The following is a 72,089-nucleotide window of genomic DNA, read 5'->3' on the forward strand; positions in this document are numbered from 1 at the left end:
GTTCTTGGCAGAGGGCAAGCCCTGCAAGAGGCTCGAGCCCCCAACATAGCTGGCACCACCCACTTCGGGCACTTGGACTTGGTCAGGAAAACACAAGCAGCCCTGGGAGGACATGGTGTGGGCCCCTCCCCTTAGCAAGGACATAAGGGGAATCAGAGACTCAAACACTGGCATAGATGATGGAGAACAGGTATTCCCTGGGAAAAACTTAGTGTGATGGCAAGCACAACCATAATGAGCCTTTCTGGAAGAAGCCACTCTGAGGTGTGTCCTTCCCATAATATGCCCTGTGGAGCCCAGTCATACAGAGGTCCTTGGCTTGAAGCAGCAGCAGCACTGGCTCCTGAGGCCATGCTTGCTCTGTGGACACATCCTCTTCTCTTTCCTCTTCCCTGCTTCTCCCGGTTTCTCTCCCCTCCTTCCTTCTTCAGACTAGAATGCAGAGAGTGGGTCTCAACTAGGCCAAATTTGCCCCCAGAAGACATTTATCAACATCTACAGACATTTTTGGTTGTCGCTACTGAGGGAGGAAGGGCATTTGGCATCTAGCAAAACCAGGCTGTTCCATACCCTATGGTACACCAGACGGCCCCCCACAGCCCCAAATGACCCAACCCCAAATATCCACAGAGCAAGGTTGAGAGACCCAGTAACACCTCCTCTTGGCATGGACTCTCCATGACCGCAGGAGACTTTCCTCACCTCTCCTGGCCTTAGCTTTCGCCCCTTTGCAAAGAGAGGTCTGAATGAGGTGGGCATGAGGAGCCGAGCACAGGCGCCATGAACAACACCGCCAACACTGCCAACTAAGCTGTACTTCCCACTGGGGGTACCGGGGCGGTGGAGGCTCTGAACGCCGGAGCCGGGAGCCCCTTGGTCCCCGTGAGGTGTCTTTGCCTTCCTAGCTGTGAGGGCTCAGGAGGCCCAGCCCATCCCCACCCTTCTGGGACATCCCCCGCCGGCCCTGCGCTGGCACCGTCGCTGTCAGGATCGGCAGGCCCTCCCCCGCGGGCCTTGCCTGGATCCAGGCACACCTTGCCTCCCTTGCCCAAGGACTGGCAGTGGATCAAAGAGCTCTGGGTGGAACAACATTTGGCAGCAGGAAGTGGATCAGCAAAATGGTCCTGGCCCGGGTGCAGCAGAGGCTCGGCTTCCGAGAGTGTGGTGCGTGCAGCCTCTGCAGCCTTGTCTGTGCCTACGTCCAGGACCTTAGCACCCCTTTCCCTTGCTCCGTCTCCCCCGCTCATATCCTAGGATCCCAGGGCTGGAGAATCCTTAGTGTATCCCGGGCATTATGAGTTGCAGGCCAGCCTCCCGCTTCCTGCCCTGAAGCCAAATATCAGCAACCATAGTACCATTTTCTGCTGCACCTGGGTGTCCGGCTCTGAGCTGCGCGCCACATCTCATCCTCACCATGGCCTCCGAGGGCCATCTTATTGCCGATCTCACGCAGTCCTTTAAGCTCTTTGCATTACCTGGTTTTCTCTTGGCACATTTAATCCTCACAGCCTCAGCAGGAGGTAGCTCCTAGTCTGACAGCTGGGGAAACTGAGGCACGGAGAGACGAATAAGTAGGGGACCTGGGGTTCAGACCCAGATAATCGGGTTCTAGAGTTGAAGCCCTTATCCATTCTGCAAACTGTCTCCCAGGATATCCCAGGATATTCAGAGTGGTTAATTAACTTACTTAAGGTCACAAAGCTATGATATGTTAGAGCAAACAGTGGGACAAGGGTTTGTTTATACAGAGCCCCATTCTTATTTCTCAAACCACAGTGGTACTATAAGTATGACATATAAATAGTATATATAAACATAATATATTATAATATATACATATATAAATATATTAAATATATATAAATGTAGCACTGATAAATGAAAACCAAATAAATTGAAGGATCTCTTTGTCTTCCATTTACTCATTTATGTGTTTATCAGTGAGATGGAGAGGATTTAAAAACATTCATATGTACGTACCTGTGATTATTTCATTAATAGTAAATATATTTAAAACAAACCAGTGTCGACAACCCATGATCGACTTTATAACATGCAGAACATTCGAAGAATCAGAAAATAACCTGTTATGGTCCCCAAGGGGTTTAATGAGAGAAACTGGCCACAAGAACACACATTAGTTTTAATTTTAGGAACTCTTCAAAGCAGTTAAGTTTTCCATTCTAATAAAGAGAATGAAGCTCAAAAAGCTTAACCACCAAGGACCTGAAGAGAAGTTGGGTCCCAAGCCAGTCTTGTCTGACCCCAGGACTGTTCATTACCACTAACCTATCTTACCTCTCTCATGAGCCCAAAATCTGAGGCAGGTCTTCAGGCGTGGGTTCAGAGAGATCTGGGAGCAGGTGGCTGAAGCAGAAGGAATGAACTGTGACAGGTAGCTTCACCCCTGCTGGCCCCAGAGCCCTGCCCAATAGAGAGTGGAAGATTTCATAGTGGGACATTCTTTAGCAAGGTTTACGGGGCTTCATTCAATTGCAAAATACCCTAAGACCCCAGCATTTTATCACTTTTTAACCTTAGCTTTTTGGCTTATACGTAAGTGTGTTGGTATGTGTGGAAGCCTAGCCTGGCATCTCCATGTTTGGACTGTACAAAGCAGTGCAAGGTGGGATGTTAGCTTGGAGGCAGGTGCAGGCCCGCCACAATCCCAGGATCTAGAAACCTCCTTTTGTGTCCAAGAAGGGGCTATAGCTGAGCCAGAGCTAGATGGCACCTTGCAGAAGGTTTGATTCCTAAGGACCTTCTGGTCCATGATTACCGATGAGTTTGCAGAAAAGAAGCCATAAATCGGCAGTGGAAGGGGCTCGGTGGGCAGGGGCAGTGGGTCCCTTGTGCAGAGTAGCTGCAGGGAAAGGAGGAGCAAAGACCTCCCACCACTTGTCTTCTTCACCTCCCCTCTTCCCTCCCTTCCTCTAAATGAACACAGCTCCCCTTTCTGGTGGCTTGGCAGGTGTCTTCCATTCACACAGTTAAACTGTCCCAGACCTGCCCATGTAGGCACCATGTTGCCCCTCCTGCTTGTCTGCTCCCAGGACAGCAGTTGTGCAAGAAGCCCCACACATGAGCTGGTAGGAGGGACACAGCCAAAGAGACTCCTTGCCTGGGAAGTTGGGACATTAGGCTCACAGGCAGCTCTCCACTGGAGCAAGGTGACATAGGCATGAAGTGTGAGAGCTGGCCTGATCAGATGACCAGAAGCTCCAGGTGAGAAGAGGCTACTGTGGGAAGCAGTGCCGGCTACTAAGACTAACTGCAAAGGCTCTGAGTGCCAAGAAGAGACACTTTCTGTAAGTGACCTCAGCGTAATATCACCGACAGGGGCACATCATGTATAACCATGGTCTCACTGAGGCCGGTCTCGCCTCTTCCCATGTGCCAAAGGAAAATAGCAATCCAACAGCTAAAGATGTGGGAGAGGTAGATTTTACTGAAGCTCTCCCCAGGGAAACGGATGAGAACTACATCCAGCACCAGGGGTTTCTGGTACCCTCTTGCTCTACCTCCCCTGCAGCAGCTGCCCCTCCCTCTGGTCTGCTCCAGGAACATCCCCCCAGCAGTATCCACCACCCCCCCAACCGTGTCTCTCTCACTAGAGCTTGCAAACCTTTCAGCTTTCATACCTGGCTTTGCAAAGCAGAAGGGGTAAGACGTAGCAGTGCACCAGTCTGGTTAGCACACTGCAGATCATAGCGAGTCCTAGAAGCCTTACTTCCTCTCACAATATACCCATTATTTTTTACTTCATCAATTAACCTCTTTTACATCTTACTCAAACAGAAGAGGCTATCCACCAACCTAACCTGAGAGATGTTAATATTTCATCCTCTCTGTACCTTCAGATCTCCCCTTCTCCCCCAACTCGTCTCTTTCTCTCTCTTACACAGACACACACACACACACACACACTATACAGAAGGTAGAGCCCTACAGCCCATTTCTATTTTCTCCCTCTCTGGAAACATTCCCATGCATGTCTAGTGAGTGTCATTTGGTCTGAATCCAGGATAGCATCGCGGTTATGCATGCAGACTTGGAAGTCAGACAGGCTGGCTGTGAGCTCCAACTCTGCACCAACGAGCTGGGTAAGCCGGGGCACATTGCTTACCTTTTCTATACCTCAGTCAAATGAGGAAGATGATAGTGAACTAAGCCTGGGTGCAAGAGTCAAATGGGAAAATATTTCAGGTCCCTGAACCCGAGCCTGGGAAAAATAAATGCTTAATAAATATTAGCTATTATGATGATCCATAAACCATAAGAATAGTTTTGTGTGTGTTTTAAAAATTTGCTTAAATTGTGTCATAGCATTATACCTACACACATGCACAAATGCACACTCCCTTTTGCAACTTGCTCTCTAATGCACACCCGTTATGCTCAGAAATCTATTTTGATATGTATAATGCATTCATGTTAGTTGCCGTAGAGTGGCATCTTACCATTGTTTTAATTCCCTGATGACTTAACCTAAAACTTATTTGGAAAAGTAAAGAGTCAAAGCAGTATCAAAGGTGAGGAAGAATGAAAGAAGCCATGTCCTATTATAATAATGATAGGTGTGGTGCATAAACAATGAATTCTGGAACACTGAAAAGAAATGAAATAAAATTTAAAAATAATAATAATGATGCTAGGACTTATTTATGAGCTCAAGAAGCAGGGTCTAATATAACTTTCTGTTATCATGGAAATATTCTATACTTAGGCTATTCAAGCAGCCACATATGACTAGTGAGCACTGGGAATGTTGGAAATTTGTGATCAATGTGTGTTCAATGTGTTAACAGTCAAACAATTGTTTACTGTATTTTATACTCATTTAAATTTAAATAGCCAAATGTGATAGCGACAGCACAGACTTAGAGCAACAAAACTTTGTGACAAAGTAGTAGAGATCACTTTATCAAGTGGACCAGTAGATCAAAGAAACAGAAAAGGGGGTCTAAACATAGACACTGGTGTTTGGTATGTGACCAAGAAGGTATTGTAAGTCAAAGAGGGAAATAATGAGCCTATTTTTACACGATGTTTGGGTTTTTTCTTCTTTGAATTTCCTTTATTGTATCATTTGGCCATTCCTGCCACCATGCATTGAGTTGTATACCTTTTATTTATTAATATGTCATAATTATTCATATATTTGGATATACTATAAAATGAGTATTTCTCTTAGTTTGTGAATTTCTAAATTAACATTTGTTGAAAAGTCTCACATTTTAAAAATGTCACTTAAGGATTGCGCTTCCCCTGTCTTGTTTAAGAAACCTTTCCCCAATCCAAGGTCCTAAAGTTAGATGTGTTAAATTTTACATTTCAAATTAAGAGATTTAATCCAACTGAAATTCATTATTGAACATTGTATGAAGAAGAGATCTGAGTTAGTCTCCCTCCCTGTTTGGATGCCAATATTCCTGTGCTTTGTATTGAATTTTCCATGCTTTCCACTTGATTTAAAATGGATTCTCAGCACTTTAGCTTTGCCAATAAATTTAGAATAATTTTGTCAACTTCAATGATAAGCTCTTTAGATACTTTTATTTAAATTTTATTAAATTTATAGAATAATTTGAGGGAATTATTATAGCTCCATATGAATTTTAGAACTAGTTTTTCAAAACCCCAAATACTCCACAAATAATAAGAACTAATACATTGTTTTCATAAAATTGCAGGACACAAAATCGACATACAAAAATCAGTTGTGTTTCTATACACTAATTATAAACTACCTGATATGGAAATTAGGAAAACAATCCTCCTAACAGTGTTTAGGAATATACTTAACCAAAGAAGTGAAAGACTTGCACACTGAAAACTACAAGACACCGATGAAAGAAACTAAGGAAGATTCAAATGGAAAGACATCTCTTGCTCATGGATTGGAGACTTAGAGATGTTAAAGTGTCCATACTACCTAAAGTGATCTACAGGTTCAATGCAACCATTATCAAAATCCAATGGCATTTCTTACAGGAATAGACTAGATGACACTTTGGAAGAGGAACATGGGGCTCAGCATGCACCGGTACCTGCCTGCAGAGGGTGGTAGGAATGTGGCAGAGCTTCAAAGCTCTGCCTATAAACACTACCTTATACTATGTCCCAGGTCAACTAGACAGAGCCCTCTACAATTTCCCATTCCAACAGGAGAGATTATATATGTGTATAAAACAGAGACACAATGAAGCAAATCCTCCCACAAACATCAAAGGAGCAGAAGGTGACTTCTGGATGGCCCAAGTCTTCTCAGAATAGCTGGCTTTTACCTGAGAGCTGGTGGGAGGGAGACCTGTCATCTGCCCCATCACATCTCTTGGTGCTAGGTGTGTGTGCTGTGCGAATGACCTCCAAGGCTCGAGAACACTGACGCCCATGAAATAACTAGCAATCATGCCAATAATACCAACATCAAGCCCGCACGCAACTCCAACGCCAAAGGCACCCAACATCCAGATGGGAGTTTTGGCAGCGATTCTAGTGACACTCTGGAGAGGACATATGAGACGAGACTGGAAGCGCAGTTGCCTAAAGCACAGTTGCATTAGACAACGTGAAATAATTCAGACAGAGAAAGATAAATACTGTAGGATCTTACTTATTATATATGGAATCTAAAAATATCAAACTCATAGAAACTGTGGGAATAGGGCTGCCAGGGACTTAGGGGTGGAAAAAATGCACAGATGTTGGTCAAATGATAGAAACATTGAGTTATAAGGTGAGTGAAGTCTGGGCCTTTAACGCACAGCATGCTCACGACACTTACAACTCTCTGTTCTTACCATAACAACAAGAACAAAATGGTAATTATGTGAGGAAAGGGGTATGTCACTAGCCCTCTGCGGCAAACATTTCAAAATGTTTCCATGTATCAAATCACCACACCGTTGTGCACCTTAAACGCGCATGGTGTGACATGTCGGTGACACCTCAATAAAGCTGGGGGCCAGAAGGAACACATGAGGCACTACTGCAGCGGCCTGAGCCGGGACTGAGCAAAATCGAAACACTTTCCCAGGTGGGATGTTGACTGCAGCTGAAATGCTCTCTTGGTGCCCTACTACACTATGGATTGTTTTGTTTTGTTATTTTGCATCTACCCTTGATTTTGTACCAACTGTTCCTTCTAATGGAGCTACTGATGCCTCTTTTTTTTTTTTTTTTTTTTTTGCCTGGTCAACTCCTAGTAATCCTCCAGGAATTGCCTCTGCCCTCCACTCTTCCCAGAAATCTTTCCCTGACTTTCCAGTCCACAGTCTGAGGGAGGGACCTCTCCGTGCTCAGTACTCTAGAGCACTGTCCTGGGTACTGTACTGCAATTGCATGCTCGTGGGGGTGTTTTCTTGTATAGACCATGAAATCCTTAATGGCAGGGTTGTACCAGTCTTCGCTCTCTCCCACGGTTCTGGAAAAGAGTGACTATTAGGTAGACATGTGTTGAGTGCCAAGAGCAAAGCACTGATTCCATAAGCTGATGGCAAAGTGTGGTTCTACTACTCAGCTTCTAACCCATGCAGGGTCCAGTTCCTTAGTTACACCTCCAGGCTCTCTGGGGCAGTGGGAAGTTGATTTCTCATAGCAAAACAAAAACAAAAACACACAAAAACAAAACCAAACAAACAAACAAAAAATTTCCCTTTGTAACTCAGGGTAACCCTTTGTAACCCTTCTGCAAAGGCACTAAGGAAGATCTCACTAGAAGTGACATCTCTTCTCTTTGAAGTTGGCTGTAGGGGATGGGGTGTTATAGGCACCAGCCCTTCACACAAGCCCTGTTGGACAGAGATGTTGCCCTTTCATCCCATCCAAGAATTAGACACACACTGCTTGTCTCGAATGTTCTTTCACTTCACTAACACACATGCATGCACACACACATGTGCACGTTCTTGCTCACATTCAGGACCAGGGTCGTGCACACATATACACACTTGGCCTCTGTAAGGCCCTCTCCTTCACGGTTCTGTCACTTCTTGTGAACGTCTTTCTCACCTTTGTCATATCCTCTCGTGGAACTTACAGATGACTCCAGTTTGTAATTAGACAGCCACTAATGTGTTTGTCTAATGAAAGTCTGCATTCCCTGCTAGATTATAAGCTCGATGAAGGCAAGGACTGTCTTGGTTAGTATTTAATTTCCTGTGCTCAGTACAGACTCTAGGTCTTTAAACATATTGAACATTACATATTGAATATTAACGAATGTCCCTTTGTTCTTACTATATTGGAATAGCATAGTTCTGTTCCTCCTTGTGTAATTAATGATGCATGGGGCTCAGTAAAGATATTCCCAGCCTCCACTACAGGCAGAGAATGATGATGTGGCGGGGATACCATTTGAGAATTTCCTCCTAAGCCAGGTTGTAAGGCACATAGGATCAGCCGCATTAATTTATTATCACATCTCATTTCAGACCTCAACTGGGAGTACAAAGGCTAATCAACCTCCTTAGTTTCCAGAATTGGCCAGATGCCCTCAAATAATTTCTAAACAGAATCCTATCCGTGATAGGGTGATAGTGTTGTATGCATTGGCCCAAGGATCTACACATGGGGACTGTGACCCTCCAACCCTCAGCCCCATGCTTTAGCACAGAGCCAGGGACTGCAGAAGCACATGGACTCCGATCCCGGGTATACTACTTTCCAGTGTTAGGGCCAAGGCATAGAACTTTGCTGCACTGGGCTACCACTGACTCATCTGTCAGATGGGGAAAGTACCTCTCTTGGAGCTTCATTGTGAAGATGGCATGATATGATGAATGTATTTTGCTCATCTCAATCCTGTAATGAGTTCCTATAATGAGTAGGGACTCCACCAGCATGTGCTAAGTCAATAAAAGAGTCACACCTGTACAACAGAGAGTTTGAAGCTATGTGACAGCCATGGATTGTGTTAATGACCAATAAAGATCCCTTCTCCCTCTGACCCATCATCCCAGTTGGGGTTTGGTCATGTTTGGCCAATGGAACATGATTAGACATGATTGTGTGCCAATTCAAGCCAAGGCTGTAAGAGGCGCTGCATGTTTGTGCTCATCTTTCTTAATCTCCTGTCTTCCACAATAGGAAGAAAATTCCCTAGGTGTTGTCCCTATAGCTTAGGTCCTAAAATAAGAGACATGTGGAGCCTCTGGCCAAAGACAGCTAAGCCACAACCAATATGCAAGCCTAGCAGCAAGAAAAACGTGTTTATGTTTTTAAGCCACTCGGATTTGGGAGTTTGCTCATGACATCATTGCAGTTAAAACTTAAGGCAGGGACCCCCATTTAAAATCATGAGTCTCATCCAGGTGTACTTTGAAGGGGGCAATGTTCACTTAGATGGACAGGTTGTGATGTTATTTAAAAATCAGTCACATGGCTGACTATGTTTATCTCTAATGTGGTTGTGGCAAACTCTTTACTTTGGCCAATAGCAGCAGATAAATCTTGTCACCTCTCTGGAAATCTGATGGTTTATCATCTATGGAGTAAGAACACATGTTGAGCTCAAACTAGTGCGTGTATTGAATGTTATTTTAGGGGGAAATATGAGGAACTTACCTCAGCGTATGAGGCTTAGGTCAGGTTTCTCATATCAGAGTGAAACATTCAGAACGAATTAAAAGTTTTACCCTCTAAAAGGCAATTACAAAAAGAAAAAAAACCCCAAAGAAACCCTTTTAATGCCTATAATTTTCCTAGGACTTACATGTCCTATTAAGAAGAAAAATGACATTAAAATAATTTTAAAGGTTTTGGCTTAAGCCCATTGAAATAAGGAAATTACTTTGCTTAGAATCAAGTCCTCATTATTTTGTCCCAGCCTGCATTAAGGATGGACCCCTGTGGAGATGTGGTCAGGTGACTGGGTTCCAGCTGAGAATGGCCATGCTGAAATTAATATGGCGCCAACCTTCCCATAATGGGTCCTATGTGGCTCCTTGGCCTGATTGTCTCTTAAGGGCCATTGAGATGGAAATCTGCCAAGTTTCTTCCTGCAGCCAGTCTATTTGGGGGCTTGTCCCTTTGTGTTTTCCTGATGCCAGCTCAGGCCTTTTAAGATTTTCTGTTCTTTATATAAACATGTAGATTACTAGTTCAGCTATAAGCAGCTGGTCGATGTAAGGTTTGGTTGTAATTCACCCTTCATTTCTCACTAACTTCCATTTTTCTCCCTGGTTTTAATCAGATATAACCACTGTTAAGAGGTGGGCATTGGAATGCTAACAGAAGAATGGGTAAAGTAGATGTGGTATATGCATATGATGGAATATTACTCAGCCACATAAAAGAATGAAATCTTGTATTTGTGGCAACATGGATGGACCTTGAGGGCATTATGCCAAATGAAATAAGTCAGACAAAGAAAGATAAACATTGTATGTTCTCACATATATGTGGAATCAAAGAAACAAACAAAAAACAAAACCAAAAAACCCACAAGCTTATGGATACAGAGAACAGATTGGTGGTTGGCGGAGTTGGGGGTAAGGGTTGGGTGAAAGGGGTAAATGGGATAGGTTAAAAGCTGCATACTTTAAGCTATAAAATGAACAAGCCATGGTGGGGGGGTTGCTATGTCCAGCATGAAGACTACAGTTAGTAATACTATTTGTCTATTTGAAAGTTGCTAAGAGAACAGATCCTAAAATTTCTCACCATAAGAAGAAATAGTTTTATAACTATGTGTGGTGACAGATGTTAACTAGACTTATTGTGGTGCTTATTTTGCAATATATACAACATCAAATCTTTATGTGGTACACCTTAAACTAATATGATGTTATATGTCAATTACACCTCAATGAAAAAGAATCATAATTCAGGTAAAAATAAATAACTGACATGGGCAAACCCAGACAGCAACAGGAAAAAAAACAGAAATAAACATTGGAATCTTGTTGTGGGCCATTACCTGGTAACATGATAAAAACGTTTAACCTATTCAGTAACAAGCTACTGAGAAAGAAACTGGTTAATTCAACTCCTGTGACTTCATTTAATCCATGATATCCCTCCTGTCATGTGGTTGTTTCGCCTAGAAGGACCTGTAGGAATAGGGCACCAACGTGTTACTGGCCGCCTGTCAGGCAGCTGTCAAATGGTAACGATTTTCAATCACTGCCAAGCAGGTCCTAGATTTGAACCAGTGACCTAAGAAGAAAGTCTCCATAGTCCATTACCAAATTATTCCCCGAGCCCTTTGCTTCCCCGACTAACACCCTTTCCAATAAAACTCCATTTTTGTCATTGAATCAGTCAGCATGCCTACAAATCCCTGAAGGGTGAAATTAATTTTAACTACAGCATTGGACAAACAAGCTCAAAAGTGAGTTCTTCAGTAATGGAAGCCAATATTTCAGACATTGATCCATTTGGAAAAATAGCGTTGGTTTCCCTCTTGGAGCTTGAGTGTGGCGGTTGGGTAATAAACAAAGATGTTGTTATACAGTTTACTGTGTGGCCAATCTTAGATGTTCCTAATTCTAAATTTTTATGGCTTCAAGTAGATGAACTCTGTGTGCTGGTGGCTGAAACTCTTGGAGATTAAAAGCTGAACCCTCTTGAGAGTCCTTCTTCCTTTGACCTGTTTACCTGAGAATTTCAGTGTAATTGCATTTGGAAAACACATTTCCATAGTTTTTTATGTATGTATGCATGTACATCATCTGTATTTTTTTTACTTTTTTTTTTTTTTTTTTCTGTCAACCATGAACCCACCACGAGTAGCTGAAGCTTCCTGTGGTAGGAAATAGATTATCTCATGCATTCTATCCCACTAACATCTGCATGGTTCAAGCCTTGCTGGAAGCCCAACATATTTTCTTAAACTTTGATAATATTTGTTGTGAACGTGCCCAGAAAACAACTAGATATTGCATGAAGCTAAGTTGATAACATTCTTTTAACATGAAGGCAGGAAGGTGTGGTAGAGAGTGGGGAGTCCGTTTACTCTTGTCATGAGTCAATGATAGTGTCTGGGCCCCTTTGACCTGTCCCAAATTCCCCATGTTGATTTTCTGAGGCTTTATATACACACAGAAGGTACAAACATGTTTATTTAAGCCAAAAAAGTATCCACATTTTATTATGGAACACACTTCAACCTTGCCTGGAGATGAGAGAGGCAGGTGAGGGATGGATTTCAGAAAATAGTCAAGGCAGATGTTAAGTCAACAAAAATACTACCTCATAGTGTCAAAGTTAAAAGAACTCTGGATGTAGGTTTAAAGCAACCATTAGATGGATCTGTATCTAGCCCCTGCTCTGTAGAGGAAGTACATTTTGCAGTCAGAGTCCTGGGCTCAGATTCTGGCTTTTCTCTGTCAATTGTGTGACCTTACGCCAGTGGATATCTGACTCTTCCTTGTCCTCAGGTGTGAATTACGAGCCATAATGCCTTTGACATGGGGTCTCGGGTGGGTTAAATGAGATGCATAATGGACCTACTATGGTAACCACTGTGTGACAGGCACATAGTATATGGCTACTCCTGTATCACCAGTGAATCATCATTATTACCACACTCAGGCTTATCCAGGACACAGCCTTTTGAGTTACAGGAAACTCTGTAGGTGGCCAGTCAAGCTAAAGGCTATTCACTGTAAATCCCCGATTCCCTGCTTGAGGGCCTTCTCTGCACACCTGAGGGCAGGTCAGAAATGCCAGGGTCTTAACACCCCAGGAACAGCCATGACAAATGGCAGTCAGAGCATAAATACTCAGTGGCTTCCTTGCCCCTGGGTGGGATCACTGTGAAGCGTTGTCTACTGTCTCACAGGGATCTGCAGTTGGACTGAGCACCAACTGCCCATACCAGTAGTCTATACACTCATGTTCTCTATCTTGGCCTTCTCACCTCCCCTTCAAATTTGCCCCCTTCCCTATCAGTGCATTGAGACCACTTCCCAGATAAACCATTTGCACTCAGACCCTTGTATTCAGGTCTCTTCTTGAGGGAACCCAACATAAAACACTTTAGTTAAGTACAGAACTGATCCCTCAAGCTCTTGACCTGAGGTTACCATATGGGAATCAACTAGATGGCAAACAGTATTGACAATTCAGAAAGCATGACCTTGAGACTTCAGGTTGGGGTAGCATTTGAAAGCACGTTGTTTTCTGAGCTAAGGAATCAAATACATATGGCCTGTCCTGGCCACAGAGTCTCTTCACGTGCAGCTATTCCAAAGGATGTGTGGCTAACTTTAGAAGAGGAATCCATCCTTGACACCCAAAGATCTACTTAATACACACAACACAGTCTATATTTCCCATCAGACCACCCTAGATAAAGCCCTCAAACTTGGTGAAAACCCATCCAGCCATTCCACATGGTGTAACAGCAGACAATTTATTAGCAGAAATATAAACTATCCAATGGAAACCCTTTCCTGTATTCATGCAGCCTTTGGAGAATACAAATGATTTTCCTAATATTTTTCTCCTGAATAAACCTAGGCAGAAGAAACAAAATAATGACCCAGAAAAAGCAAATGAAGGAAGTTAATTAAGTTCATAATCTACAATGAGTGCACAAGTTAGAAATATTTGACAGACCAAGCCTGGCACTTTCTTTAACGTCATCGCTAAGGAAATGTATTCCAATGACCTCACAGTTTTTGCCTGAAAATAATTGTGGCTCTTTGCATGTATAATTGTGATCTGGGCAATTAGAACATAGATTCTCCCTCAGTCTGTCCTCTACACTTGGTAGAGTAACCAGGGAAACAGTCTTGACCAAAGTGATGTCCACAAATAGCACATTGACATATGACATAGCCCCTTGATTTTAGTTCAGTTCTGCATTGACCGTCCAGACCTCGGTTTGCACACTAACCCTGTCACGATGCAGCCTGGACAAGCATGGGTGTAACCTCACCCACCGCAACTCCTGTTCTTGTCAACAGGGAGGGAGACTGACTTCATAAGACAGTCCTGAGTTTCAATGAGATAAAGTGGATATAATCACTTTGTAAACTGTGTACACACTAGATAGAAGTCAGTTAATGTTTTTATTATCCCGACCGATCTTTAAATTGCTCTATAAGCTAGAGAAGGAGATTCATGTTTCCTTTTCACAGATGAGAGACTGGGAATTACAAAGGTTAATTCACTTTGGCCAGTAAATGTCAGAAGCCAGACCAGCATCTCAGGTCCTCCTATTCTGAGATGAATCTTCTTTGCTCTATCTCTGTGATTCTGGAGCTTTCCTGAACACTACCATCAAGCTGGGGTGGGGGGGATGTTAAAAAATGCAGATTATCATCCTGTCCTCCCTACCCTACTACCATCCCAAAGATACTGACTTAATGGGCCTGAAATTCTTTTTAAGACTCTTAATTTTTGGGCGCCTGGGTGGCTCAGTGGGTTAAGCCGCTGCCTTCGGCTCAGGTCATGATCTCAGGGTCCTGGGATCGAGTCCCACATAGTGCTCCCTGCTGAGTAGAGAGCCCTATGTGGGACTCGAGGGCCTGCTTCCCTTCCTCTCTCTCTGCCTGTCTTTCTGCCTACTTGTGATCTCTCTCTGTCAAATAAATAAATAAAATCTTTTTTTAAAAAAAGACTCTTAATTTTTTAAAAAGATGTATTTTGCGGGGGGGCACCTGGGTGGCTCAGTGGGTTAAAGCCTCTGCCTTCGGCTCAGGTCATGATCCCAGGGTCCTGGGATCGAGCCCTACATCGGGTTCTCTGCTCAGCGGGGAGCCTGCTTCCCTTCCTCTCTCTCTGCCTGCCTCTCTGCCTACTTGTGATCTCTGTCTGTCAAATAAATTAGTAAAATCTCTTTTTTTTAAAAATATTTTACTCATCCATTTGACACAGAGAGAGATATCACAAGTAGAGAGGCAGGCAGAGAGAGGGGGGAAGCAGGTTCCCTGCCGAGCGGAGAGCCAGATGCGGGGCTCGATCCCAGGACCCTGAGATCATGACCGGAGCTGAAGGCAGAGGCCCAACCCATTGAGCCATCCAGGCACCCCTAAAATCTTTTTTAAAAAAAGATGTATTTGTTTATTTTAGAGAGTGGGGAGAAGGGGTAGAGGGAGAGGGAGAGAATCCCAAGCCAACTCCCCACAAAGCCCAGAGACCGACACGAAGCTTGATCCTACAACCTGGAGATCATGACCTGAGTTGAACCCAAGAGTCAGACGTTCAACCAACTTGCCACTCAGGTACCCTGAGACTCTTCATTTTTAGGAACACTTCAGGTCATTCTGATTCAGAAAGCTCATGGACCACAATTTTCAGAACACTTAGTTATTATAAGATGCTGTCTACCAGAATTAAGTTCAGTGAGGACAATTCTTTGGAATGAAAGAAATTTCCTATTTGCTCGTGTGAGGGAATTTGGGTGACTATTATGAAAGATAATAGCAATAATTATTATTACTTGCATCTTTAATGGGTATCAGCCACCATGCTAAATGTTTTGTGTACATTATGTAAATGTATCCTGATAAAACCTTCACGTCCTGAAGTGTGCAACTCGATGAAGCAAGTAGTATTATCTTCCCGATTTTACAGTGAAACACCTTATCTCAGAGAGATTAAATTTCCCAACAATTCCCTATATGATAAATAGCAAAGGAAAAGACATGAACTCAGATATATTTAACTTCAAATCCATGCAATTGACCATATTTTATTCTATAGGGAACACATAAATGAATAAAGGGAAAGAATTCTGCACAAATTGAGTCTCTAACTCTGATAAAATCATACCATGGCTGAACAAATAGAAAGTGGGTTAAGGCTGACCCTCAGTACAGTCTATCATCTGGTTTATTCAAAAAATGAGCCACTGCAGATTCCTAGCTCCTAAGTACCCGATGTTAAGAGTAGGGAGGTATATTTATTACGTATCTATTGCTGAATAACAAATTATCCCAAACATAGCAGTTTAAGACAACAAATATGTATCATCTCATAGCATGTCTGGGATTTCTACATATAAAATGAGCTTAACTTTTCTGCATTTGTAAGGGAGTGTGTCTGGGTTTACACAGGGCAAAATTGTTTGAAATCTTCCCACTCTTCCCACTCTTTAAGTTAGAAGATATCTCATCATCCCACTCCATGGGGTGATCCAACTGGGATCCCACTCCCATCACAGTGGTGAACAAGGGAGCTGTGAGGGAGGCAGGAGGTGGGGATGTGGGACACAGAGCAGCATTCCAGGCAGAGGGAAAGGCATGTGCAAAGGCCCAGAGCATGAGGAATATGGCACATTTATGGAACTAAAGACAACCAGATTGGCTGGGGCACAGAGAAGTGAGGGAGGCTCTTCTAGAGACAGAAGCAGGGATATCACCTGGAGGCTGTCTTAGGTCAAATGAAAGGAGCTGGTCCTCCTCCTGAAAGGTAATCAGAGTCTGTTGAGTACTGGACCTGCAGTGTAGCACAAGAGACAGAAAGCTAGGCTGTCAATCAGAGTAAAGCATGTTATCATAGAAGAACTGCCTGGTGACAAGAAAGGTCACAGCAAGGGGCTTAGCCAGCTAGTCCATGTGACGTCACTGTGGGCAATGTCACTAACCTCTTGCACTTTCATGAAGGTTTTGGAATGCTGTGTCTGTGCTCTTTGCCTCCTATGTTTTCCACAACCATTTGGAAGAAAACACTCATGTTTTCTAGAACGGTTTTGTCCTTACTTGGAACTTCCAATTTTTTTGGTCTAACCTCTCATTTCCAGATTCAGCCATGCCTCTAAGGTTCTAGTCTGCACATTCCAGCTGCATTACAGCAGAAGGGCCCAGGCTGAAGCTTCGGACTTACAGAGGGTGCAGACCCAGAAAGGAGATGTCTACTTATTTAAAAGCTCTTGGCTTGAGTGGCATCTCAGCTCGAAACCCTATTAACCTCTGGAAATTTGACAAAAAAAATCTATTTGTTTGTATGTGGGCTGATTCCTTTTTTTTTTTTTTTTTTTTTGTATGTGGATAAATGTGTCTACACTATGCTGTAGCCCTCTGAGCAGAGCCTGCAAGTCAGTAAGATTTGGAGCTGATAACATTGAATTCTTTAAAACTAAAATAATAATAATAATAGCAATAATAATAAAGACCTGGCTGCCCGTCCCCCCACAGCAGGGTTGTCTATCCGATTATGAGTGGTTACATTTTGATTTTCCAAGCTTGCTGCAAATGGGTCTGAATCAGACTCGATTTCCCATCATAATTGCTTTCTGCGTGAAGAGGTCTTTTCCAGAACTGCTGCTGCTGTTTTAATGGGAAGCCTGTCTATTTGTATGTTAATAGTTTCCTCTGTGTTATTGGGTTTGTCGGTGGAGAAGCCCAAATCAGATGCTTCACTATTTTCAAGGTTTACTATTAATCTCTGATTTTTTGTGCTAACATGAAGCCATTTCAGCCTCCTCTGTTCTAAATCCTCCTAATGAAAGCATGAGGAACAAACACGCTTCCTCTCATGAGGCACAGCTGTGCCAATATGCCCTTGGCTTGCTGGCTCAGTGGAACTCTGGTGTCCAGGCAGCTCCACAGGTGAGCGTGCAGGTGAGAATACCATCCCATGTGACCCATTTGCTCAGCTGCCAGGTGGCCCATGTTCATGTCTGCTGGCTGTGCTGGGGATGGTCACCTGTACCATATGGAAGAACACTGCAGGAATGCCAAAGCCATGAGTCATCCACTGGGGGGGGCGGGGGCAAGACCTCAGTGCTAGAAACAAACAAGCCAGCCTTTGAATTCATACTCTGTAGGTGAGTAGCTTTACAATACATAGTCAGGCACAACCTCTCCAATTTTTAATTTCCTCATAGTTAAAAAAGAAACAGAAACACCTGTTTGAAAAGACATACATCCCCCTGTTTGCTGCAGTATTATTTACAAGAGCCAGGACATGAAAGCAGCCCAAGCATCCATCAATAGAAAAATGAATATGGAAGAAGGGCTATACACACAGGAATATTACTCAGCCATGAAAAAGAACACAATCCTGCCAGTTGAGACAACAAGGATAGACCTAGAGGGTATTATGCGAAGTGAAGGAAGTCAGACAAAGACAAATACCATATGATTTCACTTATGTGGAATCTAAAAAACAAAACAAACAAATGAGAAAATGAATTAAAAGCAGAAATAGACCCAAAATACAGAGAACAAAGTGATGGTTGCCAGAGGGAAGTGGGGTAAAGGGATGGGCAAAATGGGGGAAGGGGAGTGGGAGGTAGAGGCTTCTAGTTATGGAATGAATGAGTCACGGGGATGAAAGGGACAGCATGGGCAATACAGTCAGTGGTACTGTAAGAGCGTTGTGTGGTGACAGATGGCGGCTACCCTTGTGGTGCGCACAGCAGAAAGTGTGCAACTGTAGAATTGCTGTGTTGTACAACTGAAAATAATGTAACATGTCAACTGTACTTCAACAAAAAATGTTTTTAAAAAAGTCATGAAAATGGGGGGAATAAACAGGAACAAGCATTCCCTTGTATTATTTCTCTCTTATTTATTGTGAAGTCTAATAACAGAGTGTCCATGAAAATACCTAATGACCGGCAAAGAGTAGCCCTCTGGTACATGATTGTTAAAACTCAGAAATGCAGAATCTGGTCCTTGTAATTCACATACCCATTGCTTTGTCCATAAGGGCACTTTAATATCTCTTGTTTTCTTATACTTCTTCCCAGCGCACAGAACAACTGTGTGCACACAGTAGGCACTTAATACATTATTCTAAACAAGATGACTAAAAGGATTCTGTCGTCAAATGCTTATTGTGCACCCACTGTGTTCCACTACTTAGGCCAAACACCAGGGCCACAGGAATGAAAGTATGCTGGGTCTTGTTCCTGAGAGCTCTTGACCATTGAGGAGGTGGGTAGGTGGAGGTCACAGAGAGCAGAGATATAAATAAATACCAACAAAAATGTGCAGTTTCTTAAGAGCATGGCTTGAAAACATGTGAATCAGAATTGCCCAGAGCATGTGTTAAAAATGCAGACCCCTTCATTGCGGCTGATTGTGGAACCAAAATGGCCAGCAGATGGGCCCTGGGAATCTCGTTTATTTTTTTTATCAGAATCCCAAATTACTCTCATTTGCCCTTCTGCTTAGAAACCCTGGCAGACAAGCATGCTGAGAACTGTGTTTGAGTTACTGCAAAGTTCTGTGACAGGTATAGTCAGCACCCAGGGAGCTCAGGGAAGCCCTCTGAGGAAGGGGACATTGGAGCTGTGGTTTGAGAGGTGAGGAAGAGATTGCAGAGAGGAGGGGCAGAAGGACACCCAGCCAGAGGGGAAGCCACAGACACCAGAGAGTTCCCCACGGTTCCCGAGACAGCAAACAGAGAAGGTCTGAAAGAGAAGGGGAGACAAGTCAGTACAAGGAATTCAGACTTTATAAAGTATATTTTGCAAGCAGATAACACAACTGGATTTTTTAAAGTTTCAGTACAATGAGATGCAAAATTACATTAGTTTCAGGTGTATGACATATTGATTCAATATTTGTATACACTGCAAAATGATCACAATCAGTCTAGTTAACTTCGGTCATCACACTTCGTTACAAACTTTTTTTTTTTTCCTTACAGTGAAAACTCTTAAGATCTATTCTCTCAGAAACTTTCAAATGTGCAATACAGTATGACTTGGGTTTGGTTTCTCTGTTAAGAACAATCGTGGGGCACCTGGGTGGTTCAGTTGGTTAAGCCACTGCCTTAGGCTCAGGTCATGATCCCGGAATCCCGGGATCGAGTCCAGCGTCAGGCTCCCAGCTCCGTGGGGAGTCTGCTTCTCCCTCTCACCTTCTCCCTCTCATGCTCTCTCTCTCTCTCTCTCTCAAATAAATAAAATTAAAAAAAAAGAAGAATCATGTGGATTAATTCCAATACAGCTAAAACACTGAATTGACAGACATACAGACAGATGTAGGACTGAGTGTGTTTTGGCAAATGCACCCACGGAGCCCAGAAAGATCCCTGAACAGAATGTGCAGGCCCAAGAGGCGCTGAGAAATGAGTGGGAATGGCAGTTGGAGCTGAGATGTACATCAACACGAGCAAGAAACTCAGATGGAAACAGGGGAAGGGACTGCGAATCCATGAACAAGTTATTTATTTGTTTGTTTGTTTGCTTATCTACTTATTTGAGAGAGCACACATGTGTGGGGGTGGGTGTGTTGGGACAGAGAGAAAGAGGGAGAGAGAATCTTTTTTTTTTTTTTTTTTTTTTTTAAGATTTATTTATTTATTTATTTGACAGACAGATCTCAAGTAGGCAGAGAGGCAGGCAGAGAGAGAGAGAGAGGAGGAAGCAGGCTCCACGCCGAGCAGAGAGCCCGATGTGGGGCTCGATCCCAGGACCCTGGGATCATGACCCGAGCAGAAGGCAGAGGCCTTAACCCACTGAGCCACTCAGGCGCCCCAAGGGAGAGAGAATCTTAAGCAGGCTCCACACTCAGTGCGGAGCCCAGCTTGGGGCTTGAGCTCATGACCCTGAGACCATGACCTGAGCTGAAATCAGGAGTCAGATGCTTAACTGACTGAGCCTCCTTGGAGCCCCGTGAATAAGTTTTTTAAAGTACTATTTATCTGCATGTTTAAATTCCTTTCTTTTCATACTGCCTCTGAATCCAACCTCTTGTCCAGCTCTCCATATTTTTTCTGGCTAAAAACCAGGCATGAGGTGTGTCAGGCGCATGCTCAGGGTGGGGTGGCCTGGGAGAGGCAGGATTTGGAGATGGGCCTAGGTGTCCAGGATTTGCCAGTCATAACCCTGTGGCTTTGCCCATGTTCTAGACCCTCCCAGAGTCTTAGCTTCATCTTGTGTTAATGATGTAAATATTAGGTGTGGATAGTAACAACAATTTCCCAGGGCCATTTCAAGGGCTTACTGGTAGGAGGCAAATAAAGAGCTGGGCATGCAGGGGGTAAGGGGTGCTTAGGGAAGGACAGGAATCATGGGAAACGGTGGCAATGATACCATCATTATAACGATAGCATTTCTTTCTTTCTCTCTCTCTCTTTTTTTTTTTTTCTTCCCCCACAAGGATAGCATTTTTTTATTCCCTGGGGAGATGAGCCTGGAGGCTTCCCAACCACATTTTCACTTAGAAGAATTTGGCCTGGAAATAACCGAAACTGGGAGGATCCCCTCCCAAAAGCTGGGTGTCGATGCACCCACTTTGCTCAGGATGCAACAGACACAGTCAAGGCCTCTTGCTCTAGAGACTGAGCTCAGGCATCTACAGAGGGTGACCAGCAGGAAGCAGGTGCGGCATGCAACCTCTACCGGCATCGAGCTGGCTTCCCGGCTCCTGCCCCTCTCCTGGGAGGTGCCCCTCTCCTCCTGGGAAGATGGCAGGAGGGGCTGGGCCTGGCCCTTGAAAGCCCTTCAGAGTGGCAGCTGGAGTGCCTTATCCTAGCTGACTCACAGCTCGGGGCGGGGCACAGTGTTGGGGCATGGGTGTTCCAGGGCAAGTTGAGCCTGTCGTGACAGAGCCCCCAGACTCAGAGCTGAGTCACCCCTTACATGTCCTCAGCCCCCCTCCCTGACTCTCCTCCCTTTCCAGTTTCTCTTCTGGACCTGATCATGCTCATTCTGGGAAGGCGTTAGGCAATGGATCGCCCAAATACTTGGTGCAAAGACAGCCCAAGAAGAGTTAAATAATTATCCCAGGAGTCAGGCAATTTCTTGGCTTAGAGAACCAATAATACTCCGGTGTTTGCTGTACACAGACTTTGAAATGGGTGGGATGGGGGTGGAGGATGATAGATGGGGTGGCCACTAGCTCCTATGTGCCTGGAACAGCCCAGTTTTAAACTAAGGAGTCCAGGAAGTCTCTTTGTCCCTGGCAAGCAGGGCAACTGGTCTGTAAAGGGACAGGGTGCTAGAGAAGACAGGAGTCTGTGCCCAGAGTTGCTGACTGGTGAGGACGTGCTGGTACCTGATATTTAAGTATGTGAGTGTTTGCAGTGTGCCTGGCACCACTGTGTATTCCCTTGTGTAAGCCTCATAGCAATCCCAGGAGGCAGGTACTGGGATGAACCCCGTTTTGCCAATGAGTAAACTGAGTCACAGGAGGGGTGAGTAACTCTCTGAGGTTGCAGGGGTGGGGAGCACTATTGTCAGTGTGCAAATCTCAGCAGTCTGGGTCCAGACTGAGCGCAGTCTGAATTTACTGCCTAGATTAGTAGACACACAGACACACACAGACACAGACACACAGACACACAGACACACACACACACACACACACACACACACACACACACACAGATGCAGACATGCAGGCAACACACACACATGCACTGGGGTTCCCCATGGCACAGTGCTGCAGGAAATCTCGTTTCAAAGAAGCCCAGCCTAGCAGTGGAGAATAGCTAAAAAGAAAGAAGCTGGAATCTTCTCACTGGTCTTCTGAACAAGACCAAAGAGAACCCAGCTCATGAGCAACCTTTCCTAAAAATGCTTTTTCTCACCATCCTTGCACCTAATCCACAGCTACTCTGAATCCTCCCCTTTCTAAACCTGCAAAACCTTCTTTCCATTCTTCCCTTCTTCTCGATCTCCCTTTTCCTTTTTAAAAAATTCCCCCTCTCTCCCCTTTCCCCAGCTCCCCTAGAATAAGCACCCCCAGGGGCTGCCCTCACTAGCCACAAAGCAGCCCTTCCTCCCTCCCTCACAGAACTTCTCCTCCAGAGTCTTGCCACAACCCTGGACCCAGGCAGGTGAGACAGACCTTTCTTGGGCAGTCAGGAGGAGTAGCTAGAGAGTAGGAAAACTGGGAGCCCCATGCATGAAACCAGCCTGGTCCCCCATCTCTGATGCTGTTCCCTCCCTACCCATGGCTGAGCCACAGACTCCATACCCCAACCCTCCCAGGACCCTCGAGCCTTGGAAATCCTTTCAGACCCCTTATCTGTGTCTCCATTTCAAATCCACCTGCTCCGCCCTGGTGTCTGTGCTATTATTCCTGGTGTCTGACTTTCTGCAGAATCCTTCAAAGAAGTTTAGCTCATTTTGTTTACTTAGTGCTGAATTCCAGCTCCTCCCTGGGCCAATGTTCTCAATCCCAAGTGTGCATTAGAACCAACCACCTGGGAATCCCCAACCACTTGGGGATCTTTTGTGACACACTGTTGTCGAGGTTCCTGTCACACCAGTTGACTCCGCCTCTACGCTGGGTTCCCCAGTGGGTCTGATGCACAGGGATAACTGTGGAGTCCACTTCACTCAAGCCATGGGTCTCACGCAAGTGAGACCACTCACGGGGAAGTAAATTCAATAATGGTAACATCTCGTTACCCTCTACAACCATAACTGCCAGAGAATATACACAGGAGGAACCTTGGTTCCCTTGCCATACGTTAATCGAAACCCTCTTGGATACCAGATGCATTTCCAGGTGTTGGTGTTGCTAAGATTTACAGAACATGGTCTCGGACCTTGTACAGATACAAGCCTAGGTAGAGGACTGGGGCTGTGGACCACAGCAAGAATGAAACCATAGGCTCCAGGTGATGGTAGTCACCTGGTTCATGGGTCACAGGGCCAGGAGAGAGAATACTTTGTGGGTGCAGAGGACCAGCAAGATGAGTTGAGAATGACAGCTGCGCATCCCGCCCACACAGAAAGGGTTACGCTCATGCTTTAACCAATATGGCGTGTTGCACTTTTTGGGGGGCCAGCTCTGGGCTGGATACATGCCTCCAAGCAGTGGGTGAGACAGACAGCCCCCCGCCTAGTGCAAGTGACAGACGTGGGAGATGAAATTGCATGTGCCATCATCATTATTACCAAGAAGCGCAGGTATTATGGAATACTATGGAATGTGTCAGTAAAACAGGAACCGACGTTTCAGCCGGAGCCTAAAGCATGAGTGATAGAGAACAGACACATGGAAGAACTGTCACGCAGGGAGCAGAGTTACAAAGAAACAAAGACACAGACAAGATTGTCACACTGGGCAGAGGGGGGAACCTGGCATCGGTATGTGAGGGAGGGGGGCAGGTGGAAAGGTGGACTGGGACCAGGGTCCATGGCTGAAGAGGCCGTGTGATGTAGCATTAAGGAGTTTGATGTCATTTTCTGCAGACAATATGTAATTAGACAGGAGATGCTACTCTCACCATTCTTGGGAAGTCAACAAAAATTTAAGTTTTTAAAAATCAGTGTTATAGGACAGCCTTCCTAACATTTTTACAAAAGCATGAATTTGCTAAGCAATAAATAAATGATCACTTCTATTAAATCTTTATTAAATACACATTATGTGCTGAGTACTGGGCCCAACCCAGGTGATAAGAAACGGGGTGGTGGAGAAATAGCCCCTGTCTCAGGAGTTCACATCCTCGCTGGGAGGAGGCTGACTCACCAGCTGACAGTAAATTCTCTAGCTTAAATTATGTGGGTGTCCCAGAGCAGGCTGGGGACAGAGAGAACCATGAGATTGTTCAACAGGAAAGGTCTGAAGGACTGAAGGGCTCGGGTGGATGGCTCTGGGGATGTAATAGTTGAGCTCAAATTGAAAGTGGTGAAGACGTGGGCCACATGTGGGTGTGGGTGTTGTGGGTGATTGTGGGTGAGTTCTTGAAGCAGAGTGTAAAGTTTAAGGGTGTGCTGGCTGAACTGAGAGCCACCCTCTTCCCTGTCTCCTCTTTTCTCCTTCTTTCTTTTTCCATATCCCTTTTTACACCCTTATTTTGAGAAAATTGTAACCCCATGTGTGGTTATAAGAAATAACACAGAAATTCTGGATGTTATACCTGGTTCTCTCACCCGGTTCTCCCCATTTCATATTTTGTTTAATTCCAGTAAAGTATCATGATCAGGAAACTGAGAGTACATTGATTCTCTGCCCCTCCCATCTTTTTTTAAGGAGAATAAAACTGAACATATAAATAGTAAAAACAATCACTTCATTATCAAAGAACCCCAGCATCAAGAGTAACTAGTTTTCCCCCCTCAGACAAATCCTGATGTCTCTCTGAGCCAAAGTCCATATGTGCACAACATATGTATGCATATATGTAAATAAGGAAAAATCATGCACACACATATATATTATTTTATAGCATATTAAATTGTCTGACTCAAATTTGGAATTGTTATATTATTAACTAACAAAAGATGACTTGTTTCTCTTTAAGAAGAAAAAAAACCCTAACTCTAGCTTTCAATAGAGTATCTGCAATGGGATATTAAGTTAGAAGTATTTGGGATGAGGAGCTTGTAACAATAATGTTGAAGAACTCCCTTGGTTTTGAGAAAAAAGTGGGCAGGAATATTTTTTCCTTTTTATTTAGTTCCAGTTTGGCCCTGGAACACTCATCATTTTGTAACAATTGCATGTGCCATCCATCTACCATCATTCTATTAAAGTCTTGTTTCCCTCAGGATTTTTGAAATAGATTTCAAGGAATTAGAAGTCAATGCAATGCCTATTCTAAAACACTAACATGTTTTGCTTCTTGCTGCAGGTTCAGATTCCAAGTAAAGATACTGTCCTGCGATACAGGTAGTCATATTTTCTGTCAGGAAGAAAAGATTGAAAGAGAGGAAGCAAAATGGAGATGTGAACTGATGCCCAGGAAAGCTACAGGATATTTATAAGGATCAAAAGTAATGTAACTTTTAATAACACACACACAATGCACACAGGTACTCTAACCAGAGTCGTGGTTATTTAGTACCAAGAGATGTTACTCACCAGGTGAGGTCCTTTACAAATAGCCTGACCAACATCTACAACAAAAATATGAACTATGCCTCATTCAGGGCCATTTTCCAGGTGGAAAAACCAAATCTTAAGGGAAGAATGTAATTGGCTGGAAAGTCACAGAGAGTAAGAGAAAGAAGTAGTGAGTCAGACTCAGGTTGGTACAGCTCAAAACCTACTGATCTTTCCACCCCATCGCCTTGCGTTTACAGTTCATTTTTAAGATGACACATCTCTGAGGACAAAGAGAATATATCATTTGGTGATCTGAGATAAAAATCAAAGACCTCCAAGGTTGAATTGAAGCCAACTGATAATGAGACTTGCTTTGAGACAAAATGAGGATCTTTTGGTAACTTTTTGATCCTTAAATGTTAACTATGGATTTTTGTCCTTTCTCAGGTGGTTGAAAACTGCATGGATTTTGAAACAAAAATCTTAATTATAGATTCCCTTGGGCAGTTGTGAATGGTAAAATATGGGGACTTCCTTTACTGGCTCACATCTATCCTTCAGGAGAACGACACTCCCTATCATTATGCTTGACTCTGAAGAATGGTAGCCTTGAAGATTTTCCTCTCTTCCCATGGTTTATTGAATCCGACCATGGCCCCCACCCTCTACATTTACTTACATTCTTTGCAACAACCTCTTGAGGTAATTTCTTTTTTTTTTTTTTTAAAGATTTTATCCATCTATTTGACAGAGAGAGATCACAAGCAGGCAGAGAGGCAGGTAGAGAGAGAGGAGGAAGCAGGCTCCCTGCTGAGCACAGAGCCCAATGCGGGGCTCGATCCCAGGACCCTGAGATCATGACCTGAGCCGAAGGCAGCGGCTTAACCCACTGAGCCACCCAGGCACCCCTCTTGAGGTAATTTCTAATATTACCCCATTTACAGATGAAAAAACTCAGAGGGGTGAGGAACTGACATAGGGTCGCTCGAATAAGGAGTGACATATCAGGGACTGGAAACCAGGTCAGACCGTGCTAAAAGGAGCTGGCTAATGAGGACTTTGAAACTAATCATGGCAAAAGATCCTCTCTAACATCTACTTTTCTAGATAAAATGCCCCAGACCAGATCTTCTTCATCTTTTCCTGGTTGGATGGCTATCAAATAGCCTTTCCAGCCCTCTCAAAGAATGCAAGCATTAGACTTCAGTTCATGTTTATGCCAAGGACATATGTAATGGTACCCCTAACATGTACAGACAATCCTCATTATTCACACATTCCATATTTCCTAAAATTTATTTGTAACTCCAAAATCAGTCCTTGCAGTGCTTTTGTGGTCATCCATGGACAAGTGTGAAGCAGCAAAATACTTGAGTTTCTTGATGCACATGTTCCCAGTAAGGTCAAACAAGCTGATGCTCTGCCTCTTTATTTCAGCTCATACTGTAAACATTGTCCTTTTCACAGTCTATTTGTTTTCATTTTTCACATTTTTGTGCTTTTTTTATTGGTGATTTTGCTGTTTAAAATGTCCCCTAGGCATATAACTGAAGTGCTGTCTAGAGTTCCTGAGAGCAAAAATACTAGAATAGCTTCACTCAGGCCTGAGTTATCATGCAGTTTTCTGTGAATTCAATGTTATTGAATCAACAGTATATGTTAAATAGCCTGATGGTTATGTATTAATTAGTTGGTGAAAACACGACCAGAGGCTCTCAGGAACCTAAACCTGTATTTCCCCTAGGAGCAGTTGTTCAGAATTCACTAATTCAGCATTCATGATGACTTTAGACAACATAACTACCAAGAATAATGAGAATCAACTGTGTATACAAAAACCTCTCATTATTACAGTACCTATAAAATAAGAAGTGACAGAAAAAAAAAAATCTTTGGATAGTAGGATACTATTAAATTACGACTTATCCATACAATGAAGTTATATACAGCCATGAAAACTAAGTGGTCAGGATAACTAAAAATTATCTTTCCCCAGGTAGAATGGCCAAAATTAACAAGACAGTAAACAACAAGTGTTGGAGAGGATGTGGAGAAAGGCAAACCCTCTTACACTGTTGGTGGGAATGCAAGTTGGTGCAACCACTTTGGAAAACAGTGTGGAGATTCCTTAAGAAATTAAAAATAGATCTTCCTTATGACCCTGCAATTGCACTACTGGGTATCTACTCCAAAGATACTGATGTAGTGAAAAGGAGGGCCATCTGTACCCCAATGTTCATAGCAGCAATGGCTACAATCACCAAACTGTGGAAAGAGCCAAGATGCCCATCAACAGACAAATGGATAAAGAAGACATGGTCCATATACACAATGGAATATTATACCTCCATCAGAAAGGATGGATACCCAATTTTTGTATCAACATGGACAAGACTGGAGGAGATTATGCTGAGTGAAATAAGTCAAGCAGAGAGAGTCAATTATCAAATGGTTTCACTTACTTGTGGAGCATAAGGAACAACATAAAGGACATTAGGAAAAGAAAAAGAAAAGTTAATTGGGGGAAATCAGAGGGAGAGATGAACTTTAAAAGACTGTGGACCCTGAGAAACAAACTTGAGGGTTTTGGAGGGGAGAGGGATGGGGGGATAGGTGAGCCTGGTGGGGGGTATTAAGGAGGGCATGTATTGCATGGAGAACTGGGTGTGGTGCATAAACACTGAATCTTGGAACACTTAAAAAATAAAAATAAAAATAAATAAAAATAAATAAAAATTATCTTTGTGTAATGCAAATGGAAGGAATGGGAGCAGAGTATTCAACTATGTAAATCCCATGTTTCAGAATTTATATAATTGGTATCTAGCTCTAAATGTACACACATTTGGATATCATCCCTTTATCTATAGCATTATTTGCAAATATCTTCTCCCATTCCGTGGGTTGTCTCTTCTCAAACTCAACATACAAAAAACAAATAATCAAGTCAAAAAATGGTCAGAAGACATGAACAGACATTTCCATAAAGAAGACATACAAATGGCTAACAAACACATGAAAAAATGTTCACATCATTAGCCACAGTTAAATTCAAATCAAAACCACATTGAGATACCACCTTATATCAGTTAGAATGGCAAAACTTGACAAGAAAAAAAAATGTTGGAGAGGTTGTGGAAAAAGGGGAACCCTCTTACACTGTTGGTAAGAATGCAAGTTAGTACAGTCACTTTGGAAAACAGCATGGAGAGTCCTCAAAAAGCTAAGAATAGAGCTACCCTATGACCCAGGAATTTCACTACTGGGTACTTACACCAAAGATACAGATGTAGTGAAGAGAAGAGCCACAGCCACCCCTATGCTCATAGCAGCAATGTCCACAATAGCCAAAATGTGGAAGGAGCTGAGATGCCTTTCAACAGATGAATGGATAAAGAAGATGGGGTCCATATATACACTGGAATATTACTCAGCCATCAGAAAGGATGAATACCTAACAATTGCATTGACATGGATGGAACTGGAGGAGATTATGCTAAGTGAAATAAGTAAAACAGAGAAAGACAATTATCATATGATTTCACTTATTTGTGGAACATAAGGAATAGGATGGAAGACATTAAGAGAAGGAAGGGAAAAATGAAGGGGGGGAGGATAAGAGGGGGAGATGAACCATAAGAGACTACGGACTCTGGGAATCAAACCTGTGGTTTTAGAGGGGAGCAGGGTGGTGGAATGAGTGAGCCCGGTGAGGGATATTAAAGAGGGCACATATTGCATGGAGCACTGGGTGTTAAATGTAAACAATGAATCATGGAACACTACATCAAACATTAATGATGTACTGTATGGTGACTAACATAACATAATAAAAAATTATTAAAAAGAGAATTTAGTAAAAAAAAAAACTTTAAAAGATAATAGTAACGAGTATTGGTAATATCAGCTTGTAAGGACTCCAACAATTTTTTAAAAAATGAAGGTTGAACCATCACATTAATAGCTATGAAATCTGGGGTGCCTGGGTAACTCAGTCAGTTTAGTGTCCAGCTTTTGGTTTCAGCTCAGATCATGATCTCAGGGTGGTGGGATCAAGCCCTGGTTTGGGCTCCATACTCAGGTGGGAGTTTGCTTGAAGATTCTTTCCCTCTGTTCCCCAACCCAAATTGTGTGCACACACACATGCGCATTCTCTTTCTCTCTCTCAAAAATACATAAATGAATCTTTTAAAAAATGTAAAAAAATTAATGCATACACATGAAACCCGACTTGAAAGGAAAATTTCATGGTGGTCATCTTTGTGTAATGTCCTTATGGATGTTATGAAGTGTCTTTTTTTTATCATTTTTAGTGTTTTTAAGTTGATTATGCTGTATGTATTTAATTTATAATCACAAATGGTTAAAATTGTTTTACCTTTTGATATTCACACATTGTTTATAAATGGGTCTAACCCTTTTGGAATAACAGACAGATACATCAGGCACCAAAAAACATTGGCCTGTTAATTTATACTTTAAGGAAATAAATTGAATTTTTTAAAAAAAGGTGCATAATGAAGTTTATTACACTTATATTTTATTTAAGAAATGCATCTGAAGCAAATTAATGGACAAGACAGTGGTATGAGTCAGGAATATTGCAACATGAACACAATGAGATAACATGTAGCTATTATGTACGGTGTATTTAAGAAATAGTTAATTAGCACTTACTATGGGTTAGGGATATAACAGTGAGCAAGAAAACGAGACATTAAGAAACTTTTGTTTCTCCAGAAGGAAAGAGATATTGAAGACACACACAAAACACCAATCAGTGTTGAGAAGGATGGCCCTTTTGTGATTAAAGAGTGAGTATTGACCAAGTGAGGGAGTGGGGGTACTTAGATATTTCCCCAAGGAACATGTGAGTAAGCTAAGATGTGATGTTTATTATGACTCTAAAGACAGATGGATGGAAGATCTATAAACAAAAATAAGACTTGTACTATAATTACAATATGTAAATATACATGTGTAGACACAGAAAGGAATTTGCAAAAAAAAAAAAATGGAAGCAGGTCTATTAGGATGGTGAGAGAGTGGGCAGTTGCTTTTTTCTTAAAATTAGTTTTCATGTTCTTAGAGTATTTTTATAGTTACAATTTTTAAATGCAGTCATTTATTACATTTTTATTTGATCCAATTATGCTTTTACATATTCAAAATCACAAATTTATATTCAAAATAATATTTTAATAGTCTGAGTTGGTTTATTATGTTATTATCTCTCCATATAAATGTTGTATCTTAGGGCTTCAAATAAATACATGTTCACTCTCAGAGCAATTGTTCCAGGTTAAAACGTTCTTATTCCTTCCCCTACCATCAATCAAATGTTCATGTTTTTTTGTTTTTTTTTTATTTTCCAACTTCCCTTCTATTCATGGTTTTATTTGCTTCTCATATAAGAGTTAAAGATTGAAAATATATCAGTGGTATAATAAGGTTAAACCTGACTCTATTTGATTCCTCTCCACTAAAAGAATCAAATGATTTTATTAAAAAGAAAATAAGAAATACACATCATACTGCTCATCCAATCATAACAGACTGATACATTCAGCACCTTGCCCAGACTTTACATTTTGTGGTCTGGGTCCCCTTCCCCAGTGGAACACAGCAGTGGTGGAGAAGACAAAGGGCTTGCAAAAGTCCTACAAAACCCAATAAAACAAAGAGCTGGTAACGGTCATACAAAACCCACTTGCAGGGTGAGTTTCTATTCCAGTGTTCTGGAAAGAGAGCTCAAGTTCACTTGTACCAAACACTGCTCCCATATAGGAATCTGGGGTAAGGAGAGCTTGGAGTGGAACCCCACCCCACCCCCAAGCATAAGCTGGGTAAATTCATGCATTTCAAGCCCAGACAAACTACTCTTCTTTGTGGAAACAAGGATATCTGGCAACGGTTCCATCTAGGCAGCTCCCCTATTCTGATCACAGTGCTGAGCCTGTGCCTCCTCCTGGACAGTGGAACGTCTACACAGAGTATGACGCAGGCCGCCCACGACTTCTTCATCGTCTGCAGCAGCTGTAACTTCTAGGGCATCTCGAGGCTCTGAGACCCAACCAGACAATTCAAGACTAAATCAAACTTCCAAGGATGTGAAGGAAAGAACACTGGTTTATAGAAAACCCTATGATGGACCATCTCACCATCTCCCTCTTCTCTAATTTCTTCTCTTTCCTCTCCCTCTGCTTGCCCCACCTCCTCCTTTTGCTTCCTTCCTCCAACTTGGTCCTCCCCAACTCTGTCTTTGTTTTTTATTTTGTCTCACAAGAAAGAACCTTTCTTTTGGTTCCTCTGCTGATTCTCTGCAGCCATTCCGTTCCCTCCTTTCAGGCTCAGTAGCAATCCTTTCTTGGCCCATCTCTTTAAATGGGAAAACTGGTAACATAGCATTAAAATATCTGCTACTGATGGGTCTACTGGATGAGAAACCCCACTCCCACAGTACAGCAGGTGCCAAGCCTCATCACACACACACACACACACACACACACACACAAAACCAAAGCACTGAGCTAAGACCCATAGGCTTGAAGGTGTTATTGGACTATTCCCTGGTTCCGCACAGCTTCACTTTGAAGAAGGAGCTATTATCCTTCCCCTTAGGAAGCTATTATCCTTCCCCTTAGAAGTGAGTGAATGGAATTAAGAATGTAGCCCAAGTTGGTCTGTGTTTGGGGTCAGGGGAAGGCAGAAAAAGGGACACTTACAAGGGACTCAAGACCTTTCCCCAGAGATTTCAGGGCACCATGCAAGTGCTCTTCCTTAGAGAGGTTTTCTCTGGCCTTAAAGCAGGGTCTCTATGCTGTTCTCTTAGTTCATTATCCTGCCTATTTCTTTTCTGGAACTTAACCACACATAAAACTTCACTTTTGTATTCAAGTTAAATGTATATTTAATTTGTTTGCTTGTTTACATTCTGTCCCTACCATCTCTGAGAATGCAAGCTCCCAGAGGGGAGAATAGATGTCAAATCTGTTGTGTACCATTTAATCCCCAGTTCCCAGGGCAGTGCGTGCTGCCTGGGATATGTTCAAAAAACATTTGTTGAATAAGCACATGATTACATAAATGAAACTAATTTTTTGAATATACCCTATGTGGTGCTTGAATGAAGGCTTCCAAAGTTAAAGACAAACAACTTTTTTAAAAAAGCAAACACATTACCTGAGACTTAATGATCTAAGCCAGCATGAGCCATGCATAATATATTTAAATGATATGAAAAAAGAAACATTAATAAAAATAATGACTGAAAAATATTTTTATAGTATGACATTTTAAAAAAGCAAAAATAAAGCTGTGGACCAATTTTAGCAAGATGCTTTATTTAACCCCACATATCCAAATTACTATTAATTCAATACATGGTCAATATCAAAGAATTACTGATGAGTTCTTTTGCTTTGTTTGGAGTGTGTATTTGAAACCCAGGGTGTGTTTGACATGTAAGCAATCTCCACTCCAGTTGGCCTACTTCAGGTGCCCCTTTGCTACACATGGCTATGGCTTCTGGGGTGGACGCACAGCGGCTCTAGCAAAATCTTTTCATTTTTGACATCAGGACCCTGAGCCAAAGAGGGCTAGGGACTGACCGATGGCCAGGCCACACGGAGTCTGTTCTGACCAGAGGCCACAGCTCTGAGTTCTCAATCCTCATGTTGGGTACAACTCACCTCTCTAGAGTCCCTACTGAGTAGCAACTGCTAGGACAGGCTCTTTGCCCAAGCTGCCTGGGTTGGGACCAAGACCTCCTTGTAGTTGTGTAAACCCTGAGTAAGTTATTTACTCCACTGGGACTCAGTTTCTCAGATGTTAAAGAGGATCCTTCATAATGACCCAGAATCAAGTTATCCTAAAAATTATAATTAAGATAAACCCACGTCATGGGATAAATTACATCTCCCGAAAAGATGTGTTTAAGTCCCTACCCCCAGTATCTCAGAACTTCTTGAAAAATTAGGTCACTGAAGATATAATCATTAAAGTGAGGTTATTCTAGAGTAGGGTACCTCCTGCCATTCAGTATGACTTATGTTCTTAGGAGAAGACAGAAGACAGAGACAGGGACACACAAGGGAGAGCTCGTGTGACCAGAGAGGAGAGGCAGAGATTGGAGTGAGGTACCCATAAGCCAAGGAGTGCTGCTCACCACCAGAAGCTAGAAAAGGTGAGCCACAGAGGATTTTTCTAAAGAATATTCTTCTTAGAGTCCCAGTGGGGGCACAACCCTGCCGACACTTGGGTTTCAGACTTTTGGCCTTCAAAACTGTGAGAGAAGAGATTTCTGTGATTTCAAGCCACTCAGGGTGTAGCAATTTGCTACAGCATTCTTCAGAAATGAATACACCTATAAATGATTTGCCAGACAAAATACAGGATGCCCAGTTAAACTCTAATTTCAGAAAACAAAAACAAAAAAATTCATAAGTATGTCCCATGCAGTGTTTGAAACACACTTATACCTAGTTAGTGCCCTGAGTTTCTATTTTCTAAATCTGGCAATCCTACCCATCAACCATTTCACAGTGTGCCAGCCACAGCTTTATGAGGAGAGGAAATATATGGATATACACATGCTCTGTGTGCAGGATATATATATATCCTATAGACATTCTAATTTTTTTAGGTATTCATGAATGGATGTTGCAATATTCGCTTTAGCACTGAGTGAAATCAGAACACCAACACAATCTGACAAATAAAAATGAAATCCAATTGCCACATAACTGAGGGCTCATGGAGCAGCTCTCTGATTCCTCGGGGCTCTGCGAGGTCCAATTTCATCACAAGTGGGCTGCTCCACGTGCATGCCCGAGCATGGTGTGGGGGCTGCATGTCTGGGCAGGCCCTGCTACCTTGGAAAACGACTGTGTCCCAATAGCCCATCGCTCCAGCACTGCTAGTATGTGCCCTTCCCAAATGTTCCCATTTGCTCCTCCTGCTGGAGTTGCAGCCTGGCTGTGACAAACTCTGTCAATTTTAATGGCCAAGCAGATGTTATCAATTTCTGGGAGATGCACGCATCATTCTTTCAGTGGCACGAATGGGGGACTGTTTCCTTTTCCGTCCCCTCCTTCTCCATCCCTTCCCGCCCCCCAGCTGTGGGCTTCCTGCCATTCATCCAGAGATGGCTGCTCTTCCCACAAGGCTGTGGGGGCCTTTGGGCTAACATGATCTTCGCAGGCGGAGATAAACCAGGCTGAATATTTATGATCCTGCTTTTCGGGAAGAGCAGATTCTGGGTGTGCTAGGTTCAGGAAGTTGACAAAAAAAGAGGGAAAAAAATGAAGACCCAGATGTTTCTGGGATGTGCGCATGTTTGTGCATGTGCATTACAAATAACTAGTTAATTTTGTAGATATGAGATTCTTCCCAGGGCTTGATAAATCCTAGTATTAATGGACAATCAACCCTGCCAACAGTTATTGAGAACAGACTACATATCCATACTAGATGTTGGTGATCCAGGAGTGAACAAGAAAGATTAACCCTGCTCTTTATGAAACTGTCCTAGCACTGGAAGGAGACAGAGAAGAGGAAAGCAAATAGTTAAGCGCTTTAAAAGTTGTCTATAGTAATTCCTGGGGAGGAAATGCCTATAATGAAGAGACTGATGGGAGCAGGGACATCTACTCTAGGAAGGGATCACTGAAGAGGTGGCAATAAAAGGAGTCCTCCACAAAGAAAAAGGAAATAGCCACGGGAAGTCAGTGGTGAGCCACAGAGGATTTTTCTAAAGGCTATCAAGCCTTGTTTTAGAACTTCACTCTAGAAGCCTCTGAAAGAGCTGGGGTTTATAAGAGAATCATGCTCTAAGCCACCCATTGCATGGGATGAGTACCCTTCTCCTTTCTGCATCTAGAACATTCTGGAACTTGCTCAGTTTAGTGCCTGGGAGCAGGTGGCATGACATAAGCATGGGCTTCTATTCCCTTCTTTTCTCTTTTCCTACATGATCTACTTAACTCAAATGACAGTGGCAGAAGCCTGCCAAAACTCATATTCCCAGGTTTCTCAGAGGAAGAAAAACTATTGTGGGACCCCAAAAGCCATTTGAGGACCAGAAGAGGAAACACACACACACACACACACACACACAGAGCTCTTCATTTCTTCACACCACAGTCTAACTCTCGGTAACAAACATGCCATTCCCTCTGTTCTGGACACAAAATGCACTGTCCAAGCTGCCTTAGCCATGGGGAGAGATGGCGTTCCCATGGCCAGAAAATTTGCTGTCTGGGGTTGTGTGCAGGCCTTCCTGTCCCACCACCCATGCACATCTCTGAGGGTCCATTCATGACCCTGACTTCACCATAAAGGGCTCCAATGGCACCAAATGTTCCTCAGTCACTTGGCAAACTTCTGTTACCTTCCAAACACACCATATTGTAGATTTTCATATTCTGACGCAACTCTGATGCAGAGAGGCATTCACACTAAGAAACTCACTTGCAAAACTAACTGCTTTACACTTTTATCACAATGGATCATAATTGCCTGATTGCTTCTCTTGCCTATGACTTGACTACACGCTTCAGAGAACTGACTCTTATTCATTTTGGTCTGCTTTGTGTCGTTGCTGTCTGGCAAGAGCTCTCCGTTGAACAAATAAATAAAACCAAAAATACAAAAAAATGAACTCAAAACCACATAGGCACAGCCAATACATGAACTCACAAGTAAATCCCCAACTCATGGGTATTCCTGATCATACTTAGATGCACATTGACACACAAGCCACACATGTGAGTTACACACTTGCGGATCTATCTCTTTCTATCTCTCAAGTTGTTCTGCTCATCCTTCAACTTCCCTGCATCTCTCTGCACATAGATAATTCTCCATAATTCCAGGTGCCTGGCTGGCTTGCTATGGTGGCGTCCTGGGATAGAACAGATAAAGGAGACTGCACGAGGGATTTTAGAGCCCACTTCTCTTCAAAGCTCACTGCTGGTACCCAAGCCCAGGTGCTCCACAGGGGTGAATATGGTTCATGTGCCTGATTCTGAGGCCTCTCCTGTATGGGTCAGAACTTGACATCAGCCATCAGGGGACGCTTAATCTATTTAATGCACTCTCTGCTCTGGGGTCCCAGATGGTGAAGAGGCCAAAGATGTCCGACTGTGTGTGGTCTTTAAATAGCCCTTGATGTTTGTCACAAGAGTTGAGCCCAGGGCCTGGATCCATTCCAGTTGGTAATTGATAATTCCAACTGGTAATTACCTGGGTAATTGTGCTCTGGGTAGTTTCGGTTGGCATTCCGCACATCCTGTCCTCAAATGGTGAGAGGTGTTCCCGGGGTTCATGCCAGAGGTGGCTCCATTTCAAGCCCCATAAAGTTTCTAAATACCTTTGGAATGCTGCAGGATGAAAGATGCTATCCTCGTTAAACACATGGGCTTCTCAAAAGAAAACCTATTACTCTCTGATAATGACAATTTTTTTTTCTGGTCCTTATGTTCCTTGTTAAAGGAAAATGTCAATTAATAAAGAACACACACATAACCCTTCCTAGGAATTAACTAATTATGTCAACCAATGTCCTAGGGGGCCAAACAAGTAATCTGCTTGCAAATTATTGTATTCTTCAGAATATATAGAGATATTCTAGATTGCCTTGATGCTTTTCTTCTTCATTCCCTCCCCCAACCCTTTTTGATATCTAATTACTAAATACCCATGGATTGAGTCTGCTTGCTTGTCTTTTCCTGGCATGTATTTCCATTTAAGAAGACACAGGCCTATTTCTACCCTCAGTAGAAGGAACACTGGCCAGGGATTTATGACAGTAACACTGGGAAAAAAATCAGAGACTTCCTTTTACTATTCTTGCAAAGTAATTCCAAAGTCAAATTCAGTTAAAGACATAAGACGCTGATCACAGAGGTGAGCAAGTTCAAGACTAAGGTGATGTGCAAGAGCCTTACTTAGAGTGGCCTTTCCCCACAAATGTCCTTATTTCCTGAAAAGGCATCTGGGTCTGCAATGAACACATCACTCAAGACATTACCTACGTATTCAGTTCTCTGTTGGTGTGAAGCAAACTATCCCCCAAATGCAGTGCCTTAAAAGAACAGCCCTTCATTACTTCTCTGTTTGTGGGTTGACTGGGCTCATCTGGGTGGATCTTGGGCTGGTCCCACTGGGGGTCCCTCCCGTAGTTGCAGTCAGCTGGTGGCTGGGGCTGCACTCATCTGAAGACAGGGTCATGGGATGGCTCTTCCCTTCTGCAGGCTGTTCCTTTCCATGTGTCCTCACCAAGTGGTCTTTGCCCTGTGGTCTCTCTGACTGAGCAGCCGGATTTCTCACATAGTGTCTCAAGGCTCCCAGGAGTGCATATTTCAAGAAGTAAGAAGCAGAAGCTGTCAGTCTTATTAAAGGCTGGGCTGGAACCAACACTGCCTTGCTTCCTCTGCATCCCATAGTTCAATAGGAGTGTGGGCCAGCCCAGATTCAGCATGGAAGGGACTACACCAGGGGTTGAGAGCTAGAACATGTGGCTCACTGGGGGCCACCTTTGGAGAACAGCTGCCTCCCATTATTGTCTCTCTTGTCAGCCTCTGCCAAAGGCTGCTGGTCACACTTGACCGTAGATTCTTCATCTCATGCTCACCGCACTTACACCTGGTACTGTCTCTTCCCTGGTCTCTTCCTTTATCTTGTTTCACATTTTGGGTTGTGATTTCCTTCTTTCCCTTTGTAGCATCGACACTGGCTTTTCTCCTGTGTTCAATTTCACTGACAGCTCATAAGGACTTTCCTTCCCTTCACTTGAAATCTGATGGGGATTCCGTCCAACTTCAAGTCAAGTATTGTTAAATGAAAAAAAAAATTTGAGAAATGGTGTATATAACATGATTCTGTTTAAGAAATGTAAATGCGGGGGTGCCTGGGTGGCTCAGTGGGTTAAAGCCTCTGCCTTCAGCTCAGGTCATTATCCCAGAGTCCTGGGATGGAGGCCCGTGTCAGGCTCTCTGCTTGGTGGGGAGCCTGCTTCCCCCCAACACCTGCCTGTCTCTCTGCCTACTTGTGATCTCTGTCTGTCAAATAAATAAATAAAATCTTAAAAAAAAATGTAAATGCAGGCAGCTGGGTGGCTCAGTCAGATGAGCGTCTGCCTTCAGCTCAGGTCATGGCCTCAGGGTCCCAGGATTGAGGCCCATGTCAGGCTCCCTGATCAGCAGGGAGTCTGTTTCTCCCTCTCCCTCTGTCCCTCTGTCTGCCTGTGTTCTCCATCTCTGTCTCTCTCTCAAATAAATAAATAAAATCTTAAAAGAAAGAAATGTAAATGAACAATTGCATATGCTTATATAAGTTTACATATACGTATAGCATAAAATATGTGGATAGATACACATTAGAGAGCTTTCCAACAGAGATTTCCTCGAGGCAATATATGGACATTGGGAAAGAAAGGGGTAACAGGTAACTTTTTTTAATCTTATACTTTTCTGGATATTAAAAAAATTTCCAGTTAGTCTGTACTTCTTTTATAATACAAAATTAATTTAAAAGTTGAATCTAATTTTAGGAAACATTTGCTGAACTCTTAATAGGAATAAGATCTCATTCTTGGACTAGTGATTTTAAAAAGTGATAAGACATAGTCTTTTTCTTCCCCTTCTTCTCCTTCTCTTTCTGCTCCTCCTCCTTCTTCCTCCACTACTACTTCTTCTCCTTCTTCTCCTCCTCCTCTTCCTCCTCCTTCTTCTTCCCCTTCTTCTAAGAAATCCTCAGTTCGTTTGACCATTCAGAAACACACACACACAGATACACACACATACACACATAGCCTGCACACACCACACACCCATCATTAAAACATCATTAAGTAGCAGCATTCAATATACATCAAACAAGGGCCAGAGCCTGCACAACGTTTATAAAATCCAAACTGGTGCTGAGAAGTTAATATTCTCAATTTTAAAATCAAAAGAGCATGACCAAGCTCTGCTTCATCCCTTTCATCCTTGTGTTCAGTATGAAGAACCTTCCTCTGGCATATCGATGCCAGACTCTGGCTCACTTCGCCAGGCAGGCATTGGCTGAGAGCAGCCCAGGTAGGAACCACCCTCTGCGCTCAGGTGTGTCTCTGGCCCATCGATTGCCAATTTCCCAGAATGCCCCTCTCTCCAAGTGGGCAGGATGCAGCCCAGGGGTCATTCCCAGATCACACATATTTCTGAGAACATGCTCTTTCTTGAAATGGTGATGTAATGCGGAGGAGAGTTTCAGCGCTGATCAATGGCAGCGAGGACTCTGTCAGGATGTATAGTAATTTGACTCAGCTCAATAAATTGAGCTTCTGGGGCAGGAAAAAGACCCCCAGGTTCTAAAAATGCTTGTACAAAGAATCCTGTGCACTTCCGTCCCCTCTGCCTGGCCCACTCCCCTTAAAGCACCCCTATCTCGCTATTACTAAGACTCACACTGGTGGGATGGATCTTGGTGGAAACATATTGGGCATATTGAAAAGCCCATTGATTTGTAGCCTTCGCTGAGCCTCCCATTCTGTCTGATGGGAGCTCTGAGCACTTGTGAGCACATGCTCTTCGTCTGCCTGCTAGAGGCTCCATCATCAATCATCACTCTTGAACCCCTCAAGGCAGAAGCGGTGTTAGAGAGCATCTTTCCAGTAGTTGTGAGTTGGCCCCAAGGATTGGCAGGTCAGAGTGAGGCCTTTCTAAACAGAAGAGACTGGAGGGGGCAGATGTGGGCCATTTGTCTGAGCTAACACACTGCACATGTTCTCTTTGCTACAACCCTAGAGGTTAGTTCTGTCAATAGCCCCATGTTTCAGAAGACAAAACTAAGGCTCTGAGATATTAAGTCAAACAGCCCAAGACTTTAAATAAAGTCTGAGTGTTTATTTAAACCAGCCAGAAAACCTCCACTTTTATCCATTCTCATATATGATTTTGTTTGAACACAAGACTCTTTGGGCAAAATCAGAAATGTTTTGAAACCTCTGAACTAGTCTATCCACCCATTCTTTCTATTATAAAGACAAAGGGCCTAAAACTTAGAGAAACAGACTGCTGCCCAAATCATCATGGCCACAAAGCAGTAGGGAGAGATGATGCTAAAACACTGGCCAGTAATAATTATATTATCAGCCACCACTTACTGAAGGTGTATTGTGTTTTGGGTGCCATACTTCTCGCGTATGATCTGGTCCCATCCTTGGAACACAACAAAACTGAGACAATGCCACACCTCTCTTGTGGGATTACCAAGAGTTTAAATGAGAAGGGGCATTTCTTAACTCTGGTGTTGTTTCTAGATTTGGATATCTCTTTTTTTTTTTTTTTTAATTTTATTTTTTCAGTGACCCAAAATTCATTGTTTATGCACCATACCCAGTGCTCCATGCAATCCATTCCCTCCTTAATAACCACCACCAGGCTCACCCAACCCCTCACCCACCTCCCCTCCAAAACCCTCAGTTTGTTTGTCAAGAGTCCACAGTCTGTCATGGTTTGTGGGTATCTATCTCTTGCTGTAAGATCAGCTAAGACCAGAGAACTTCCTATGCACACAAACTGACATGAATCTTATTTTCATGTGGCATCTAGAAATAAACTCTCATCTGGTACGCATATTTAACTTTGCACTCAGTGTGGGGGGGGAGTGCACAATTAGTAAGTACATATGCTAAAGTGGTGACTTTCCTTTTCCTCCAAGAAACTCGAATTGTTTGTGAAACCTTTAATAGAGATTAAATAGCTGATAATCAGCTTTTACCATGTTATTGACCCTTTCGACATTTGTCTTAGTGATCTTCTGCATCTGAAGTGGTGTGCAGACTGCAGGATCCATTCCTTTGACTTGTCACAGGAAAATTCTACCCAGGCCTTAGGGGCAAGGGATGGGGTAACTGTAGCTCCCTGCCTCACCCCTCTGCATCTGCCCCATAGCTTCCTTAGAAATGCCACTTATTAAACAGCAGCAAGATGGTCTAGAGTCTTCACACATGGTCGCTCCACCATCCATAGCTCATGGATGGCCGGAGACACAGTGGTGGTCAGGGAAGAACACAGTCCAGTTCAAAGAACACGGGTAATACCAGCATCTGCTATCTTTGGAGTTTGGGGTCAAAGATTCAGCCTCATAGGTTGTCTCTTTCTCATCTGTAAAATCAGAACAACAGTAGACCCCCTTCCCAGGGCCAGGCTGGTGTTAAATGTCATGGGAGCTCCTTAAGTGTTGCAACCTTCCCTTCCCTTAGACGGAGGTTCTCAAAATGCACCTGTCTCACCAGCTGCTTTAGCTGCACCCAGGAATTTGTCAGAAAGGCAAATTCTCAGATGCTTCCCCTGGTCCAGTGCATCAGCAACCCTGGGCAGGGGAAAGACCCAGAAATTTGAGTTTTCTGATGGACATTCAAATCTGAGAACCCCTTCTTTACACTATTGCCCCCTTTGAGCTCAAATGCCTAGACCTGGCTGAAAGAAACTTCTCTCCAGGGCCTCTGAGTCTGCATCTGCTCTTCTCATGGGACACCATCCCATGTCTGTTCTATACTCCCTTCCGCTCCCTGGAAAACTCCTAGTCAGCTTTGGATCTTTACTTAGAAGTCACTTTAGCCAGGGAGCAGTGCCTGGACTGCCTGGATGGATCCAATGTTCCTGAGCCCTCCGTATTTCTCTTCCGCATGTACCAGATCTCGTAAGGTCTACGGGTTTAAATGACCTGTTTCCCTAATCGAACTGTTAAGATTCCTATGGGAAGGGCTCATGTCTGAGTGGTCCCCAGTGATGAGTAGGTGCTCAATAAATGAAGCAATAGTTACAAACATTCAACCCCAAGGGGCCATCCTCTTTGTTGCTCTCAAGACTGTCTTCCTCCATCAGCCTTCTTAGAGGTCCCAAGCACACATGCTTCTGTCCTCCTCTAGCTCCCTGCTAGGGAGGATCTGCTAGGGATGTGGCCCAGGGAAACAGTCTCTGGATCATACAGACAAACTCCCTCAACCTGGGGTGGGGATCTTTCAGTTATCTGAAGGCTGTGCCCAGCCCAGAGTCTGCATATCAGAAGAATGCAACCAATTTATGAAATATGTTTTTATATATTTTTCTATTAGCACAGAGTGGACAGTCAGTAAATGGATGCTGAGCTGGTGAAAAATAATGATGAGACAACACAGTGTCTAAAAGTCCAGCAAAGCCCATTATTAATCATTGACTTTCTCACAGGGGAAAGGGAACCAGTTTGAAGGGAAGAGACACTTGTACTATGCCTTTTTAAACTGGAACAAAAAGGAGGAAAATTAAAATCTACATGCAACCAAAAAGGGCCAGAGGAATAAAGTAAAAGGTAAAAAGAAGAAAACATGACATTGGGTAAATTCTTCAAATTAATGCAAAAAAATATTTACTGGATTCATAGTAGGAGAATGCCATGGAAGACATACTATGTGCAAGTCCCAGTGTGCCTGCCCGTGTGGACAGCAAGGTTGAGGGAAAGACTGACCTATTACAAGAAATTTCAGTAAGAGCTCACAGGCTGTTTTAAACTGTTGGAACAGAGAAAGCAGTCTGGGAAGGCTTCCTGGGAGAGGAAGAACATTCTGTACAAAGCTAACAAAGGACAAAGAACAAAGCGGGGAGATATGAAACATGCAGATGAGAAAGCTTTTCTCTACAGGAAAGTCTGTAAGTGCGAGCAGTTCTGTGAGAGGTGACAGGCTGGACGGGGGTCACAGGAGGCCTGCACTCCAGAATGGCCCATCTTTGAGGGCGCCTCACCTCTCACGGCCTAAGCTCTGAAAAAAGCTCCTGTTTTAAGCCCAAGTCAGCACTTCTCAAACATCTATCAGAATTCAACGGAAGGCTTATTAAAATGAAGATTTCTGGGCCCCACTCCTAAAGTTTCTAATTCAGTGGGTCTGGGGTGAGACCTGAGAATTTCATCTCTATAAAGTTTCTAGGTGATGCTGATGCTATTCCCCAGGTAGATATCAAGACCCAGTTGAGAATGTTGGATCAAGCAAGGATTATAAAACGTTGCCCGTTGGTCACTAAATCCTTGGCACAGGCTTCGGGAACACTCTGAAAGCCAAACCGCTCTCCGGTCTGACTCTGGCCTGCCAAAGTCAGGAACCCTATGGCAAAGCCAAGGGAGCAGGGAGGCCCACCCTGCACTCTGCAGAGTCTCCCAGACCCAAGAACTCACACATGGCTGAAAAGATTGCTGGGACCTTGCAGTGTACATCTAGATACCCGAGACTTGGCTCTCGTTGAAACGAACTCTGACACATTAATTATTCCATCCAGCGAGGGACTCAGAGGAATCGCGGTGGCTAATTACAAAGCCTCTGGCCCAGAACCAGATTCTAGATTGGGCAGCTCTGGGTTCTGATTGTGGCATTCACTCCAATTAGCCATGTGCGGCCCTTCATTACTGCTGTTAACACCTTAATCTGAGTTTCTTCATCTTTGAAGTGGGGATGAGGTTGCTTTATTGTTTTAGGTATGGGTGCCCCGTTGCTGCTTATTAAATGCTAATTAGTACATGATAAGTGCAATTAGAGGGTCGGAGCTCTCGGCTAAAACCCTCCCAGCAGCTAAGCTGGCCACTCCAAGGAAAACCAGTTCCCCAGCTCAAGGAGAATCATTGGGAAGTGAAACGAGTCTTAAAGAAGGGTCATCATCCAAGGCAAGTTCCAGTTGTTGAGATTTTATACCTTTTTACATTTCACATGTTCTGTAGATCTTATTTCTTCCATCCCCCCCGCCCTGCCCAGACAATAAGTGGGTACCTCACAGGCATGCCTTGTGCCTGCTATGAGGAATGGGGACCCTCACTCATGAAGAGGAAGGGCTGCCTGTCTGGCTTGTTGGGTTCTATTGTACATGGATGGGAGAAGTCTGGAGGAGCCTGGTTGCAGGTGTTGCTCTGCTGCTGAAGGACCTGGAGAGGGTTGAGCCCCTTCCCTGGGGAGCACAAGAAGGATTCTGCTTTTTTTTTTTTTTCCAGGTTACATATAGAAATGAGAATATACAGAATTCATCTGTCTGTGTCTGACTTATTTCATTCAGCATCATGTCCTCCAGATTCATTCATGTTGTTGCCAATCACAGGATTTCTTTCTTTCTTTCTTTCTTTCTTTCTTTATAGCTGAATAATATACTGGGTGCCCATGTGTGATATTTTCTTTATCCATTCATGCATGATACAAATTTTCAGTTATAAATTTTTTTCTCAGTTTTAAGATGATTAAGTTCTAGGGATCATATATACAGCATGGTGATCACAGTTAATAATATGGTATTATACGTTTGAAATTTGCCAAGAAAGTAGACTTTAAGTGTTCTCATCACACACCCGCAACACACACACATGGCATCTATGTGAGGTGATAGATGTGTTAATTAGCTTGACTGTGATACTCATTTCACAATATACATGTACATCTTATACATGGTATATGTATAACCCTACATACTATACAATTTTTACTTGTCAATTTTACCTAAGTGAAGCTGGTAGGGGGAAGGCTTCTGTTACTCTGGGTTTAAGAATTCATTTGAGGCAGAGAAGGAATAGATGAGCCTGTCCCCTTTTTTTTCCCCCTAGGAAGGCAGACACAGGCAAAAAGAGTACCCCTCTCCCAGCGTGCTTTCCCTGAAACTTCACTGATGATTCTGTCCTGTGGTTACCCTGGCTGCAAGGGGCTCTGGGAGAGCAAGCCTTTCCCAAGCGGTGAGTACAGTGCTGTTCCTGGGTGTGACTGGAGTCTCCTGAGCAGAGAGAAAGGACAGGATGGGTTTGGGTAAGTTCTACCCACATCCATCCGATCGCTGAGTCTGGAAACATGCCGCATCAGGAAATCCTTTCTCTGCCACTTACTAGATGCTCAGCTTGGGCAATTTCAACCTTTCCAGCTTTGTTATCTATATAATTGGGGTAATAATCCCCCCAAGGCGTCTGAAGGGTTAAATGATATGAAATCACCCAGCACGGTCTGCGGTACCTAGCATGTGAGAGTAACTATTATAATTAGTAATGGGAATGGCGATATTCCTCCTTAAATCCCCTGGCTCTCGCTCGGCCCCTCTTTGTGGTGCTATGCTATTTTCCCAGAGCCCTTCCAGAAACCCAGGCAGACCCCTTAGTCCCTGTTGTTAGCAAGCACACAGTCCCTCGATCCCCTCCTGCAAGCTGGACTTCGTTCACCTCTGTGCACAGCACATCCTGGAAGCGTATGGACGTTGTAACCACAGCTCGGTTTGACCTTTAAGCTCCAGGAGCATAAAACCTCCCGGTGTCTTGTTTTTCACGGTTAGAGTCCACACTGCCAGCTCCCCTCTCACATGGGGCTGGCTCAGGGCCAGTCTGCTGTCCCAGAACTACGAAGGACAGAGACTAATGACCCCAAATTGATATGTAACTTGCCCTAATATTGACCCTGGCCCTGTGGTTAGTGATTCCCATCGCAGGGTAAATGATTGGACTGTGTTCTGGCTTTTACCCCATTTGACTCTTCCACTGTTTTGAACAACAAAAAAGGAATCTCGATTTGTTGTATGATACAATTAAGAGTCCTGCTATTACTAATCTTGAACGGATATGGCAGCAAACTTTGCAACTACAACTGAATCGACCAGAAGGCTATGGTGGTCTTTCAATAAATGTGGGACAAGGAGAAGCCCCTCTCCATTGGAGATATATCTATGTTAGGTGTCCAAGTAAGTAATAATACTAAAAATTAATCAACAATTAGCTGAATGCTCAAGAATCACCTGGTGTGCTAAAATGTGAGACTAGATGCAATGATTGCTTCCTCACACACCAAGTTCCACTTATCTGTGAACCTCAGGATCAGGCAATCACTACCTTATAAGGCGGAAACAACATGGTTCCTGCCCTATGTGGGGATTCAGGCTGTGATTAGCTGTCATGGCACTAGGGCTGGGAGGGCACACTAATTATGACTAGTGGGAATAGCACACCTTCCAGGTGGGAACGGAGTGCCTGCTCTGTGGCATGTGTTTAGGACGCATTACAGGTCTAGCTAGCATGACTGTTAGGACCTCTTCATGTAGGTTCTGTCACAACCCTGCTTTGTGGATGAGGTAAATGAAGTTTAAGTAATACGTCCAAGGTCACACAGGGTGAGAATCAGGGGTAGGAATCCCACTCCAGCTGAGTACAGACCTACACCCTGAACACTAGAGCTAGGCTGTTTAGAGTCAAATCCCATCCGACCCTCTTGCTGGCTTTGCAACCTTGGGTGGGCTCTCTGGACTCAGTTTCCTAATCTGTAAAATGGGCTTTATAATATGACTTACTTCATGGGACACTGGTGAAGAGTAAGTGAGGTGGCCCAAGCCAAATGCTGGGGACCGTTCACACATGCAAATACTGGAACCACCTCTGCACCACCTGACCATCTGTAGGGGCAGACCTCTCAGCTAACTGGAGAGGTCACAGCTGTGCTCAGGTGTGGAGGGTGACTAAGGGTTACCCCGGTGGGGAAGGGAAGAGAGTCCTGCAAGCAAAGAAAATGGCTTTTCCAAAGGAACCAAAGGCCGGAAGGCATGAAGAGTCTGGGGGTTACCAGCAGTCAGGGATGACCGGAAGTCAGTAGTGTGGACGGAGGGGGGTGGAGAAGAGAAGCAGGTGGAAGCAGGACTCTGCAGGGCTCTGTGGAGAAGTCGGAGCTTTTCCCAAAGGCCCTGGGGGGATGTTAAAGGGCGTGACTCATTCACCCCCGAAGAAGAAATGATTCTAGAATCTACCTCCAGGACTTTACATCCTACTGTAGCCCATGCTGGAGAGAAGGAGAATGACTTCTTGTTGCCTAAAGAAAGCCCGTTTGCTCCCGACCTTCCTCTGGGGCTGGCCTTAGCAGGCCTGGTGCTCCGCTGGCTGCTTTCCAACTCACTGCTGCTTGCCTTTCACAGGGCTCCCCACCCCCGCACAGAGGGCTCACTGCGGCTGCAGCAAAGGCAGCTGGCTTTCTCATTACCTTGTGATCTGTGAGCGAGGGCTGCAACCTTCTGGAAGCAGCTCACAATCAGGGCACCCTGCCAGGGAATGATGTGGCCTCCATGCTCTTCCTTGGTTTTTGGATACCCTGGGCTCTGACCTCTATCTGAGGGGGCTCAGGCTCCAACATGGAGTTCTTCAATATCCACAATAGCCAAACCATGGAAAGAACCTAGATGTCCATCAACAGAGGAATGGATAAAGAAGACATGGTGTATATATACAATGGAATACTATGCAGCCATCAACCGCCCCCCTCAAAATTTTGCCATTTGCAATGACATGGATGGAACTAGAGGGTATCAAGCTAAGAGAAATAAGTCAATCAGAGAAAGACAATTATCATATGATCTCCCTGACTTGAGGAATTTGAGAGGCAGGGCAGGGGTTTCTGGGGGGAAGGGAGGGAAAATGAAACAAGATGGGACCAGGGAAGGAGACAAACCATAAGAGACTCTTAATCTCAGGAAACAAACTGAGGGCTACTGGCGGTGGGGGGAGTGGGTGATGGACGTTGGGGAGGGTATGTGCTGTGGTGAGTGCTGTGAATTGTGTGGGACTGATGATTCACAGACCTGTACCCCTGAAACAAATAATACATTATATGCTAATAAAAAATAAATAAAAATTTTTAAAGATATGGAGCTCTTACTTACAAAACAGGGAGCCATGGGTTTGAAAATCTCCCGGCCTGTGTCTATCAGGACCGGGATCCTCAGGGGACCAGTTTGCGTCTGTAGGACTGAATCAGTGGCTTGGTCCGCGGGGACCCTGCAGTTAGTTCTGTTCTCAGGCAAGTGCCCCCGAGGTAGAGAGTATGGAAAATGGAACTCTTGGTAGGCCCTGGGCCGCCCAAGGGAAGAGGGCCGGCCTCCACATTTTCCCAGATCCGTGTGGGCAGCTACAAAGGAGCTTTTGAGGATAAACAAATACAGAATTGAGAAAATAAGGAAGGAGCTGGCATGTGAAGAATGTGAATATTTAGAAAATGCTGGGGGGTGAAGACAGAGCAGGCCGTTCTGTTGTAGGTTACATGTCTGACGGCCTGGGACAGGGGAACCGCAAAAAAGGGGAAAAAAAAAAAAGGAAGAGAGAAAAACATCTTGGTGGAGACAAGGTTCCTCCAGGGTGGGTTGTTTCCCACAGGCACAAATGATGTGAAAGCAAATGACTTTGAGGGAACAGCGTGGAGGCCACACCATTTCACATCCCGGTCAGTACGGTGGTAGGAAGACGCCACCATCCACTGCTCTTACAGCATCAGAGTTAATTTTAATTGTTTATTATTGTGACTCTTGTTATTATTGTTTTTATTATTTATTTCTTGGCAGAGAGATTCAAGGGGGCTTGAATCCGTCAGTTTCTGGAGAAAGCCAGCATGGTAGCACCAGAGATGCTGGCTGAACATTCCAGAGACGCATTAGTGGGGAAACTCAGGGGTGACATTGAGGAAGGGCCCGGTTATCACACTTCCAGCTCCTGCAGAGAATGGCGAACAGCAAGGAACTAATTGTTTATGCACTCAACCTTAAACTGGCAAATATCCTGATCCTTCGCTGAACGTGTCCTAGGCCCCCTTTCTTGCATCTTGCCTCAAACCGCTTTCTTCTTTTATCCATTTATGCATTCAACAAACACATTCGTACATCTAATAATCAGTAAACTTTACTACTGTGGCCCGGTTTTCTTCTGTGAAATTTTCAGGTGCTATCTCATTATTTTTCATATTGTAAGATAGATGCAGTCAACACTACCCCCATTTTAAAGATGGTAAAATGGACAGGCTGCCAGCTTTCTAATGTCATGATAGTAAATTACCATGGGCTTGGTTTAAAGCAGCACAGATTTCTTATCTTGTGGTTCTGGAGGTCAGAAGTCCAACATGGGTCTCACTGGGCTAAAACGAAGGTATGGACAGGGCTGCACTTCTTTCAGGACATTTTGGGGAGAATCTATTTTCTTGATTGTTCCAGCCTCTAGACTTGTGTCTCCCTCATCCTCAAAGCCTGCAACAGTAGGTTTAAATCTTCATCATAGAGCATCGCTGTCACACTGACTTCTTTTCTTCCTCTCATTTCTAATCGTAAGGACCCTTGTGATGGCACTGAGCCCACCTAGAGAATCTAGGATAAATCCTAATGTAAAGTCAGCCAGTTAGCAACCTTAATTCATTCTGCAACCTGGATCCCCTCATGCAATTTATTTTGTTGTTGTTGTTTAAAGATTTTATTTATTTATTTATTAGGCAGACAGAGATCACAAGTAGCTAGAGAGACAGGCAGAGAGAGAGGAGGGGAAGCAGGGTCCCGGCCACGCAGAAAGCCTGATGCGGAACTCGATCCCAGGACCCTGGGATCATGACCTGAGCCGAAGGCAGAGGCTTTAACCCCCTGAGCCACCCAGACACCCCCCTCTTGCAATGTAAAGTAACCTATTTGCAGGTTCTGGGGATTGGGACGTGGCCACAATTTAAGGGGATCATTCATGGTCCCAGGGTGAGTGAGTGGCAGGCCTTGCTTTGCAGCCTTGGTGGTACGGCTCAGTCTGCTTTTTACCTCTCCTCACTTCTGGTGTACCAGTGACCTTGCCGGGGCTGGGGACACATCACTATAAACTATTCTCACTTTCTGACCTTGTGGCTCTTGTGTTCCTTTGGTTTTCTTGGAGCTGAGTCTCATGCACTGTGGACAAGAAAAGTCTGAGGCACTAAAGGATGGAGATAAGCTTTGAGCTACAGGGACCATAGGAAGAAGTCAGACTTAGCTGAGCAAACTGAGTGAACACTTGCAGATACAGGAGGGGTGGGTGATGAGGTGGGCCCTGAAGGTAGATTGGAAAAAAGAATTAAAGACATAATTAGACATAATTAGGTACTGGGGACTCCTCCAGGGCCAGTCCCTCTCTCTTACTTTGATTACGCGTTGACCTGTGCAGTTTGATCGCTGGCATTTTTGTTTTTACGCACTCTGTCCATGCCCACCTTTACCCACACGTGTTTGAGCTGCCCTGGGCCATGTGGCATTGCGGACACACGTGTTCCCATGGCTCTGGATATGTCCAGGCCTGAGCGGCTGCCTGACCAACCACATGACCGCTGCTATCTGGCGCACTTTACCTGGGGGTGCTGGGGGCTCCATTACCATGCTGGTCACGGGCCGAAGGGGAAGAGATGAAGCTGGCCTCTGAAGCCTGCTCCTGACCAGCACCCATCACTAACGCACCTTTTGGAATTAGAGGACTTGAACTGGAGCCCGATCTCCGCCAGGCATCAACCGAACGACCTCGCCCTCCCTGAGCATGGGTTTCCACAAACGTGAAAATGGGTCTCATAATAATACCTCTAAGGAGCTGTTGCAGAGATGAGTTAAGATGAACATGAATGCGCTTCGTGACTGTAAGACATATGTGAGCGAGTGGCATTCTTAAATCCACACTCGCCAGTGTGGTAAGGGGCTCTCCCGGGCACCTGTGAAAGATCCAGCTAATCTACAGAGATTGGACTCTAGGAACAAGAGGAACTACTTTTTAACAAACCATCCTGAGGTCACTTATTTAAATGAAATTTGTCGACTTGGGACACCAAACCTGTATTTGAGCATAATTGAAAAGTTTTCATTTAATTTGTCTTTGGAAGCTGTGATATAATCATCTGGAAGTCCTCAGTGAGGACAAATCTCCATCTTGGAAAAGAGATTTCTTGATATTTTTCTTTAAACAACAACAACAACAACAACAACAAAGCTAAAAGACATCCACCACCAAGTCTTGTTAACAAGGAGGAGATAATAGTTTGGGGCCAAATGTCAGATTTTTCCTGAATGCTGTGAACTGGCCGAGGGAGACATTCCCAAGGAATAGCTTTCAGATCATTCGTGCGCAGGCAACATTGTTGGAATCACAGGAGAGCTTCTGGAGAGAAAACATGTAGCTGGAAATGTCAGACGTGGCTAGGTTGCAGGACGGCTAATTATGCTCACTCGTCACGGTAGAATTTTTGCACGAAGGCTCCTCCCCTTACTCAAACCCAAGAAAATGCAGAGCCTTCTATATCTTATATTCTGAGTCTAGGCAATAATCTAGCTTTTGTATGTAAGAATGAGGTTTTGTGAATCCGCTTCCTGATTTCTAACCTGACTCCAACATCTTTTAGCTGGATGACCTTGGGATGTTCCTGAACCTCATTACTTCATTTTATTCATTTACCCAGCTGTGCTCAAGCGGAAGTGATTTTGCCCCCCCTCCCCAGGAGTCATCAGACAATGCCTGGGGACATTACTGGCTGTTACATCTTGGGTGGGAGACGTGGAAGGTGCTCCTGGCATGTAGCTGGTAGAGGCCAAGGATGCGGCTAAAAATCTTACAATGCACCAGGAAGCATCCATGACAGAGAATTATCTGATCCCTAATGTCCACAGTGTCTAAACTGAATCACCGGGTACTAAATAAAAGTAATAGTACTGATCTCCCAGGGCTGCTATGAAGACTGAATGAGGTAAAGTATGGAGAATGTTTACCATGTTGCCTGGTGTGAGCTGGGATACAATCAATGCTAATTATATTCAGAATGGAAGTGGTATATTGACTAGCATGTTCAACCTGTTGGAAGGCCCACCATCCTCCTCCTGTGTTCTTTGCACCCTTACCCCGACTCGGAAAAGCACTACTTTGATGGCCACATCTGGTGTGCATTTTCACAGACGCCTTTGGAGATAGAAAAGTGGTCATTTGTGCAGGTCAGTGGATGGATGGATTCTCTATGTCCTTGAAAACTCATTCCTGTCCCACCACTCAAATTCTCCATTCTGGGATGAAGGCCAAACACCATTAGGAGTATTACTACCTCAATTAAAACAATAGTTACCATGTATCTGGCACTTTATATACATTATTTTAATTTAATATTTCCTATAACCCAGAAATGGTATTACTATTGTCCAGATGGCTGAGGCTCAGAAAATATTAAGTAACTTGGCCAAAATTAAATGGCTAGAAAGAGGCACCAGCCAGATTTAATCCCACATTCATTTCACTCGTGTCGAACATGCTGTGATTCCCTGAGCCTGGGAAGAGACACACTGAGGAAACTGTGGCACTTTGGCCATTTGACAAGCATTCTGAGCTAAAAGTACCTGCTCCTTTCTTGAAGAAATTCTCTGTGCATCTCTCTAGCTCTCTACCATTAAGGAGAGCTGTTAGCTGCCTAATTAAACATATTTGTTTCGGGCATGAAGATGGTCTTAAAGAGTGAAAACCTCTAAGTATTTGTAATCTGTCTTTCAAATGGTATTAAACATTCATTTTCTAGAACACTGATAGATCTCTGTTTTCCCTCTTCCCAAGCAACAGAATCTATGTTTTCACAATCCATAATTCAAACCCAGTCTTGGAAGAAATGTTAAAATGATAAACATGTTACTTGTGATGTGTGGCTGTTTAATGATGATGTTATTGAGCAAGGAAATTAGACCCATGTCAGATGTGGTTTTGAAGGAGATGCTGGCAGGAGGGAGAGACTTGCAAAGAGATTTTTCTTCCCCGGAAGAGCGTGCTGCTTGTGTACCTCTCTTCCCGAAGTTTCTTAAAAACACATCGGCCTTTTAGCCTCCTCTCTGACTCATGTTTCATGTTGATCTGTTTGTTTCAAGATTTCTCTTGCTAAATGGAATCATAATGGGTTATTCCTTGAATTTAAGCTTTTGTTATCATCGTTAACTTTTCATTGTGGTTATGACAGAAGTGTTGGCGGGGGAAAGGGGGTTGGTTTTCTTAATATCTGCTTTCTGAACATTCTCTCAGATCTCATATTCTAAAAGGCAATATGAGTGAATCAGAAAAGGAATAGATGAATGAGTGGCCTAAATTTGTCCTTGTGTCCATAAAAATAAATTCACGGACTCATCTCCATACCAACAGCTAGGCTTCCCAGATTTGTCCTTCAGTATTTTATTTTTGTCTTTAAGTGTAGTCAGCAGACCAACATCATCAGCATTACCTGGGAGCTACTCAGAGATGCAGAATCTATGCTCCACCCTAAACTAGTGGACCAAGACTCTGGGAAGAGCTGCTGGGGACTCATGCACATTAGCACTGAAAGAGCACAGAGTACAGTCCCTTGTTCAAGGATATGTCGTCACCAGTTGCAGTATCAGCCTTAGACCTCCTCCCTGTTGAAAAGGGCGTGGGGCAATAAGTTTCATTCAAGTCCTAAGATAATTGACTGAATAACCACCGAGTACCTTTTCCGTACCAGGATCCATACAAGGCATTTAGGAGCATGCTTCATGCACCGTCCCTGTCCCCAGGTGCTCTTCCATGCACAGGAGACAGACAGTGAGCAGCGCTCGTGAGTACGGTGGTCGACAATGTTCTGTAGCTGCATACGGCCACCACTAGCCACACTGGAAATGTGGCTGGTACGATCAAGGAACTGCATTTTAATTTTACTCCATTCTCATTAATTTACATTTAACTAAGCATGTGTGGCTCAGGGCTGCGTGTTGGATAATACAGCTATAGAAGATGCCAATGTGCTAACGGGAGTGCGAAGAGAATCTGTGGGCGCAGTGAGGTGAGGGGAGAGTTCCCAGCCTGGGAGGGAGAAAGGGCACTTGGAGGAAGAGGGTCGAAGACCGTCCTGGCATATATTGGTTCATGTTGGATTGGCCCCTAAATGTGGGATGACACAGAGAAGACCCAGGGACCAGTCTTATGGGCGGTTTAAAGTCCATCATATTCTTTCCACCTGCCTTCTGCCTGGCTTCCAGCCCATCCTTACTCAGAGTTGGGGTCATCTCTGCTTTGCATCGTACAAGCTTCATAAAATCCTGTATTCTTCTTCTGCCGAATTCCTTTTCATCCTTTAGGAGAACAATCAAAGCCCATCTGGAGACTCCTGGCCAACGGCACGTCTATGGGGCTCCCTTCTCCCACTGGGCCTTCTTGAACCCGACCTGGGAAGGAGGGAGCAGGCCCAAGAAGGCCTGGCTGGGGTCAGTGTCCTGCAGACCTGGGCTGGAATCCCAGTTTATCTTTGTAACCCTGGGCAAGTACTCTAACTTCTCTAAACTTCTGTTTCTATATCTGTTCTGTGGAGGTAAAAAGAAAAAGAAAGCTTATGCTCCCGACGTGATTGTGATTTCAATGACTGTCTCCATGTGATTCTCTTGGCACAGTGCCGGGGATGCTGTGAGCCCTCAAAAAATATTTGCTATTGGTACTACGTTTTTATCAGTATATCCTTGATATTGCTCTATCATTAATGCCTAATTACAAAACTATGTGGTATAATGCCCCCAAAAATCTTTTCACGACTCCTTTCTAGGCAACAAAGTGCCTGGCCCCATGTAGCTGTTTCGAGAACACTTACCGAATGCATGCGTAAACTAAGGAGCGAATGAGCACGTGAATGCATGGATGGTGAGGGGGGACAAATGCCTGGCTGGCCCATGCACGTGTCCAATGACAATAGTGATTTCCCTCAAGGCCAAGAGCATTTGAATGTGACCATCACTAGAGGAGGTGGTCTCAGGCTTACTCTTCTTCATTCTAAAGCCCTATACTAAATGCCCTCCCCTCACCTAAGACCCGATGAGAAGGAGTTCCAAGAATAAATACTTCTTCATTCTGGAGAATGAGATAAGGTCAGGGGAAAAAAATGACAGAACGATTTTAAAGGAACGTAACTCCACGATCCACACAGAGCTACCGTTGCTGGAGTACTTCCTTCCAGGACTTTTTCTGTGTACATTTTTTACTAATCTGTGATTACAATGTATTTTTAATGTTGGCTCCATGTTTTTAACATTAAAAAAAAAATCTAACACAACACCCGGTTGGCAACTATGTGAAGCACTTTGGAGCCATCACCCACTGCTAGGAGAAGTAGAAATTGGTACAGTCGCATAGAAAATTGCTCGGTGGTCTCTGTAAAAGCTGGGTAAATGCATCTCCAGTGGTCCAGCAAAGCTACTTTTCGGTACATACCCAATAGAAATGTGTACATATGATCACTGAAAGAAGCCTTTTCAAGAATAATCATAGCCACACCTATCCATAATGGATAAAATTGGAAACACCCCAAAAGGTCATCAGCAGTGGAATGAACAAGTAAGAAGTATAGTGACACAATGGAATGGGGGTCAGGAAACTACAAGTCTGCACAACAACGTGGATGAAGGCTACAAATAAAACAGGAAAGAAAAGGACAAACAAATAAAGAAACTACTACTCCGTTTATTGAGTTTAAAGACAGGCAAAACTGAGTGAAAGTCTTAGAAGGCATTACCCTGGTGGGGGAGCAGTAATGACAGGAATGGGTTACAGGCAGGGCTTCTGGAGTACTAGGATGTCTTTTTCTCCATCCAAGTACACGTTATATGGGTGTGCTCATTTTGTGAAAATTCAGTGAACTATATGCTTATGATTCGTGCACTTGTCTGTGTATTTGTTATACTTCGATAAAGCTTACTTTAAAAAATCTGCCATAGTATTTTTTGTCAACTCCTTTTGTAAACTCATGTTAATGGCTGCAAAATCTTCCATCTAGTGGATGTACTACAATTTCTCTCTTCTCCAGCTTGTCACCCTGTTTGGTAATGCTTTGATGACTATCTTTGTATGTGCTCGGAAATGCAGGTTAAGGCTTATGTCCTCAGGATCGATCCCAGTAAGTGAAAGGAGAGGGTTTCGAGGCTCTCGATGCTATTCCACATCGCACACAGAGGGCAGCTTTGGTTGTCAATCTCGTTGCTGGTTGATTTGTTTGCATGAAATAAGTTCACACCGTCAGGGTTCTGAGCAATTTGGACTTTCGAAGTATTGGCTGGGCATGAAGATTTGATCATATCCCCACTAACTAACTGTGGGCTTTCTCAAGGAAAAAAAAAATATATTTTTTCAAGGAAAAAACGTTCTAAGTGAGAATTCATGGTTCTCACCTTGAATTCTGTTTCCTCGGGGATGGCTTTTCCAGCATCGGGCAAGAAGGCGCCTATTCTCCGGGACCCAATTTCCCAACCCAAGGAAAAGCCAAACGCAGCCTGCTACGTGCACAGGGTGCTGAGAAGCAGAGATTCCCATGCAGAACACAGGCAATTTCATGCACAGAATGGGTATTTTGCTCCGTTTGCTGAGCTGAAATCAAGGTGCGCGCCGGAGACCTGACAGCTCTTCGCTCTCGCAGCACAAACGTGCTGTTACAAGACTTGAAAACTGTTTTGAAAGATCTGCTTAGTTTTCCAAAAAGAATTGTCAGCTCCCAGCTAGTGGGAGGCTGGCTGCTGAAGTGGGGAAGTAACCAAACAGATAAGTAAGCATCCAAATCCAAATCCACTCTTCACGTTAATGCCAGGCAGATCCAGGCGCGTGGGGCCGGAGAAACACCGTGGCTGCAACGCAACGAGAGCTGATCTGACAAGGCGAGGCTTAAAACCAGAAATAGCAGGAACTGATTTAAGACACTCCCTCTCACATCCCGCTCACCCTAGGATGAGCTTGGGACCCTAATGATCCGTGCTGGAGGACGGAGACAGATGTCTCAATCATTCTTCTTGAATGGAGAGAAAATCTGAGCAAAAATCTTTGGGATCCTCGAGGCAACTGGATTTCACTTCTGGTCTTAGGGAGGAGACGAAGATTCTTTCTGAGCACCTCTGAGGTTTTGCAAGAGCTGAGAGAGGGGAACTTCTCTTGGAGTGACTTCCCTAGGTAAATGTGGTTAATGTCTGACCTGCATCACACATCCACGGCTATGGACCCCTGGGCTGTGGCACTTCTGGCAAAGAACAGTGAATCACGCTAAAATATGTTTTTGTTATTGTTATAAATCAGTTCTTACTGTGAAGAAGAGGGTAGAGCAAACTCTCAAAAGAGCTGATTCAAAAGACAGAGCTAGTGATCTGGCTATTGCCTGGGTGGTCTAGCTAGATAAAAGGCAGGGGTCTGCAGGAGGCATGCTGGAGTCTGGGGTGGGGGTGTGTGGCAGGGGAAGCAGTCCCGGGACACAGAGGGTGGTGTGGCGATCCCTTTCCTGGAGGAGATCTTCAGAGTCTGGTGAAACTCCCTCTTTCCCCCATGTGTGGAAAGGACACACCATTCAACATCTCTCAGTGGTTTCTCCCATAAGCCAAGTTAAATGTTGGCATTTAATCTCATTTAAATCAGTTTACAGAAAGCAAGTGTACAAAAATATACATGTAAATAGAATGTAAGTGCATTTTTGCATCTGCAGTAACTAAAGCTAGCAGGACGCAAGCTATAGGCCCATCAGCGGGGGGATGAAGGACTGGGCGCTAGCGCTTCTCCGTGACAGGGCTGCTGAGGCCGTCAGAAAGAACGAAGGAGTCTCACACTCTAACACAAGACGACCCCCACGACCTGTTACTGAGGACGACAGGCAAGTGCCAGACCCAGATCACACAGACATGCTAAAAGTCTCTCCTGCAAAGGAGAGCAGAAACTTTCTCTTTTACACATTTAGTGCCGCCTTCATTTTTTAAAAAAATCAAGTCAATATTTTTCCAAAGAAAGAAAAACATGTAATGAAAGTAATCTCTTGGATTGTTGTGAGGAGTTTATTTTTCTATTATGAAAGTAGCTATTATGGTGAGAAATTTAGAATGGATACCTTTTGTATTAACCTGTGGCCCTAAACTCCCAGGGGAGGAGGTGCTGATTCCTCTTCAGAAGCAGGGCTTTTGTTTGCTTTCTGTGGGTCTACCAATATATGGACAACTACAGTTAAGATTATCCTTTTCCTACATTTGCTCACAGAGAGAGAATTTGCAGCTCTGCCTAGAAGGCCCACGGGGTCTTGCCCAAGATCATATTACTGGACGTAGCAGAACCAATCCTCCAGTTAATACTGTCTGACCTTAAATCCCAAGACTGGCAATTGCCCAGAGTTAGTCCCATCCATTTATATGTCTAAAATGGAGGTTATAGAATCTTACTCTGATTTGTTAGAAAAATTGGTAACTGTTCATTTTGTCTTAGGAGTGCAAGTTGGTAAATCATACTTTGTGATTTTAAACTGCTCCCTAGCTGTTCAACTTTGTAAAATTTGCTTAACATCTCTGTGCTTCAGTTTTCTCAACTATAAAATAGGGATAACAATCACGTTCACCACTCAGTAGTTATTGTGGAATTAAATGAACTAATATTTGCGACGTGATAGAGGCAGTTTCTGGTATATGGTAAGAACCTAATAATGCTAACTGCGTTTATTAATAATAAGCTCATTTTATAACCTTTGGCAAATCAGATACCTCAGTTTTCTCATCTATAAAATGGGGGTGGTAACACTAATTTCTTTTTCAAGATTTTATTCATTTATTTGAGAGAGAGAGAGAGAGAAAACACAAGCAGCAAGGAGGGACAGAGGAAGAGGGAGAGGGAGAACCAGATTCCCCACTCAGCAGGGAGTGGGATATGGGGCTCCATCCCAGGACTCTGGGATCATGACCTGAGCTGAAGGCAGATGTTAAACCAGCTAAGACACCCAGGCACCCCAGTAACATCAATTTCTCAGGGTTCTCGTGATAGTCAAATGAGGCGGTATACATAAAGTGCTTGACATCAGGTAGAAGCTTAAAATGTGTCAGGTGATTTTCCTCTCTGATTTTACTTAGTGGATGACCCTCATCATGGAGGAGTAATGACACTTCTGTGAACTAGTTGTTGGCATTTATGAGGAAAGGATGCTCACATTGGCTAAGGGTGACCCGGAGAATTATTTATGAGTCTGATAAACAGAGCAGCAAAGAAAAAGGCCCAACATTCCTACAGCCAAATAGTCCTGTGCCCTGAAGCATAAAGGATGAAGTGGAATAGGGCATTCAGAGAGCATTCTGGAAGCCTCTGGGAGAGCGTGAGGGCAGATAGATGGGGGGAAGCAAGTCCGCATTTCACAGCCTGAAGAAAATCCTCCCCGACCAGGGGGAAGAAACTTTGCTAATCTAAAATATAACTACACAGAAAATCCAGGCATGCGTATTGTGGGAGACAACGAACACAGGTCCTTCACTGCTAGGGATGGCCATCTTGGGTAAGAAATACAGAAGGGAAAATCAAAAGTCCCTAACCATAACTGTAAAAAGTTGAGCTTTCAGCATGTACTTCCCTGTGTGTTTTATATCTCAGGGAAGGAAATAGTACGGTATATGTTAAAGGGTAAAAATTTATTCAACTCTTAAGTAAAAATACAATCTGGGGTGATTGTTTCCCATTTAAACCATATTTTCATTGACTGGTGTAAGGAAAAACAGTGATATTTTGATATTTCTGGAGTTCTTGATTTCATTGTTCTATGCTGTCTCACTTTTCGCCCTCCACCCTTCTGGCATTTTTTGACGTACCGTATAAATTCATATTTTAGGGGACATACACTTAGCCATGCTGAATTATATCTTTTCTTCTTGGAAAGGCAATATAGCATAGATAGCATATAGCAGTTACAAGTGTAGGACTAGCGCTGTCCTTAGCTGGGCTTGATCCCTGGCCCGATCATGTACTAGCTGCGTGACCCTGGACAGGTTGTTTGCCCTCTCTGTGCTTTTTTTAATCACCTGGAAAATGAAGATAATAATAGTATATCCCTCCTGGGTTTGTTGTGAGGATCAAATAGGATAATGTGTGAAATGTGCTCAGCGTACTACTTGATATACCGCATCTGCTCAAGATGCGATAATTATTATTTTTGTCATTGTGATTTGATCATTATTATATGACCCTAACAATCCTCTTGTGATGAAGTGTTGGGGGGTATCTTACCTGTGATATCAGCTCTGCAATTAATTTAGCTATTTCTTGGCTGCCTGGTTATGGGTCTTAGTGAGATGTTGTTACTCTTTTAGTTCCCCATCTGTAAAATAGAGATGATAACACCTTGCAAGCGTCTCAAGGGGATTAAATGAGATCATGTCTGTGGAATGCCTGGCCCAGAGTAAGTACTCAGCAAATGATAGTGTCGTTATGGCTTCTTTCTAAGATACTCAGCATTTTACTCCCAGGTAAGAACGTCCAATTTAGAAGTGCTTTTATTTTAGTTTGTTTTTATTTACTTTATAACTAGTGAATTCAAAAAAAGTTGATTGCTTCAATACTGCAAAAAGCATGTTGGGTGATCAAGATGAATTCTGAAGCAAACGTACATCCTGATGCCTTCCTCTGTAAGGCATGTCTACAGGCACTTAAAGTTTTTATTATTTAAAATCGTATTTGCCTCATTTTACTTATAAGCTCAAATTTGTCTCTAGCATAGCTACTTGAAAGTAGGAAAATAAACACACACACACATATACACGCACACACGCAAGCCTTTAGTATACCTGTTTCTCACTGCTAAAACTGCAGCACGCAACTGTGCTTTATATATACATTAGATGCACAGTGAAAGTCTGTTGAATAAACAAAATAACCTATGAAAGTCCCTTGTATTATATCAAGTTTCTGGCTCTCCACTTTTCTGGCCTTCGTCGCTCCATGTTATTGAGGAGTGGTGAATTTCTTGCTACTGTCTGGAGGGGACGCAGGTGGAGCCAAGTGTGTTTTATCTCTGCCAAGGGCATGAGGCCCACAGTCCACAATTGGGGGACCTAGTGATAGCCCTGCCGTGTGACCTTGGGCAAGTCACATTCCCTCTCTGAACTTCTGCCTCCTTGTCTGAAAAATGAAGGACTGGATTCAATGACCTCCTTGTACCTCCTCCTTTTTTTGCTGATGGAGAACAGGTGGCTTGGCATGATGGGGACCCAGAGGCAGCCTTCATTTTGGAATTTGGGGATGCTGGGAGGGTCAGACAGACTTATATATGAAATCTGCTTTTGGAATTAATTACCAGTTGTGCAAATACAAACAAACTTCCTAACATTTTCAAGCCTCAGTTGTCCTCATCTGTAGAACAGGAATAATCAGACTGTCTTCCAAGAGCTGTTGCTAGGATGAAGGGAGACAGCGACCGTCAGGAACTTAGCTCAGGACCTGGCATGGACAGAGCACTCGATAAATGGCGTCCATCATTAACGTGTGTCTGCTTCTCTCCTGGCCAGATCCTTCTGTATTGAAGCTAACAGTCCCAGTTATTTTCTTCAATCCTCTCCTGGACTAATTAAGAGCAACCTCCAGGAGGGACAATGCTGATGAAGCCAATAATATGAATATGGTGTTTTTGGAATGTGCAATTAGGTCACTCGCTGCACACTGGCCCTTCTTCCCGTGCTGCGGAGATAGGGCATTTGATACCGGCCTGAAGATCGGTTCCTTCTTCTCTCAAAGCTGCTTTTATTGATCCCCTGATTCTAATGGGGGCAGGGGAGGAAGGAGCAGTGGGGAAATGTTAGCAAAGGAGGCGGCTGGGTCCACTTGTCTTCGCCCATTGAAGCAGTGGCTGCAAAAAAGATGGGAAGGAATCCAGGATTAACTGGAGCTTCTGGTGTTTTGATCCCTCTCTTCCAATCAGTCCTAGCAGGTAGCCATTGTTTATTCTCCTCTTATCTTCCTTGATCAGAGGTCAGGCCTGTTTGCAGGGCAAAGATTAGAGAAGTGGCAGATAAGTGGCTGATATCGCTGGTAATAAATGAATATGAGCTTCAGACCTGGTATAATTAAAAATGTATAAACTCACATTGTATTCTCCCTTAAAAGTTTACAATCATCCATTGGAATCCTTTTTGAACTGCCATCCAACTTGCTTTTTAGTCATCTTTGCTGATAAGAAAAGGGAAGGAAACTTACGATCCAACAGAAGACACTGGGATCTGCGCGAGATCAAACCGCCTGTTTCAGGGAGGGCAGCCTGTAAAGCTTTCCTTGGCGTCTGCAGGGCCACCAGGAAGAAGAAAACGGCAAAGTCAACTTCATATCTACCTCTGCAGTTACCAAGCTGTGAGTCAGGGTCCTGCTAACTCCGACATCGAAGGCCTCATGCAGGAAGTAGGTTAAACCCACGAAACAAGCCCAGGCAGCTTCAAACGGGGAGTTATCAGCGCCTGGGCCAGGCTGCCATCAGTGGTGTGGAACCAGCATTTGCCCCCGTCCCAGAGGAAGTTGGGCTCAGCTTGGGACTTTCAGCACACTGGCCTGCAAATGTCACCACTGTGTGCTCTTTGGGGTCTGAACTCTGCCACACAAGGAGATACGCTGAGTGTGGCCAGGTCTTGCCCAAACTGAAGGACTGTCAGAATTCCAGCAAAGGGAAAGCTTCTGATTCCAGGGGTAGGGCAGGGGTGGGTAGATAGTTAAGACAGTGCTACCCTGAATGCGTTTTGAGCTCAAGCTTTGCGGCAATGCTGTGACCAAGACTATGGGGTCATTTTCCGGACAAAGAACAAATGGAGTCCTTTTCTGGATGCAGAAACTGAGGCTCCTGGAAGTGTCTGGCTCTAGGTGTTGCTCGTAAATGGAGGAGCCCAGCCCTGCTCCCGCTTCTGCTCAGCCCCCACCCCCGCTCCCCTTGCAACAGTGGAGCAAGGGCAAGTGGGCTGGGGCTGCTGCCGGGGCTGCCTGATCTGAACCAGCTGAACAACACTCCTCATGGCAGAGTTTCCCAAGGAGATGACAATCTTGGGCCGTGGCTCTGGCCTCACAAGGAAATCCTCTGCCTCGCCTTTCTAAGAAATTATATTGGAAAGAGTGATAAAGTAGCTTCTTCCTGGTGGTAAGAGTGCTCTGCACCGAAGTGGTTACCCACCATTTTGCTCAACCAGACTATTTACAAGTAGTAACAGAGTATCTGTTTCCTGTCATCTCCATCATATATCTTAAGGCGGAGAGATTGGAAGCCCATTACAGTCTGATATCTAATCAATACACACCGTATTCCTACAGCAGGAAGTAAAAGAATAGGCCCTTGGGAACCAGAGTTCAAATTACTCTACTGTCGATTCCAGATAGCAGCTAATGATAGGCTGTGTTGGGGATGGGGGATGCGCAGGGTGGGGGAGAAGCGGCCATAGTTCAACGGGATAGTTAATTCGAAGATCACACACATATTCACATTTGCCTCAGAAGAAGGAACGACGGGCATGTTGGTGTCATGTGCTTCCTTTCTGGCTTCAAAAGCATTTGCTTTCCTTTGTGCAGTGCTAAAATATATTTTAGACATAGCCAGGCATTGCACATAAGTTAGATATGTTTGCGTATCAAATTATACATCTGGCTACCCGTTCCTATTATACTAAAGGAAGGCTAAGAGAAGTTAAACATACATACATATTTTAATTTTATACATACCTATATATATATATATATATATATTTTTTTTTTTTTTTTTTAATGAGTATTTACGGAGTGTCTCTGCTTCTATGTGCACAGTGCTGGTGACCTGCATGCGACTTCCATCAAGTTCTCCACAGTGCTGACTTCATGGGCTTCCTCATCATGAGGAAGATGTCACTGCTTGGTCAGTGTTCAAGGTAGGTAAGCCCGACCACAGAGAGTTTAGAGGGAGTTGTCATTTAGTGAGTGGGAAGGAAGGTTGGAGTCACTGAGTTCTGCCTCTCCCACCTACTAGCTCTGTGACCCTTTGGAAGTTGCATCAACTCTCTGAGCTTCAAATACTCCACTTTTAAAATGGAAATACTGCTACTCATCTCCCGGGTTATTGTGAGGATAAAATAAAGTGAGAACGTGAATGATTTCATCTCAGCACAGAGCCTAGAGTCATTCCTCAAAAAAGGGCAGCTGCCTTTCGATTTCTTGAAGCCAGGGAGCACCCACATGCTGTGCCAGCCTTTGTGAGACCCTGAAAAGGAATCTGGTTATGAGGCTGCACATGTCTGTCGGTCACAAACCCCTTCCCTACTGTCTGCTCTGTGAGGCTGGGCTGCGCGCAGGGCGGTTCCTCCTGAAGCCGCTTCCACGGGGGGACTTGCCAACAGGGGGCGCTGGAGGTGGCCTGCCGTGCAAGAGCAGGCGAAGGGGTCTGCTACCTTCCCTTGGCTGACCGTTCCTTGCAGCCTGGCTTCACCTTGGCAGTGGGACTTCACCCCTGCAGCGCTGTTGACTCTGGCACTTTGAGAACCCACAATCCCCCAGGCAGCCTCACTGAGCCCCTTTGGAGGGATGGACACCAAGAGACTTCTGGCGCTCTGCTCCGAGGGTCCCTCGCCTGAGCTACATTTGGGAATCAGCTGCTCCTCCACCAGGCCAGACATCCCTGACATCTACCATTTGCTCCCCAGCCCTGGGTGTGGTCGCCACCTCCCGCAAGCTTTACTGCTGTGTGACCTCAGCGTGCCTGTTTCCGCCTGTTGAGTTTTCCAGTGCCCATGCAACCAAGCTGTTTCTTCAGCTGAAACAGTGCGGTTGATGTTTTCCTGACTGGACCTCTCCTGATTCAAGGGGGTGAGGGCCAAAGGTGGTCATTTCCTTTCAAAGGAACTTCATGGTTTCTCTTACTCAGTCTGAGAGCAGCTTGCTTCTTCCCCAAGGACTTGAACACAAAAGCAAACACACGCACACGCGCGCGCACACACACACACACACACACACACACACACACACACACACACATCCGCAACATGTCTGTCTCAGGCTCTCCGTCTTCTAACCACAGGCTTTCAAACTCAGATTAGAAACTTCGTCCAGTCTGCTGCCTTCATCATCCTTTCAACAAATCCAAACTCCTAGTTAGAGTAACTGACAAAACAACATTTCTGTGTATAATTGCGGGCTCAGGTCAGGGACCTTTCTATTAGAAATTCCAAGTCTTAGCTCTGCTGCCCCAGAATGCCTTGTTACAGTAAAACAGTATGAAAATAACGAAGACTAGATTTGAACTCACAACTATTCCTTCCTGTATGTGAGCTTTCGCACTGTCTTTAAAATGGAACAAAATGCCTTAACACACATGAGAGAGCTTGGTGCCTAGCACACCCTAAAGTATGAAACTTCATGTAGCCCTATTAAAGCCTCAGGGTGTTGGGTATTGTGTTTCTTTACTTAATTCCTTCGATTTAGCCAAGATAGGATTGGGACTGGGAGCTTGTGGGCTTATTGTCAGTGTTTCCGCACCATGACATTTAGGACTCCTGCGTGACTTGAATGGAATGATCGCTCATTGAAGAGTCAGTGTGTTTATTTCCATACCCATTCCGCTCCCCCACAGGCAGACTCAGCACCTAACCTTCCCAGGCCATCTGCAATGCCCTCATCTCCCTCTCTACCTTACTCTGTGTTGTGAATTTCCCCTAGAATGCCTTTCCCTCCCCTGTGCTTATCCATACTCACCCATCCATTAAGACCCAAAGGTCACCCTTTAACTGGAATCTTACAGGCTTTGACTTTAAGTTAAGATCAATCATATGCTGTCTTGTTTCAGTCTCAAATGATTCCAGGTTTATATACGTGTCTTCCCTACTCTCTAGGAACCCAGTCCCATTAAGGAAAGGGTCTATGCCTGGCATTCTCTTTTGTCCTAAAAAAGCTGAGCACATTTCTATCCATGGACGGTTTCTTTGTTCTAATTTATGTGAAAATGTTCTTTCAGAAGTAAGAAGTGGAATACAGAAAATTGAAAAGGCAATCTCTAGACAAAACCACTTTTAAATTCTGAGAGTCCAAATCCTACTGTTTCCTTCTTTGTTTTGGCTGCCAGTAAGCTCCCAGAGAAGTTTTGTGCTCAGTTTCCAAAGCAATCCCCAGTCCAAATGTTAGCAGGTTTGCTACTAAAATTACAAGTGCCTCCTTTCTATTCCACGCCCATCATTCTCCACTCAACCCATATATTGTGCACTCATTTCATTTCCTGTATCTTGAACTTTACCTCCATTGACACTTTTATTATTTTATTGTATCTATATTTATTATAAGCCTAATTATATTTTGAAAATGAGGGAAATATGAGGGCAAAATGCCAAGCCCAGGATAGGGTATATAAGATAATCTGCATGTGCATGTTAATTCATGTACATAAAACTTTTGTGTAGATAAGACCTTTCTACTCTAGCATTACTTCCTCAGTGTATAACTACTTAAGTATTTTTAAAATAAAGGTTATTTTTTTCCAACATAAAATCAATTTCTCAATTTTTATTAAGTAGGAAAATCCAAGAAAGAGTGAGAAGAAAGAAAAAAAATATGTTGTATAGTCTTACCATCTAAAGACAATCACAGTGAGGACCCAGAATATCTTTTAATGCTATTCTTGTATAGATGGCATAAAAAAGTAACGTAATGTGCATGTGTATATATATTCTGATTGTCACTATTAAAACATACATTCCTATATTTTTGCAAAACATTCACAATTTATCATTAAATTATTAATTGTCAGAAAATACCAGAATAAAATGTAACTCCAGATTTCCATTTCTGACTAATGTTAATTAACAAAGATCAGATTTATCCTCTTAACTTAAACAATTAGAAATATGTGTGTATGCATGTGTCTGTGTGTGTATGTATATGACAGCTTTTAGACATTGGACAACAGGCACTATAGGACTATGATTCCTGAAAAAAAGTAAATGGATAAGGTAAACTCTATGATTTTAATAAGTTACAGACAAGTTAGTTACCAGGACAGAACACAGAGAATAATATCCTAAAAGACTCAACTCAGTCTTGCTGATTAAGGAGATAGAAGTCAGAGTTCAGGAAACCCTAGGTAACTAGAATTTGTGGGACAGAGTAAGATGACAAGAGAGGTGCACAGAGAAATAACTTGAGAAATCTGCATCAGGATGCCCTGGAGTCTTTGGCTGAGTATTAATTTGTACATAAGTGAGAGCAAGTTACCCATGAGAGTAGTAGGCAGAAAAATTCCTGGAGCTTACATAAAACCGAGAATAGTTTGTCTTCCCACCAGCCAGAGAGAAGAGATCATAATAAAATACAAGATATTAAGTAGAATTCTCAGAAGGCAATTGCCTTAGTAGTAGGGCTAATTTAGACTAAATGCTAATCATCATACAAAGCTTAAAAGTAAGCCTCAAAAAGATCCAACTAATTCTAAATAACTGAGAGTCAAAAATACAACAAAATCCAGCAATCAACAAAATATTATACTGCTTTACATTCAATCAAAATTGTCTAGACATACAAAAAAAGCTGAAAATATGGCCAAAAATCAGGAGGAAAAAAAATCAGTCAATAGAATCAGAACTAGAAATAACAGTTATTCTAAGACACTTCTAGATATATCCTACATGTTCAAGAAGATTAAGGGAAATAAGAGCATGATGAGTAGAGAAATGATATATATTTTTATGAGACCCAAATGGAACTTGTAGACATGAAAAAATACAATATCTGAAATGATAAATACTACATTAAGTAGGATTAGAAGATTGACATTACAGGAGATAAAATCAATGATCTTACAGATAGAATGATAGAAAGTTAAAAAAAAAAAGAAGACAAATGAGAAAAAACACTGAGGAAATAAACAGAAGTTCAGTAGGGTCTGGTAAAAATAGAAAGTAGTCTAACATACAAGTAAGTGGATTCTAAGAAGGATGTGGAAGAAACAGAAAAAAAATTTGATACAATAAGGTTTGAAAACCCTACAAATCTGATGAAAACTAGAAGTTGACAGACTAAAGGAGCAAAATGAGCCACAAACAGAATAAATCCAAAGAAAATCTCACCAAGCACATCAAAATCACACTGGTGAAATTCAAAGATAAAAAGAAAATCTTAAGACCATCCAGAGAAATATTACATATTATGTACAGAAGAACAAGGATAAAAATGACAGAAGAATCCTATTGATAATTATGTAAAATAAAATAGGAGATAATAATTTGGATTTAAACAGATCAACGAAGAGTGATGGAAACAGTAAACATAAAAGTAAACATAAATTACTTTTTTCTTTTGTTTCAAAATTCTTTAAAATATAATTGACTACTTAAAGCAAAATAACAATTTATTGTGGGATTGAGTATCTCTAAAAAGGTAAAATATATGACACAAATATCAAAAAAGTTAGGAGGGGGGAATAGATGTATACTGCTGTAAGGGTCTTCTATTATATACAAAGTAATACACTATTTGGAGGCAGGCTGTAATATATAATTAAATAATTATATAATTATATAAACTGAACTACACGTGCATGCGCACACACACACACAGAACAATATTTTTTTTAAAAAGAGCTAGAACAGTAAGCCATAACAAAGATAAAATAACATTTTAAAATACTCAATTGGTCCAAAAGAAGGATGAAAAAGAAGGGAAAAAAGAAGAAAGAACAGAATTATTAAATATAAAACAAATAACAAGATGATAGATTAAAACTCAAACATATCAATGATTACATTAAATGTAAATGGTCTAAACACTTCCAGTTAAAGTCAGAGATTGTCATATTGTATCAAAAAAAAAGACCAGGGGTGCCTGGGTGGCTCAGTGGGTTAAAGCCTCTGTCTTTGGCTTGGGTCATGTTCTCAGGGTCCTGGGATCGAGCCCTGCATTGGGCTCTCTGCTCAGTGGGGAGCCTGCTTCCCTCTCTCTCTCTCTCTGCCTGCCTCTCTGCCTACTCGTGATCTCTGTCTGTCAAATAAATAAATAAAATCTGAAAAAAAAAAAAAAGACCAATGTATTAACCAGGGTTCTTCAGAGAAACAGAACCAATAGTGTATATAGAGAGAGATTTACTTTAAGGAACTGACTCATATGATTATGGGGCTGGCAAGTCCAAAATCTTCAGGGCAGGCCAACATTCTGGGGACACAAGGAGAAAATGATATTGCAATCCTGAGTCTGAAGGCAAGGTGGAAGCAGAATTACTTTTCCCCGGGGAGCCTCAGTCTATTAAGGCCTTCAGCTGATTAACTGAGGCTCACTCACATTAGATAAATAAATCTGCTTTACACATAGTCTACTGATTTAAGTGTTAATCTCAACTAAAAATTACCTTTACAGGGGCACATGAGTGGTGAGCCAATTAAGCATCTGACTCTTTGTTTTGGCTCTGGTCATGATCTCAGGGTCGTGAGACAGAGCCCTTTGTTGGGCTCAGTGCTCAGCAGGGAATCTGTTTCTCTCCTTCTCCCTCTGCCCCTCCCAGTCCATGCTCTTTTTCTCTCTCTAATAAATAATAAATCTTTTCTAAAAATAAAAAATAGGGGTGCCTGGGTGGCTCAGTGGGTTAAAGCCTCTGCCTTCGGCTCAGGTCATGATCCCAGGGTCCTGGGATCAAGCCCTGCATCGGGCTCTCTGCTCAGATGGGACCTTGCTTCCCTTCCTCTCTCTCTGCCTGCCTCTCTGTCTACCTGTGATCTCTGTCTGTCAAATAAAATAAATAAAATCCTAAAAAAATAAAATAAAATAAAAATAAAAATAAAAAATAAATAAAAGTTACCTTTAAACAACATCTAGACTAGTGTTTGACCAAACAACTTACACCTTAGCCTAGTTTAGATGACACATAAAATTAACCATCATGCTCAATTTTATGCTTCTGTAAGAATCCTGCTCTAAATGTGAAAACATAGATAGGTTTAAGTGAAAATATGGTAAAAGATATATCAAGCAAATACCAATCAAAAGAACACAGAAAAGATTATATTAATATCAAAACAAGTAATATTGCCAGGGATAAAGAAGGATGTTTCATATGCTCAAGGGGTCAATTCATCAAAAGGACCTAATAATCCTAAATGCATGTGTACCTAATAGAGAGCTTCAAATCCCATGAAGCAAAATATGATAAGACTAAAATGAGGAACTGACAAAACCACAATTATATTTGGAGACTTCAAGACTCCTCTTTCAGTAAATGATAGAGTTGACAGAAAATCAGTAGGAATGTGGAAGACTCAAACAATGCTATCAGCTAATCTGACCTACTGAACACTCCATCTATTAACAGCATAATATACATTCTTTTTCAGTGCATGTGGAATAGTCAACAAGATAAATTATATTCTGGACCATGAAACAGAATTCAGTTAATTTACCATAGTTGAAATCATGTAAAATATATTCTTTGTAACAATGGAATTAAATTACTAATTGATAACAGAAGAGTATGTGGAAAAATCCCAAGACATTTGAAAATTAAACTAAAAACTATTAAATAATTCATTGGCCAAAGAAGAAATCACATGAGAAATTAGATAATATTTTGAAATGAATGAAAATGAAAACACAGATGTCAAAGTCTGTGAGATGCAGCTTAAGCAGCACCTAGAGGGAAAATTATACCGTTAAATAATTACATCAGATGAAAAGAAAGGTCTCAAATCATTGATCTTAGCTTCCACTGCAATAAATTAGAAGAAAAGCGAATTAAAACAAAGGAAGCTGAAGCAAGGAAATAATTAAGAAAAGAGCCATCATCAACGAAAACGGATCAAGAAGATAAATGAAACAAGAAGCAGGCTCTTAGAAAAGAGGGATGCAGTTGGTAAATCTTCAGACTGAACACACACAAACATGCACACACATACACACAAGAGACAGAAGAGTGGGGAGAAAAAAGACACACATTACTAATACCAAGTATTTTAAAAAAAAGATCACAGTAGATTTTGCAGACATTTAAAGGACAATGAGGGGATATTATGAACAACTTCATTTCAATACACTTGATTACAGATAAAATTTGCAAATTACTTGAAAGATAGCAAAACAACCAAGGTTCCTTCAAGACGAAACAGATAACCAATACGGTTTATATCTATTAAAGAAAATTAATTTATAGTTAAGAATATCAAAATCATGAAAGTATAAGGAAAATAGTGATAAACTGAATTTTTGGAGAAGATTTTATTTATTTATTTAACAGAGGGAGAGCGCGTGAGAGCGCACAAGCAGGGGGAGCAGCTGGCAGAGGGAGATGGAAAAGCAGGCTTGGGGAGCCAGATGTGTTTCAATCCCAGGGTTTTGGGGCCACGACCTGAGCCAAACACAGACATTTAACTGACAGAGCCACACAGGTGCCCTGATAAATTGAATTTTATCAAAGTTAAGACTTTTGCTATTAAAAAAAAAAAAAAAACTACTAAGACTGGGAGAAAATATTTGTAAACCATCTTACAAAAGAATTATATTTGGAATATCAAACTAAGTCTTGCAATTTAACAATAGAAAACCAAACAACTCTGCAAAAAATTCACTTCCACAAAGAAGAGAGGCAATTGGCAAATATGCACATAAAAATTTACTCAATATCACGTTACTACAGAAATGCAAATTAAAACCACAAGAGCTACAACTGTACACACACTAGAATGGCTGAAACTTAAAAGCCAGATTATACCAAATATTGATGAGAATGTGGAGCAGGTGGGGGTCTCCCATGTTTCTGGTGGGAATGAGAAATGGTAAAGATACTTTGGAAAACCATAAAGCAGTTTTTTGTTTTTTGGTTTTTTTATAATTAAATACACACTTGTCATACCACCCTGGAACTCTAGCTCTCGGTATTTACCAAAGTTAGGTATTTACCAAAAGAAAGCTTGTTTGCACAAAGATAGTACTCTAATGCTC

Source organism: Enhydra lutris, unplaced genomic scaffold (genome assembly GCF_002288905.1).
Source record: "Enhydra lutris kenyoni isolate GAN:26980312 unplaced genomic scaffold, ASM228890v2 scaffoldscaffold30, whole genome shotgun sequence".
NCBI lineage: Eukaryota > Metazoa > Chordata > Mammalia > Carnivora > Mustelidae > Enhydra > Enhydra lutris.